The following is a 72,089-nucleotide window of genomic DNA, read 5'->3' as shown; positions in this document are numbered from 1 at the left end:
GGACTGTGGACAGTGGGATTGTCTGAATACCCTGGTTGAGAGTCCTATAAGAACAAGGAATTAGTTTCAAAACCTGTCATCCCAGCTGAGACTACCTCAGCATTCCCAGTTGCTGTAGGTTGCCTGGCTCAAATGTAACACAACAGCTTCATATACAAACCAGATGAGAGCTGTAGCAAGGTACAACAGAGGCCATATCTAGGAAAACAAGAACCCAGAATAATGGGAGATTTTCTCAAGCACTATATCTAAATATAACCAACACCAATCTCTTAACAAAAACAACAACAACAAAAATATATACAATACACAGGTAGTAAAGTTTCTGTTTTATTCATAAATAAACAAACCTCTCCTGAGGTACTAGGCTCAGTTTAAAGCATGATACTACTATAAAAAGTCTAACAGCATGGTCTGGAAATCATTTCTTATAAGAAAACAAAGATAATAAATTGGAATTGTGCAGATTTCTTGAGGGAAAGATAAGCAAGCTGGTTCTTGAATTCTTAGTAAAGTAACTGCAAAGAAATGGGAAGAATTATTCTCCATATCTGGAAAGGACAGAACAAGTACATTTCATTTTCAAGTAAGGAAAGAAAAGAATGTCGTAGCTTTCCAAAGTTAAGAATAATAATGTTTCAAAAGTAGTTAGTGATGGCAAACTTAGTTTTCTGACACTGAAGGTCCAAGAACAGGTTAGACATATCAGAAGTGGGTTAGCTATAGTTAATCCTGCTTAGGATCAGTCAAATGGAATGTAAGAATTTTTAAGGTCACCTAAGGCCTTAGAATCCTGTGATTTTGATCGTTATCCTGAGTTAGTTTCAGGCATAAATTTTTGGTTACTAAAAGTTACTTTCCTACATCTGACCTAAATTCCAATTAAAATTGATCTTTGAGTAGTCCAAAGATATTTTCCACTGTCAATCATACATCTCAGCATGACCACAATTTTACCTTTAAGAAACATCATATCATGCTGAATTCTACATTTAGTTCCTGTCCTGCTTTCAAAGCTGGCACAGTGCTTGCTCCTTACAGTTTTCTCTTTCTGCAGGTTAAGGTTATATTGATTTAAATTCAAAATTTGAGATGGAAGCACTTTCATAACAGAACTAAAACCCATCGTCTTACCAGCTCCATTTCCTGTATTTCCAAGAAAAGTTCTTAATTTGAATTTGCCTGCAGTAGTGGCATTATTTAAAAATATTCAACAAGGATTTTAACAAACTGCAATCATTACTTGCTAAAAGACACTTTGCACATGTCTCTCTCCATCACATTACCAGTGGCACTCTTCTGATGAAATACTTCTACTGATACAAGCACTGCTCTTGATTGCTTTTTTGCTTTGTGATAAGAACAAGTTTGGAAATTTGTATGAACATTTGGCTTGGGAACTTAAATAAACTGAGAGTTTGCTTAAACTAAAAGTGGCTGATGGCTCCCTTGCAATACCAGGGAACCATGTGCCTCCTCCACAGCCCCCAGTTCCAGTGATCCCCAGACTTCCCTGTGACAGACTGAGGGCTTTTGAAACTACTTTGTATTACAGGAAAAGGTGAGTGTTGAGTCCTCAGAATTCACTGCAGTTAGCAACATCTGTAAGTTGCAAGTTCTACAGTTTTCTCAAGTGCAATAAACATGGTAACTCTGGAGCAAGGCAAATAAAACAAGTTTGTGCTGGCATAACCAAGAAGAGATGCTTTTAAAAGTTCTTTATGCCTGAAACCATGACTTCAACATGTGTTTTAATTGGGTTCAAGGGAAGAAATGACACTTGTTGAAAAATTAAGCTGTGGTTATTTCAGAGTTATTTGGAAATTTAAAAAAAAATGTTTAATTTGAGTACATTTTTGAGGGTTTCATTTAAGGCTGGAGGAAATAATCTTCTGATGAAGATGCTACTGAAAGATGCAGCATCTAAATAATTCCTTACACAGGGGAACCTAATTGAATCTCATCTCCACTAGAGAGTCTTAAATTACATTATGCAAAAATGAAGAAATGTCCATGTTATGAAGTATTCTGAAATAAAATGTTTTCAGTTCCTGCTGTTGACCTTCTTTCACTGTATTCACACAAATGTGGTTTTTAATTTTGCAGGAAATTAGACCCTTGAGAGGTCCACTTAATTAGAAGCCATAAAATTGACTGCATTATGCTAGCATTTCTTTGTTAGGAGAAAGATTTTGTTAATTGAGAAATGAGGAAGAAATGTTATAATGTGTTAAACATCAATGTATAGGCCTAGAACTGGCTTAAAATCAGATATTTTTAGAAAGCCACCAGTTTCAGTTGCAATTAAAGGGTAACATATTTCTCTTAATGTAGAACTGGCATAATTTTTAATAATTTATAAAGGATACAAATTTGATGGGTTAATATAGTAAACTTTTTGGAATGAATTTGAGAAATTCTATGGAAAAGAATATGTAAGTAAAATAACAGAAAAGGGTAGATATTGCTTCTTTGGAGCTTTTATTCAGAGAGAGGTTTTTAAACCTCTCCATTTGCCAGGTATGTAAGCAAAGGTTTTAATGCTCTGTATTTTTAGCTCTCTGCATTGTATCTGAGATCATGCTGAAACAAGTCCGTTCCTCAGACATGAAGACAACAATATAAAATTCTTAAATTAGTATGGAATATTTTGCATGAAACAAATACAAGGGGTGTTTTTTCAGCAAGATACAATTTTAAACACAGCTCAAAGCAAGCTAATCTAAACCAGTGTTTGTTTTGCTTTATTCCATGTTTGGCAATGAGATGGAGAGATGTGTTTTTACACAGGACAACCTGATGGCAGTAGCTCTCCATAGTCAGAAAAAAAAATCCAAATTAAAAATCCAGTTCTGTTCTAGGATGTCCATGATTATTCTTTGTGTAGAAGTGCATGAAGTAGTGCAGCTAAGCAGTAGAGCATGAGAAAATAATGGGGAGTAATCCCCTGTGATGGGGAGTAATGCAGACCTTGTTTCCTTTTCCACAGTTGCCTGAGAATAATCAGCTGAGAAGTCTAGCTGTCACCTGGCTTATAGCAAAGAGCCCAACACTAGATAACACCTAGATGTGAGATATATTCCTTCACCATACCACTAGCTGAATTTGCAGCAATTTTCATTTTTTCTGATTTTAGATATTTTGGGAAACAAATCCAGAAAAAACTTCTTTTTTTCCTTTTTTTTTTTTTTTAATTTTATCTTTAGCCTTGCATTTTCTGTCTTCTACCCCATTTAACACTTTTTTTTACTCTTCTTCTGTCTGAGTATCAGATGTTTCTACATAGCTAGACAAAATCACTCACTGCATAGCCAAACTGAGTGGAAGAGAAGTGGCCACTTTGCAGAAGCCAGAACTATGCAGGTAGTGTTAGAGTGGGATAAAAGGGAAAAGTGGCCTACAGGCCATATCTATAACTATTCCTGAATGGCAACCACAAAACTGCGTGGGAATGAATAAAACAATGGAAAACAGCAAAGGGTGGAAGCATTAGGATAAACACATCAGGCCATTTGAGGTGTGTTAGTGGGTAGCTTAACAGAGACATTGAAGACCAATGTGAGTTCAATGTGTCAGTGCACTCATCCCAAAAAAAAAAAAAAAAAAAAAAAAAAAAAAAAAAAAAAAAAGCCTGCAAGAGAAAAGACGAGCAGATATGTATTGGGTCTGACAGAGGCAGAGTTAGTTTTTCCCTCAGCAGCCCACAGTGCTGTCTTTTGCATTGGTAGCTGGCAGAGTGTTGGTGACACACCAGTGCTTTGGCTACTGCTGAGCAGTGCTGTCCCACTAAAATCCATCCTCCCATCAAGGGGCTGGAGTGGACAGGATCCTGGGAGGGCACCCAGCTGACCCTAGTTAGCCAAAGGGACATTCCATGCCATGTGATGCCAGCTCAGATATAAAAGCTAAGGGAGGGAGGAGGAATGGGGTGCACTTGTTATTCTTCAGTGTTTGCCTTCCAGAACAACCACTACCCATACTGAGGCCCTGCTTCCTGGGAAGTGTCCAAATATTGCTTACTGGTGGAAAGTAGAGAGCAACTTTTCCCTTCCCTCATGCATGCACAAACTTTTGCTTGTTTCTTTCTTTCTCTTTGATAAACTGTCTTGTCTCAGCACTGCTTGTTTTCCATCTTATTCTCTCCCCTGTCCCACAGGAAAGGGAGTGATAGAGCAGCTTGGAGAGCACCAGGCACCCAGCCAAGGTGAAACCACTGCAACATTCAGTGTTCCAAGTGGAACAGTGCAGCCAGCGTGGACTCACTGTAGGAAAACACTGGCTTCTGGAGCTCTCTGGCTGTATCAAGTAGACATGTGGATAAAAGAAATTAGGAAGACTCCTTCTAAGTGTTTTTTTAAAATACTTCCATTATTAAGTAAAACAGTTGCCACAGAACTGGAGGGGGATAAAGTATTTCACAGCTTAATATGAATCAAAAGACAAGGCTTAATGAACACTTTTCAGGATCAAGAGGGCTCAGCTGTCAAGTTCCCCAGGGAATTATGCTGGTTACAGCTTCATTCAGCTTCTTTATCAATGAGCTGAAGAAACCACAGTACTGTGAAACTTCCAAGCCTGAAGCCAGTTCTGCTCCTCAAGGTGGCCCAAAGCCAAGTCATCAGCCCAGAATGCCAAAAATCCTTGACAAACTTTCTCAGTGGGTAAAAAGGTGGCAGATGAGTTAACAGAAAAAGGTGCAATTAGGAAAATCTACCCTAAATCTTGCATACACCGTGCTGCATTCATAAAAAATCAGTTGTAATTTAGGAGGATTTGAGATTCATCACCTGCAGTTCTCTGAAATCATTTGTACAGCAATAGCCTAAAAAAGGCAATAAAATATTTGACATCAAGAGAAAGGTGTTCAGAGCAGGACATCACTGTGCAATTTTAAGAAAAGATTGGGACTGCTATGCCTAATTCTGGTTCCTGCATGTGAGGAAGGAGAGGAAACTAGAGAAGGTACAGAGAAGGGCAGCTAGACTATCAGGGGCTTGTGAGAAGAAATGTGAAAGGCTGTGAGTCTTCAGTATGGGGCTAAAAACGTCTGAAGGGATCAAGAAGGCAATGGAAGATCTGAAGATAAAACTGTTATTCACAAAAACCTGCAATTAGAGAATGAGGAAGTGCTTGTTGAAACACTAGCAGGATGCTTACTGAAAACAAGTAAAATACCTCTTCACCCAAATGAGCATTAAACTTATGAAAGACAGGATGACTTGGCAAGGAAATTATATCATCATACACAAAAAAAAGAGATAGACTGATTCATGGACCACTATACCAGACTAAACTAAGAGAGGTTAGGGATGTAGCATCTAACATTCCTAATACAATGATTGGGAGGGTCTGTATACTAAACCTGACAAACTGAGTCTGCCTTGTGCTGTCCAAATTAGAAGAAATATGAGATACAGCCAATCTTTTAGTATTTTAAAGGTAGGCTGCACAGTACTAATCAACCAATAGATGAGATACTTGTCAAAAGTTGTAATAGAAATTCCTCCTCCCCATGTCATCCTTTTCTTCATTAACTCTTTAGTGACATCTGCCTCCATTTTCACACTGGTTATACATGCCCTGAAATGCCTTCTTGACTACTTTAAGGCTGGTGGATTTTTATCTACTACTAATAAAAAGGGAAATAAAAACATCATTAAAATATATTAAAATAAATTACAATAGCACTAAATAATGTTGTCAATCCATCTTACCCAGAAACAGATGTTAATAGAAATGGTTGGCATTTGCTCAACTCCAAATTGTCAGGAAATGTTTATGCCACACTGTACTGAAGCTGACAAAATTTGAAGATTTCATTCCTGAAGATGTCAGCAAAGAAGAAAGAAACAGGAGCCGTTCAGAATCCCAAACACAGAACCAGAAACACAGCATTTGTAAATTCAGACTCTTCTACACTAGTCTGGAACCTCTTATACACCATTTCAACTCTGCCCATCAGTTCAGGGATGTTTACAACAGTTTTCTTATAGTAGGTAGAGAATGAGAACACATGGAATGAGGTGAGAAATGCAGAACTTTAAGACTATAATGAGACTGCAGGGTACACTCTTGCTGACATTTGACTGCTCCTTTGAGATTTACCATATGTCAGATATGAGACTTCACAGGACACTGAAATGAGTAGCTTTTACCCAGATATGCCCCTAATTCTCTGAGGGAAATCTGCAGAACCATAACAGACATGAAAATTGGATGTGTCAGGGAACACAGGTACTCTGGTGGCCACAAAGCTGCTACACACAACCACAGGTTTTTTAGAGGAGAGAAAAAGAGAAATGGTTGGTTGCACACATCCTTCCAAACCATAACATGACACACAGTAGAAACAGAAACAAGTGTCGTAGCTCCGTTTTCTTTTCTCCTAATTAATAGAATTATCTTACTTTTGACATCTCTTTGTCAGAGTAGAAAAAACAGAGTTTCATACTAAATGGTTATGATTTTGGACTGCCTAAATGACATTGCAGCTTTAAGCATGTACTGACTGCTTTCAATATACAAATCTATTCTGTTTAAAAGTAACTAAGTTCAGCAGAAAAGCCTGAATTTCAGTGAAAAATGGTGGAATTCAGCCTCTTGTATCAAGCAAGTCTGCCTTTTAAGTGCTTTTATGTGTTGTCTAAGAAGACTTAATTACCAATTGTGTTAGAAATAATGTTTAATTATTCTAAAATTCAAATGAAGTAAAACAAATGGACAGCAGCACAATCTCAGCATACTTTTTAAAAAGATCGCATTCAACACAGATTTTCAGTTCAATCCCTTTTATTGAATGCAACTCTTAGCTTCAATGCCAAGAAGAAAAAATAATAACAAGGGCTTCATATCAAAGAATGAAACACTGTTTTAATCTTCCCATCTTTATATTTTAATTTTCCTACAAACATGCTTGATTCAATAAATGGGGGTGATTGTTCCTCCCCTCATCTTTTTCATGGAAAAAATCATTTTTAAAATTTAGCAGGCAGGACCTGTAAATATTTTTTCCCACAGAGTGCATATTTTATAAGGCATTACCAGAATTTTGATCTTCTAATCCGTGTGAGCAAATCAATCAGATGAGTTCTGATAAGAAAATAATGAATTTCACCGCGAGGGGGTGCTGATGGCAAAGCAACTGAACTGTTTGCTGATACCCGTGTCCTCATCTGATTTTCTGCGTGAAAACTTCAGGTTCAGATTAGAACTCCATCCCAAAACACAACAGGCATGTTTGGTCAAATTTGGTCAGAAAAATCCTGAATTAAAAAGAAAGAAGGAAAAAAAAAAAAAAAGTATTGAAGTATTCTATACATTTTCATTTAGGAGAACAAGGAGGTTATGTAAATAATAGCCCAGAAGTTTCTTAAGTGCTGATATCCTGTAACGCATTTAGCACTGCTTCTCATAAATTCACATTTCTATTTATGTATTCAACTTTAAAAAAACAGATCTTTTATTAGTTCTAGGCTCTTGGTGAGGAGGATGTACAGAGGAAGGAGAAAAATGCAGAATAGGTTTGGGGGGGGAAATGAAAATAGAGTTTTATTTCTCCCAGCAATTTTAGTTTTAGAAGCTCTTTAATACTAAAATTAGGTCAAAACCTAAACTAATGTAACTGAGGGAGACAATGTTAAGACATTGTTTTTACTGTTAATAAAAATTCTCCATAAGAATCAAATAGTAAAATTACTACCAAATATCTAATTAATTCCTGTCTAATCACCAGTGTGGTGAACATTAGCATGGAGTGCAGAAAAAGATAAGTATTTCAAAACACAATTTCTTGTGAAAGAGGCCAAGATGGTTTTTTTTCTGGTTTTCTGGTTTAAGATCTTTTTCTTGGCATTCTAAAAGAGAAAAAAAAAATCATCTATGTCTTAATTATCTTAGAGTCACTTTGCTGCTACAATTTCACTTGGAGTTTGTAGTCTTTGGAGCTACTGACTTGACACTGGAACTTGTAAGTCCTCTTGATTTGGCCAATTTACATGGGTTCTTAAAAAGAGGAGAGAAAAATTAACTTCTAACTGTGAACTAGTGCTTTCAAACACAGAAACTTTCCATTGAAAATGAACTAGCACCACAGGGGACTGTGAAACAGGGCTCACAGCTGAGCTGTGGATCAGCTCTCTGGCCTGGTGCTGGAGCAGAGAAAAAAGCAAAAATGAGATTATTAACAAGAAGAAGCTGTTTCAGAGCTAGGCAAGGACCACCAGCTGGCCAAAATTCAGATCTTTTACAGGCCCCTTCAGAGACAGGTAAAGACAGCACCATAGTGCTTTAGGATTCTCTGCTTTGTCATCTGCCATGCTCTGCTTGGTACACCAACTGCTGAAACAGGAGCAATGCTCTCCTGGGGAAAGGAGAGAGAGAGGCAGGGTTTACTAATGACTGGCATGAGGGTTATATGAATATGTGTGATCTGAATTCTCTGAGTCTGTGGAAGCAGACTGCTTTGGCTGTTCTGGCCATTTTTTTCACAATTTGCTAGCAGCAGATGGAAGTCACTAAGAAACGTTTTTAAAATATTGAAGTCATTTCTCTTCCCTGCTGCAATAAAGTTTGGAAGTGACATTTATAGTCTATAGGTCAGATCCTGAGGGGTACACTCACATACTTGCAAGAATATCTGGCCAATTCACTGCATGAAGAAAGAGTCCAGTTCTGTAAGTCTTGTGGAACTGAAGTCCCTGTCAGGAGTTCCTTGACAGCTGCTTTTAAGAGTGAAAGGCATTCAAGTTAGATTGGACTAGTCTTCTGTAGGTTTGCAACTTCCTGTGGAAAAAAGACTTAGGTCCCTAAAGCTGTATCTAAAATATTCTGCATTTCTAAATCTACCATTACATACTGGTGTTTGTAGCATATTCTAACATGCATGTCATATTCACATAGATTTGTATCAGACTGTTTTTTTTGTCTGAAGTCAATTGAACTGATTTAACTGAGCCCAGAAACAGTATCAGTGGCTGGGAAGCTGCTATTCACAACTCAGTCATCATTTCAGTCTGCTCAAAACAAAGTCACAAAATTTTGGTGTCACCAAGCTGGACAGGAAGAAGCAATGAAATCTGATATTTCTTATATCAGAAGGATACAGGATATATGTACACTGTGTGCTTCAAAGCTAAGCATAGTCTGCAACTAAGATGTATTGATAGGCAAAAACTCACATATTTCTTAAAATATTGATAACAGAAAAGTATAATGATACTTTACAAATCTTTTCATGGTTGACATTTGTGAGAACATTGGTCTTTCACCTTTCTTCCTTTCCTCTTCCAACCTGCCCTTCCCATTCTACCCCAATAAGCCAGGAATTTAAAGAGCTACAAATTGTCTCTTTTACTGTTAAAGGCTTTCGGGATCTCTTATCCTGTTACAGTCCTTTCTATTGCCCAGTCCCACAAGGGGATTTGCAGGCTCACAATTGCTCCATGTGTGCTGTAGTTCTGCTCCACCCTGCTCCAGGGTTTTCTTAGGGAGGCGTAGGAGTGGGATACCCAAGGAGAAGACAAACATAGTTCCCTCCTCCAAGCTGCTACTCCAGCAGCAATTGATGGTGAAGTAAAGGAAGAAGGGGATGCTGCACAGAAGCAAGAGTATTTGGGGTTTGCAATGCTGTGTTGAGTAGTACTGGTAACATCAACATTAATAATGCTGGCACCTCCTCATAATCTGCATTGGGAACAGTGAAAATATATACTGAGCATCAACAGAATAATGCAGTTGTGTACATCCACACATGAGGAAATTCAGAAATTTGAATCACCTTCTTTTCTCATTCCAGTACTTTTCCATGGATAAAATGTATGGCTTGTGCCCATCTGTAGCACTCCCGAGAAGTGGGGGACAACTGCAAAAATGAGAGAACAAAGTCTCCATATGTATTAGGCTTGACTGTAACCATCATTTCTTTTGCTCCATGTCATAAACAAGTGGGATTCCAAACAGATCCCTTTATCCCATTTCTATTTGTCAATATCTACATAAGCCTGCTAAGGAAGGATACAATGCACCATCTCTTTAGGCTGCTTGCCTTAGCATACCTGTTTTTCCCACTTACATCACAGTTCAATCTCAAACAGTTAAGTCTCAATTTATTCAATATTTTGTTCATTCTCTGATTGTTTTTTTTTAAGTTTGTAGGACAAAATAAAAGCTAAGTGATATTATTTCTGTAATTCAATTAAAAGTAAACCAGAACTCTTTTATCCCAGATGCAAAGAAATTATTATACAGGTCTGTTAAGTTAAATTAGTAACTTAATTAAATTAGTAAGTTAAATTAATAGCATGTTACATAACTTTGTTTCCAGGATGCATATCTATATGTATTTGTCTGACTATTTCTTCCTGGGCTGGATATATGCCTAAGAGTGATGTGCAAGTGACACAGCAACAAGGATAATTGTCCTTACCTGGTTAGTAATGCCTTCAATTCTGGCCATGTTAAGCAAAATAATTGGATGGACTTTTATCTCTAAAGCAGGGTGTAAGCACAAGACCCATTAATCTCATTCTGCTTTTTAAACTAAAATCTGGCCAGAAATTATCTGCTGGATCTCCACCAATAAATACTGTCACAGGTGCAACCAGGTCACTCAAAATACTTACAAAGCATAGGGTCATTCTGATCCAACCCATGAGTCACCCATAGCTGCCTTAGAGAAAAATAGGAGAAAGATACCTTGAGAAAACTAAGTCAGTTTAACCTGAAACAGTAACTTTTATTAAAAAGACCCCAAAACCACCAAATCCAAAAAATCAGCCAACCAAACAGAAATGTATCCACCTACCCCCACCCCCCAAAAAAAACTCAAACTACAAAACCAGCCCAAGACAATCCTGACTGGGGCCCCAGTTGTGAGCAGAATGGTAAAAGTGGCCACGTTTAGGTTTCCCCAGTCATGCCTGTGCACTACAGACCCCTCCAGATTCTGAAACTTAATTCATTCCCATAAAAACAAGGAGTCAATATGTCTGTGCAGCTCCAGACTCAGAAGTACTTTTAGATCCTTCTGATTAGAACCAGGTTTGGTAGTTACTCTTAATGACTGGGGAACACAATCCTACACTGTCTGCCAGAACAAAAAAATTAAGACATATCGTGAGAAGTTTGCAATTGAAATTATTAATGTAAACCTCATTAAATAATTAGGGATCATTTTAGATTTTCAAAATAAAGGATGAAAAGGAATTAAGGGAGGAGAGATCACATGTGTGAATCCTAAAGGCCCAAACAGAAATGAAGAGAAAATTAAACAGTGGGAAAGCTTGTACCAGTAATCGTTGCCAGACCTTGCAAAAAATCCAGGATTCCACAAGATGAGTGCATCTTACCTAGAAGTTAGCCCCTTTCACTTGAACTACTGCTCACACATGATGGTCTTGCAAGGAGTGCTGTTTGATTTTTGAATCAAAGAACTCTTGCTTTGACTGCCTGACAGCTTCAGGATACTACACCTAAATTATACCTATTCCAGTGCAACTTTCATCCTCCTCCAGCTTGCTAAATCTACCCCGAATTCAGGTGTCTTATTACACCATCACATCTGGAGATTTAAGAGAATAAAAACCACTTGCAACGTGTGAACAGCTTTATTCCTCGTGGCTGTACTCTGCCAGAGGCGAGGCACAGTTATATAAAGAGAGTTCCTGAGTGTGAAACAATGTCCTCAGCCACCAGTTCAGGCTCCATCTGAGCAGGAGGGGCTCCCACAGCTTTTGTACCATGGCTAAACTGGTGGAAACAGATGAGACGTTCACCCAGAAAGAGACATGCTGGAACAAAAAATTAAGAAAAATTGAAACTGAGGATAAAAAAGGCATAAATTGCTCTTAAATGCTCTTGAAGTTAAGGGAGAATTTTTCCCAGCAGTCAATGACTGCAAGTACCATCTTAAATCTTTTTTTCTTGTCCTTATTGTTGCTAGCTTTTCATAGAGAATAACAAGAAAATATAGAAGTATTTCCAATAATGACTTTAACTGCTTTCTTCAATACAATTTCTGTAAGCAGTTAATAACCTTGAACATATTCATTTAATTAAATGTATTTATTACTTTAATTTGCTCAACAGAAGCTGGCAAGAATTATTTCATTTAATCTCTTGGCTGCACACCCACACACACTTCCATGCAAGAATTTTAGATTTAATGTCAGAAACCTGAGATCTTTTCACTTGCAGAGGGTCATGAATATTGTTTATCCCTTTTAACTGGCTCCAGTCATCAAAGAAGGGTTGAGAGAGGCAGCTGGGACTGGGAATCTCTCAGGAATAGAAAAGCAGTACTAGAGAATGGTAGAAAATTTACATCTCTGAGTGATTTGAGGGTGGCAAAGACCTTCCCAGGAAGCAGAATCCATTTTAAGATGGCATGCATGCATAGCTGCATCCAGAACTTAATTTCTGAAATGGATTTTTTCATGTAACAGTCATGAAAATTCGTGATCTCTACTGTTTAAAGACTCTAGCACAGGGATCATTTTGCTGCTCTGATCATTCCTTGCACAGATACTGTAATGTCTGTCATTCACTGAAACTAATTTTCTTTGTGTTCCTCAGTGTTGTCTTAAATTGCTCAAAAAGTGAATCAATCAATGCTGTTACATTTCACAGTTACATTTTGAGAGCATTTTTAGCATTAGTAGAATTTTCTACATTGCAAGTGGTTTTGTTCATTTATTAATTAATTTGTCTCTGCCCATGCCATGGCATTTTAACAGCCTGTTCTGCAAAGCTGTGATATTACATTATTGGATGATATTTCTAGCAGTTGTAGAAAACTCACATGAATCTTCAGTTAATTTTTGAATGCATTTACTAAAAGCCTTGATTTGCTTGTAATTTAGAGGACTGATTTGCAGCTAACAACAAGACAGATCAGGTACCTGCAAATGCCTAATAAACAACCTTATAGCTCCCAGAGGAAGATCCATGAGCAATGAACATTAAAAAGGAGCATTCTGATGGTGACCTAGGGTGCCTCTCACCAGGCTGCAGTGTGGGAACAGACCTGCTCCAGGGAGGCTGTGGAGAAACCTTGGCAGAAGTAAAAACTTAAGCAGCAATTTCTCTTCTGCCATGGTAAGCAGCTATGGCCTATCAGATCAAAGTGAGTCCATAGGACTGCTGCTTCTCATTTGATGGACACAGGCAATGAAGGGGTTACCATGTCATATTTTCCCCAATTGCTGTAAATGTGGCTGGCTAAGGAGTCAGGAAATATTTGCTATAGTTCTATGCCAGCACCTGATTGTGAAATCTGATTAGATTGAGTTACTGAATGTATTGTCTGGTTTGCATAATAGAACAAAGAAAGGACACACCCTTCTCCTAATCCTATACACAGTCCTGGTGCTGCATTTCCACACTGAACAGATTTGCAGGTTTTCTATGTTCATTTACTTACCTTACTGGGTGAAGATATAGGTTGTACTTTAAAAGTGTGTCACCACACTAAGTATGACTCCAGCTTTAGAGCTATTTTCTTCTAGCCAATCCTAAGGTTATCTACCCCCAAGTTATCATGTTGTTACACATCAATGCACCATTTACCAACCACAGTGTAAAACACTGTTCTCCCTGCCTAGCAAACCCACAGCAGTAGTCCAAGAACTCCTAACCAGATCTGAGCCTGGCTTTATTTTACTGTGACAACATCAAATGTAGCTCAAGAAGAAATTTTAATTTTGCCAGCTACAGGGAAGTCAGAAACAAACTGCAAAACATTCAAAACACTTTATTTTCCCACTGGTTGCTTTCAGCCTCTCATCCTCTGTGGCATGAGTGCAGTTGGAACATGTTTTCACAGATGAGTGTTCTGTTTGGACTTAGATACATGAGAATGTGTTGCTCCAGCTCTTACAGGCACATCTCTCATGCACTGGGGAGCTGACCATAAACCTATCAGCTATTTGATGAATATATTGAGCCTGTTAGTCCATCTTGTAGTTTCTGCTGCAAAGTGCCCTGCTGCCTCAGTGGAGCTGCTACTTTTGTCCCTCTCATTTGTTTAATATTTCTTGCTTCCTGTCTCGTAAAGGCAGAGCTGTGTCTACTGTGATAACACAGATCAAACATTTTTGAAACAATGAAGAGACCCAAATGTGCAAAGATTTATTTTCAATATATGTGATTCACAATCAGAGAACAAGGAAGTGGCAGGTACAAGCGTTAAACTGTAAGATTTGAAGTGTAGCCTGCTTTATATATCTTGTATGCAATGACAAATGAAGCTGGGAAGCTGCAGCATCCTGGAGTGAGTACCACAAAGCCAGTCATTTATAGAAGACAGCCACAAAACCATGAATGGGTGGAGACAGGAAGAAAATCCACTGATGTGAACAGAAGAATGATGTGCTTTGGGGCACTGAGGTCACTTCACCAGTTCAAGAGAACAGAATCAAACGAGCATGAGAAACCTTGCAGGAAAGTCGTCATAACTGTAAAAATAGGAACTCCTGTAATGAAAACTGATATAGTCCAAATGACATCAGGGAGGGAGTAAAGTAACTGGGATTGGTGTCATCTGCCATCAGTCAGCTCTACAGTATAAACAATAATTTGTTTTTTCAATTTCTTTTTTTTTTTTTTTTTTCCAGTGGACTGCAATCTAAAATAGCCCCCGAAGGTTTGACAGCCTTACAGAAAACAGAGCTGGTCATAATTGCTCAGTTACCATATAACTCTCATTTTTAAGGTTCAAACCAATAACTTACAGCATAAGCAGCTTCCTACATTCTATGGCAAAACTTGTAATGACTACACAAATCTAGAAAGATTCACAAAATCACTCAGTCTGGAAGGGACCTCTCAAAGTTATCTCATTCTACTTATTGCTCTACAAAGGTCCACTTCAAGTAAGTTTCACAGGTTCTTGTCTAGCTGAATCAATCTCTGAAATAATGGAACTTCCAAAGATGCTTTGGGCAACTTATTCCAGTGTCTGACCATCCTCAAGACTAAAAATAAATATCTCTATTTCTTACATAGAGTAATATCTGACAATTATCACATCTAGAAGAAAATTCTCCCCTACCAACTTATGTTTCTCATCTCAAAACCATGTGTCTCCAAGAGGAGTCTAATTCTATCTTCTACACAATCTCCCACTAGGCAGCTCTGGACACAATAACAGAATTGTGTCTCAGTGTTTTCTTCTCAGAGCTTTCAGATAAGAGCTGGGTTTCAAGCCCTGTGTCTCAGTTTTTCCTCATACACCTTGTTCTCCAGACCCTTGAGCATCTCACTGGTGAGTCCAGAATGGGATGCAGTACTTCAGAATCGATTTTACAGTCAATGCAGAGGGGAAGAGACACCTCCCTTTGACTGCTGGCAACAGCTGTGCTAATGCAGCCCAGGGTGCAACCAGCCCTCTTCAGCATAAAGACACACTGCTGGCTGATGGTCAGTTTGCTGTTCACCATGATTGCCAGGGCCTTTTCTCTGGAGCTGGATTCCAGTTAGTTATCTGCAAACTGTATCTGTGCTCAGGGTTATTCCATCTCACACGCAGGACTCTACCTGTCATGTTTTACTTCTCACATTTTTTCAGGCCACAAAGATCCTCCTGAAGAGCAGCCCTGCCTACTCTCATCTGCTGAGAGCACAGTGAATATCTTCTCTGCCTCATCATTCAGGTCATTAAGACCAAGTTACACAGAATCAGCCTCAGAACTGACCCCCAAAGGACATGGCCAGTAAGCAGCTGCCAGATGGACTTTGTCCCATGGCTCCCTCTGAGACCAGAATGACATGCCCAAATGAAAAAAGGGGCAATTCTGGCTCTTCCCCTGCCTGTGACTGGTGAGAGCATATGATTGCATTGGCACAGGCTGGCCCAGGGCAGGAGCTGCTGGACAGTCCAATTCCCCAGCTGTGTGAGGGAATGAATCACCAACAATGACGAGACCCACTCTAATCATGCATATGATGCCACACTATTCATTCTAGAAACAGACATTCTAGACACAGCTGAAGTAGTGAAGCTTTCTGCAAGCTCTTGTCATCTCCCTGGTAGCCAAAAGCATGGTCACTTCTGATCTGGGTTCTGTTCCCATTTTTACAGTAGGTTTCCTATGTTATATTAGCCAGGGCTCTCTTGAGCCTTTTACATTAAAATCTATTCAAAAATTATATCACAACTTTAGTGAGAAATCCAGCAAGTGACTTAATAATAGAAAATAGGATTATTTATTTCACTGAATGTTCCACTTTTATTAAATGCTATTTATTCTTACTAGTGAACACTTGAGTCTAGTGGTATTTGGGAGGGGTTTGAGATATTTGGTGGAAAATGTAAAGTGGTACCATTGTTTCTTAATCAAGCACTGTGACAATTATTTCATAGGGTGCTTGCATTGAGGCATTGACAAATCTCCAAACCAGCTTCCTCCACACCCCAGCTCTTCCCCTGATGGTGCAGGGTTTGCAGTGCTCCCATCAGCTAGGAGGGTCCCCTCAGCAGTAATGTGAGTGAAGCCATCCAGCATTTCACTTTAACAAAGGAAATGCATTTTCCTGAATATGTGCCAGGTTCTACTCCACCCCTAACTCTCTGCACTGCTCATCTACACATAGTTTAATGACATGAGAGCTACAGAATTAGTGGTCCATTACTGCTATATCACTGCATTTTCAGTGACAATGACTGACTTTATTGCATTATAAATAGAAGAATGAGAATAGGTGTAAGAATGAACCGTGTAAATAAATGAGCCCAAGAACCCTAGAAGATTCTAAAACTTTCTTTTGCCCCTGAAAAACAGAGAACCAATTGCTGCAATGAGGCAGGACGTGTTCTAAATATCAAGTATTCAAATAAAGTGTGAAGAACCACAGAAAACATACTCTGTATATATGAATATTAAAAGAGAGATAGGTTATCTATGATAACAGTTTTGTAAGCTCTACAACACTTAATTAGTAGATACAGCAACTAATATGAAAACTGTTATATCCAAGGTAGACCCTGTAAAGGCATAGAGCAATGAAGTGCTTATAAAGACCCATGACAAAATGCAATAAATATGAGACATAGCTACATCAGATATAATTCTTCTATCTTAGTAACCTTCAAAACAAAACTCAATAATTCTGGAGGAGTCATCCAAAGAAATTGGAAGATGAGGTATCAAAGGAAGCTACCACTGTCTCTGAAATCTGCTCTTACTGAACAACTTAGCCAGAAGCTTTCCGAAAATACCAATTACTTGCACAGTGAGAGTAATCATTATTCATCAATAATGAATTCTGTTGATGACTCCATTTCATTTCACATTGATCCAAAGCACCTCTTCATCCTTATTGCTTCAGCATGATGGAAAAAATAACACTTCCCTAAACATTCCATGGAATGTGCTATTCACCTATTTTTGAAATAGTACCAAACTAAGTTTCAAAATAAGGTAGTGAAAATTTTCATTTGGAGAAGAATGACATAAAATATTTTTATGTTCTGAATTTCTTCCCCTCTGCCACACTGTTTTTCAGATAAAACTACATGCCAGATTCAAAATTCCTGAAAATATAGCCAGAATTCTTGTACCATCTGTTTTTTGGCCCTCTGCTGAGGTAACAGCCTTTCTGCAAATTTATGTCAGCAAAGATTATATTAAGACATATGCTGAAAAATATAAAAACTAAAATATAAAAGGGAGAGTAATCTTTAAAAATGTATTTATAAGAGCAAAATTAAAGTTATGAGGGGTATGTTGAATCTGAGGTCTCCATACAAATAGAAAAGTACTAGTATGGCAATACCCATCTGGGGCACCTTTGTGAAATTCCACTGACTGGATGTTAAGCATATCTTTTTCTGAAGCATGTATTTCCTTCTATAAATAAGGTTTGCATAGAATAATTGAAGGAGAGGAAAAAAAAAACCACAGGATAAAAATATTTTTTATAGTAAAATAACCTTTAGCCAAGTTAGTACACATAGAAAAAGTTAGCTGAGTTTTTATCTTAGATATATTTTAAATTAAAAAAATAAATTCCAAGTTTTCTACCAATTGCTCATGAATTCAGAAAAAAAGGCTGTTACTCAAAACTATTCTCTCTAGACCTTCTCACCAGATGCATAAGTATGTCTTGTCTTAAGGCTCCAGGATTCAACAGGAACTGTGTGAAACATGCTTCACAGAAGTAATTTAGAGGTGATTTATTTTGTAATTCAGGATTTAGGCTCAGTAATCCATAACACAATGGGATCAAAAAGAAGACACTTGAAATTGAATTTCTGCTTGGAGGACACCTGAAAGTATCACTCTGTTCAGCACCATTTTTGGAAATGAAAGATTAGGAGGTTTCATTTGAATTTTGCTGAGCCCTTAGTTGTCAATTTTCACGCATGGACATTTTGCTCTTAAGTTTAAGACTCAAAAAGTGTCCCAAAGCATTGGACTGGAGCTTTCAAGAGGTTTAACTTTGTGGACAAGATCCTGTTTTCCACTATGAGGCCATGCTTCCAATGAAATTTCATTATTTTCTCTTTAATTCAGAAGATACAAGGCTACTTCTACCTATTTGTTTTCCTCAGATGTGCTCTCATCTTCTTCCATATGGGATTTGAGGGCTCTGGACACTTGCAAAATTTTTACCAGCATCCAGTACTGTCATCATATCACATGTTTGAAAAACCATAGAATGCCTCTCAGATTCACCTTGCTGCAGTGGAAACTTACCCATTTTTATATCTCTGGAATTAGAAATTCTCAGTGATTCAGGTTAAATTTAACACAAATCATCAAGACTGAAATCACTAACATTTTATGTACGTGTCAGTGGGATGCATGGGCTTTGCACAGATCCTATATTTCCAGACTTAATTCACATAGGTTTGTATTATCTGTGCTTTTCTCTTGGGCACCAAAATCCTCCATTACCAGAAAAATGAGTGTTAATTACAGTTGGTTCTCGGAGGAGATTTGGTTTTCAAGCTCAGGGGCACAAGGATGGCAGAGCACTGCCTTCACCTCCCAGAGCCTTCATCTCCTCTGACCCCTGCATCACAGGGATCCAAACTGCCTGAGCAGCAGCCTTTTCATCCAAAAGCAAATTATAAAGTTGATCTCGGTGCTGCATATTCATATATATTTAGACCATTTCGCAGCTTTAATAATTTTTAAGGGAATTCATAGCTGTGGTACATCCTGCCCCTAGAAGCACAGATAAGACCTGAGTGACCCTAAGATCTGGACACCACAGGTTTGAAGCAGCTCTGAAAGTAACTGAAAGAAATAAGTCATTTTACAGAGTACTGAATACTACTGCAGTTGCTAATAAAAAGGTAAGGCATAAAAAAGATATGCTTTTTATAAAAAAGATAAGTGGTTTGCTATAACTACTAAAGCTCCTTCCACATAAAGGTATTTTCTGTTCTTATGTTACCAGTAACAGGAGACAGGTTTATGGCAGCACTTGCCACTGGTTTAAGGGACAGGTAAGGAGAGGTAAAGGGAAGGAAGGGCAAAAAATGCAGCTTTGGAAGTCGTATTCAAAAGAGATGGAACTGAAACACTCTTCTTTCTTGGAATTTATCTTCTCTGCTTAGAAAAAAAGTAGTAGCAGCAAACAAAGTTAAAGTAATTCATAGTAACTACTTTTGTTCTAGTTTTGCAGTTCTCTTACCTTTCCATATTCCCTGTAAATAAAGCCTGTGTAAGACCCCTAAGGAACACTGACCACAGTCTCTAATGGGTGCAGTGATGAATTATAGCGAATAATTATGAAGCAGTCTAGATTTGAAGATTTTATGTACACAATCACTGCAGGCTACCAACAAGGTCATTTATAAGATCCTATGGAATTTGACATTTTTATTAAGGACTTCAGAGGAAGAGAGCAAACCACATAAATTCAGGGTTAGCTAAAGGCCCACTTGTGAAAACATCTGGGAAAAGTGATCCAAACAGTAAAAATGACATTTCTTTAGTGAGAATCAATTCTGCTGAGCAAATGCAAGAGTTACCAGAACCTGCTATGCCCCTTTCCTACTTCATATCCCTCCTTAAAAGACTGTACCAACGTTCTTACTTTCTTTCTGTTCTTTCTTTCTGTTTTTTCCTCCCAGATTTTAACATTTGCATATAGTCACATTTTTCAGTAAAATTTATAAGGAAAATTTAAGAATACACAGATGTTTTTGCTGTGTCTTTGACAAAGCTTTTCCATATGATGCCAATAAATAGTCAGAACAGTCCCATACTTCACCATGTCAGCATTCAGAGAAGTTAATTATTAAGGGAAGAAGAATAAAGAAGGCAGGGTTAATCTTCTCTTTGATATAAAAAACATTTTATTCTGGTTTTTCCTTGTACATAGCAAGAGAGGTGCTGTCTTGTTCAGCCACTTAACGCAGGGACTGGTCTCAATTAACCTTTACAATGATTTAGGTGTGTCCCCTAAGCCTGTCATTCTGCTTCTGTGCACAGGGTACAAAGAACTGATATATGTCATTAAAAAGTCAACAAATCCCTCTCTGCTGCCATTTCAACCAACTTCCTGTATGATGATACTTCTCTTCCTTCCACAGCCCATGCCAGTGCAGTACCAAAATTATGTTTTTTCAGTTATGTTTGTGTACATTCAAAAAGAAAAAAAAATCCCCAGAAGGCACTAGCTGTGCTATTACTGCATCAGCAGGTTCTTCCTTGCTTCCTGTGATCACTAGGCAAGGAGCAGTGACCACAGGCAGAGTAGCTCCCAAAATCAACAAACAGCCATGCTGATGGGTAGGATCTGGTTTTAAACTGAGAGCAAAGAACTGAACTGTGATTTAAATCAGAACTAGTAATAAAAAAATGTGGAAGATGAAAGGGTAATGGGAATAGACTCAAATATCTGGAGACTGCTATAATAGCTCTCATTCTACTGTGTATTGAAAAGTATCAGGTCAGCTGATAACAAGAAAATATATTCTAATCTCATTATTGCTGCTGAATATTGAAGTGGGAATAAGCTAGCTAAGCCTGTCTCAACCTTCCCATTTTGTGTCATTTTAACATGCCAAAGACAGAAGAATTAAAGGCTTGCCCTTGAATAAATTACCTCTTCTACACGTACAGAAATGCTGTATAGGTTACTGTCTCTCTCGTTTTCTCTTCCATTCTTCATCACAACCACAAATCTATGGCTAATTGTCAAATGGAACTCTCCATGACTAATTAACTATCAGGGAAGCTAACATTACCAGGAATAAAGTGTTTGATGGGGTGTTTCCCTCTATTTCACATTCAAATAACCTGTTATAAATTGATGATACCACAGCTGACTTTTCTTTCAAATGCCAAAGCCTTTCCTATGTAATAGAATGTGAATTTAAAGTAGAAAGGCATTATCCTTTATGAACCGTATCACTGCAACACCATAAATCACTTTCTAAATGATTTCTCCATATTACATGAGTGAAATGCTGAACCTATCAATCCCTCTTGCTTTATGAGTCTCAGGACAGCACAGAGGCATGAAAGCTGAGGGAGTATATATTAATCCTTCTGAAAACTCACAACTCAGCTAATGTAAAGAAGTGAGCGTGCCTGACACTGCTCATTTGAAAGCTACAAAATTAATAACTCAGTTGGGGAAGGTAGTGCTATCACATTCTCACAAGGAAAACTAACAAATGGCAATCTACTGAGTATATATCAACGAAATCTGATCATGCTAGTAAAAACATCTATCGTGGAGCTGTCAGCACAACAAAGACATGAACCTTTTTCAGTGGGTTCAGAGGAGTTCACAAAATTTATCAGAGGGCTGCAACACCTCTCCTGTGAAGACAGGCTGAGAGCTGGGGCTGCTCAGCCCAGAGAAGACAAGTCTTTGACAAGACTTTACAGCACCTTCCAATACCTCAAGGGGGAGTACTAGAAAGACAAACCCTTTAGCAGGGCCTCTTGTGATGGCACACGGGGTAAAGGTTTTAAATAGAAGGAATGTCAGTTTAGATCAGATATAATGAATATTTTTTTTTTATACACTGAGGGTGGTGAAACACTGGAGCATGTTTCCAGGAGAGAATTCCTCTTCCTTGGAAGCAGTCAAGGTCAGGTTGGATAAGGATCTGAGAAACCTGATCTAGTTGAAGATGCTCCTGATCATTGCAGGGGAGTTGTAGATGATCTTTAAAGGTGCCTTCCAACCCAAACTATTCTATTATCCTATTATCTTCTTTAATATATTTAACTGGATACTCTTGTTTTACCCTTTCTACTAACTGGTAATTCTACACTGCTGTCAGGCTCTAAAATATTTGAAAAATCTTATTATATCAATATTTTTATATTGCTAACATTTTAACAATATTACTAAAACTGAAGTGATTAACTGATGAATTCCTTATTATAGTGAAATGATGGTTATACAAATATTCCTTCCCCTGACAATTACCTTCTATAGTGACCAGCCTCAAGGGTTTGGGTTACCTCTTTCATCAGCGGTGAATGAAGGACACAGCACCTTTGCCTTGCTAAGAAACCTGCTCAACCTTCTTTTTGGGAATTCAGAGATACCCCTTGGATACTAGCTACACCAAATCCAAGTGTCAGTAGCAAAACCCAGACTCCTCAGTCAGCAGCTGTTAATGGCTAGCATAGTTTTAAAATTTAAGTATATCCCTAACTTCCTTCAAAGAGCAGCCAAGGTTGAGGGAAAGGTTTTGCTTTTAAAACATATTATCTTGAACATCCTAACCTGTGGAATCAGTACCTAACCAACTGTTGGATGGCTTCACAAAGCAGGCCCACTGGTGTGGAATTTTTGCCAGGATTAGAATAATCCTTGTATCACTTTCATCAAAGAACCAGAAGAGAGAGCTGTAATTTTTGATTGTGTTTCTTTAATAAAATAAACATATATAAATAAAGCAATGACATGCTGTTGAACAGAGATTTCTCTTGGTACACTGGCTGTATAGAGCACTCCACAGACATGTAAATTATTGCCATCCATTGGAGGACATTATGTATTAATAGTCTAGTTTCAAATTCAAAGTGATTCCATGTATCTACTGATCAATAGTGATCTGATAATCTTTCCAATTACATCCTTATAGATATTGCCTCTTTGCAGACATATTCCAGCTGATAAATTACACAAAAATAAAATAGACTGTACTGTGAAATTTGAAAAAATTCTCAGTGATATTCTAACACCTCTGAAGGCAACATGCTTTTGATTTCAATGTGAATGGAACATTAATTCTGTCCATATTGCTTTCCAAGAACATACAAAATTTATGACATGGTGAAGTAATGAATTCAGCTACAAATCTCTAAACTATTTCTCCTTTATTGACTGTACCGTCAGAAACTTTGAAACCCCTAATTAGGGACAAGTCTGTCTCATACTTTTATGGGGTTTGACCACTTCTAATTTCTTCTGTTCAGCAATCTGGAAAAGCTAAAATGATAGACATAAATTTCATACTTTAAAATGCAAGTGAGCATGTTGTTTATTGCTTTTCTTTTCATGTCTGCAACATCACTAAAATAATTATCAATGTACTTAGAGAAATCACAGCTGACAGAACCTAAGAGACAAGTTAGTCCAGCAATATGAAGAAAAGGGTAATTTGATATTTAAAGTTTTTAGCAAATTCAGGTCCCCTAGAACAAGTCAGTATCTATTGGCATTGGAATATCATTTTAAAAAATCCCCTCACTACACAGACACAAGTAGTTTCTCATACTGTCTGACAAATTAGCACTTCTGTTAAGTTGGCACAAACATTTGGCTTGAATAATTTCCTAGAAGTATATTGATTATAGTTGATGCCTGTGGCTGAACAAATTTCTCCCTTCAACAGAATAAAGATGTGATACTATTGACACTCACAGAAATGTAATTGCCCCAAAATCCTGACTAACAACAGCCTCTGAACTCTGCAGTGCCCCATCAATGTTTGTCAGCTTACATTGGCTTTAAAGCAATTCATAGTTTGTCATAAGAACATTTGTCACTGTATGAATTGTCCTTGATTTTCTACCCAGAAAGATCAAGTGGAAATCCTTGTCCATATTTTTGGTTCAAATTTGTTTTAATTGTGTTTATAGAACGCAAAAAAATAAGAGTATGCCTCAGTCACCAGTCATTAAGTCACTGATACTTTTTTTTCGTAAGTCATAATAAGAAACACAGGCCCAGAAGATACTTATTCAGTAATTCAGTTTACAAGGAAAACCTAAAAAAACTGACTACTTTCCAGAGTTCCAGGAGTAATCTTTTAAGCAATCTCCATTTCATATCATTTTGCCAAAACTTTAGTAGCAAGCTACCTGGCTTCCTTGTCCAGATGCAGTTTCTTGCCCTGAGTCTACTTAACACAAGAGAGACCCTTTGCAGCTTAGAAAAAAGACAAACCAACTAAAAACCCAGAAAGCAAACTAACAAAAAACAAAACAAAAAAATCCACCCCCCCAAAAAAAACCCCAAAAATCAAACCAAACCAAAGAAACCACCATAAGATACAGGAAATGAGGAAATGTACTTTATTTTACTTTTAAGCCAGTTTTTACTTTCAAGCTATCCATGTACATAGGTGATTAGAGAAATTTCCGTGCAAAGTAAACTTTTGTCAGGTTGCTTATGATGGCATGAGAGTGATTCCAAACTGTAATCACAAGGTCTTAAATGCTTCTTTGACCTGTCTGCACTTCTCCAGCATCCTCTCCCACACAGACACAAATGTGCACAACCATACGTGCACAAAAATGGATGGGCAGACTCCACTTCAGATCAAAAACTCAGTGGGATTATTCCTTTGATTAAATTGACTTACCTGGATAGTTTAGGTGATCTCTTTGGAGTCTCATCCAGCCCATTGCTTGCTACACATCCTCCCCTCAAATAACTCATCTCAAAGCATGGTGTAAAGCTTTGTGCAAAATTTATTTTCCTCTTCCATCTGTTTTATCCAGTGGTCTTATGTTCTTGTCTTGTCGTTCTGCCAAGCTTACTGAGGCTCAGGGAAATTAAACAACTGATGCAGGGTCACATATGTGACAGCTCAGCCAAAATTAGCATCGAGTTTTAAAAACCAGACATATAACTGCATACAAAATAGGAAGAAAAATGCAAAACCTTTGAGGGTTGTTGAGTTTGGTTTGGTTTTTTTTCTACAGATAAACTTAGACAAATTATAATCCTATCAGGAAGAGGTTCTCTTCTCCCCCTTCTCCTGGTAAATCCTTGATTGTGCCATAGAATCAGCTTTTTCCTCAGAAGGAGCAAAGTTCATAACATTTTTCCTCTTCTTGTATCACCTCACAAGGACAAGTTGTAGAAAGGAACAGTGGTGTATCCAGTTTTTTAAAAATGAAAGACATAGGTGGCTGTTGGTACCTACATTAAACCCTCTGCTAGATAACAGAGACCCACTATTTGGTATAACCTTTCTTGGAAGCTGAGATAAAAAGAGAGAAAACTCACTAGCATGATGAAAATTAGCCACTTTTTCTGTCCTGATTTTTAAACTTTCCTGATTTATGTCTGTAAATAACTGCATTTACAAGAATTGTGAGATATATAATAACAAGACAAAGGATTATATAGGGTAATAAAATATTTTCTGTACTAATATACTATGTGCCTAAGAAAAGAAGTAGTAGATTTGAAAAAGAAATTCAAGTGGGATCTGTGTGAGGCATGGACAAGCTTCAGTTTGGATCAAAAGTTGTCCAGATATAGTTCCACAATAAAGCATGCATTACTATTAAGAAAATATGAGGATATGATGCAATACTATCTTACTAAGGATAGATGAGATTTTAATAATATATCATCTCTCTATATTATATGAAAGGATTTTTGCTTCTTGACATCTTCCCAAGACGCATGCCAGCTGCCTCATGATTATTTAATATGTGTTTGTAAATCTAAGATCTGAAACTTGTAAAAGGTCTTCTGAGGTGAAAAAAATTGTGCTCATCCACAATTTCTTTTGTAATTCCACAGCTCTGCAATATAACTTGTGTTTAAAATGAAACACTATCGCCTTCTAGCAAAAGCATAAGCATCTGGTCCCAACAGATTCCTAGAGAAAGGCAAGAATTTCAGTTGATTGCCACATTTTCACAATATCCACCCTCTCAAATTAGAACTTGAGATTAGGGAAAAAAAAGGAAATAAAAATTACTTATTTTACTATATAAAACATACATGATTTTTCTTCTTGCAGTACTATTGATTAGCTCAGTTCCTAATATGGAACATTTTCATTTTCCTTGACCTTGAAATGGAACAGGTGATGCACAGGCATTTATATGCATAAGGCTCCAGATTTTCATATACCTCCCAGTGCTTCAGATTTTTCTAGTACTCTTTTAGAATTTGGAAATCACTTGTGTACTTACTACTTTTAATTACTTCCCACCACTTAAAAAAAAAAAAAAATCTTTGGTCAAAATCCTTGGTGATTTTCAGTTTCTCTCCTCTGGGAAAAAAAAGAAACAAAAACAAAAACAAAAAACCCTGCAGTATTTGACATGCCCTTCAGCATTAGTACTTCTGGAATAAAATATATCTTCCCTTTGTTCGTTATCAAAATCTATTTATATATTTCCATTGGGAAATATCTGAGGCTCATAAAGCAATGGAAAAAAGCACTAATCCATTCATTAGCTGAGCATTTGATCTTTTCCAAGACTATTCAGGACAAAAAAATTAGGCTTCATTATTTTTCTTGTACAGCAATATTATCTTTAAGAGAGAAGAATCATAACCACAGAGCTGTTTTCTGATAGGTGTTTGAAAATACAATCTCTGAAACTCTCTGAAAGCAAGCTGCAAAATGCCTTTCAGAAGAAATATGTACAGGTGCCAAATTATGAAGCTCAGACACTATGTACAGGGGTGGCATGACCAAACTCAGCCACACACACTGAAAAAAAAATACTAAATCCCCATAATGTAGTGTTCATCTTTACTCAAGATGTCTCCAACTCCTCTAGTAGTATTTCTTCTCTTTTTTACTTGCATATGAAAACAGAAGGATGAAAGATGTTTTCCTCGCTCACCTCCTCCCCTTTTTTTCATTTCCCCCTAGCTATTTCATCACCTCAGCAACTTAAAACAAACTAACCTCCAATAAAAGAATTAAAATACTACACAAAATAAATATGCTATTACATTTTAAATCTGTTTTAAGGATAAGCAGGTCAGATTTTCTTCTGATATTAACTGATACACAGAGATTTCTACCGTTTTCTGTGCAGTTAAATATGCTTATGCTTTGGCAAACTCAGGAGAAAAAAACGTAATTTCAGATTTGCTCTTGTTCTTCTTGTGTGCTGAAATATTTATATTACACAGATTCTATGTTGGTTCAAATAATATGTCTCTCTCAGATATGATATTTTTCAAAGCTTTCAGTGCTAGAATGAATCTGAAGCAGATCTTGATTTAATTTTAACATTGGCTTTGCACTAAAAAAACTATAGAAGAGCTTCACGAAAAATCTGTTAGATGCTGCAGTTGGGGAAAATCCTTTGCCTTGCAAAGGCCAAATTATTTACTGTTCTGTTTAATATTTCCTTAAAGTAATAATAATTAAAGTGACACTTTCCACAATGATCAAGAAGGCACTCATCCTTAAGATTCCCACTAATCCCAGAACACAGAAACAAGCATTCTTTGATAATATTTCAATATTTAAAATTTCTCACTCAATGTAAAAACATAGGCACAGGTGTGCTAGACTACAGACCCTCCCAGTTCAGCATTATGTTTGTCCATTTAGAATCCAATTCTGGAAAAGATGACCAGAAGAAAAAGTAAATAAAATAAAGTAAAAAAGAGAAGAAATACTATTAGAGGGGTTGGAGACATCTTGGGTAAAGATTAAATTATAGGGATTTAGTCTTGCCTTACATAAACAATCTGCCCTTCAGATGCCCTCCTAGCCATCCTGTGCCATCAGTGCATTTAGCAAAACAATAAAGTGTTTCTAACATATGAACTTACCGTGTTCTTGCCCACACACATTCTTAGCACCTAAAAGGCCCATGAAAAGGAGCTTCATATCTTAAGACCAGCAGTATGAAGCACATACTTCTTCCTCTTGAACCTCTTCCTCCTGCTTTCCTTTTTCCTCCTTAGATCTTGTTTTGGGAAAGGAAATGAGTCATTGATCCCAGCCCACACGCAGTTCTTCAGCCACCTGAAATAATTCCTTTGCCCTTGGCCAGCAGCCTGCATGTTACACCCACAGTGGGCTGGCTGTAGTCACCTGAGTAGCTGCAGGTCACAACTCAGGGCAGGTAAATTGTGGTTAGCAGCATTGGTGTTAAATGGAAGCTCACTTATATATTATTCCTATTCTTTTATGACAACCCTTGAAAATGCTTGTCTTAGAATGCTAAAAGCCTTAGGCATTAATTGTAGAGGTTTTCTACAGAGACTTCTAGTAGTTAGTTCATCTCTTCTAACTTTAGGGTAATTTTCTTCAGGTTGTCATGCAACAACTATCACCACATTGCTGAAACCAGACAAGGATTTCAGCCAGTGGCCTTGCCTGGAGCCCCTTCCCAGGGCTGCACAAACCCTGGAGTGCATGACAGCATGGACAACACCAGACTCATGGATGGTGTTTGTGTTGTGCTTCCTCCTCTCTGCCATATGGAGGGATAGAAGTTATCCTGAAGTCACACTGCAAGTTTTAATAGGAATACCCCACACAGCAAGCACGTCAGAGATGCCACAAGGGGGAAATGGAACCACAACAAGTGATTGAAGCCACAGGATCTCTCGGGATTGAGCTGTAAATGCTGGGGCTGGGGAAATGGTGGGGAGGAGAACTGCTGTCTCTACACACTGGTATGCCCTAAGGTAAGTAGGCAGATACACATGAATGTGAAGAGGTGTGAGCATTGTAAGGCATATCTCTTCCTTTAAAAAAAAATCATAATTTTTACAATATTGTTGACCTTCATGGAGATTTCTTTAAAACCTGTATTTTATGACAGAAAACAAAAAACCAAAACACTACAATATTTGTTTTAATAATAAACTATAAAATCTTTTCTTCAAATTTTTATTCTAGGAGCTGAAAGCTATTCTATTTATAGCTGTTTTATTCCCTTGCATTGCATTGTACATCACATATTCTATACTATAAAATATCAACAGTTTTGCAAGGACAATAACCTTCCAATGACTGAACACATTACCTAAATTTTAAGAAAAGCTAATCTCTATGAAACTAACCAGTTCCCTGTCTCAGCTTATACAAAATATATCCTTAACCTTCCTGAAACTGCAGACCTGACAACACTGGAAAAAAGTCTATCTCTACCTCCACAAAATACCCTCTTAGGTATCATCATAAGTTTAATTCTGATATAAGTAAATTTATATAAAGTAACCAAGTAATTTTGGTATTACCTAGGAGACATAACATCTAAAAGTCAGTCTCCATTGAATAAAATTGAAACTGAAGGAAAATTAACTCACTGAAAGTTACTTGAAACAAATTTTGATGTGTGTTGTATGCTTCTCAAGGTCATTAAAATTGTTTCTATTTTCAAAATACCTCTTTTAAAATAACCCCATGGTTTGTATATTTAACAACTACACCCTAAGACTTCTCTTGAGCACTGATTTATTTGTATGTAATGCATGCCACTGAGCTAGATTAGCTGTATATGAACAAATCTCAAGGGTTTATTATTTTGTTATAGCTCTTTCACAATCCTTTTTCATTCACAGTTGTGCACAGCAGTCATGTATAAAATAAATTGGGATTTTGGTGTGGCTTGAGGCAGGGACTTCTTCATTCTCTTGAGACAGATATGTTTTTGCCACTGAACAATGAAGTTAGCTGATCTTAGCAAGTTACCAGATCATCTCAGCAGTACAGTAGGGTAACATCAGTGAAAGTAATATTTAGTCTTTCTTGTATATATTACAGTTGGAAGTCCTTTTAATATATTAGAATAATATATTAAAATCATACATTACCAGATGTTGGGATTAGTCTTAAGGATTACAATTAGTCTTTAATGATTACAACAGCAATTACTGTTTCTGAAACAACTCTTTCAGGCTAACATTCTCCTTCTTGGCTATTCACAGAAAACTATCCTAGGATTCCATTTAAAATTAATTAAACATGAAAGTTTATTGAGGTCAATGTTAATTTGAAGATTTGACAATGCCTATTTTTTTTTCAACATGTAAGAAATTTATTTTTTCCCGAATACCACTTTTGGAGAAAAGGTAACGATCTAATTATGAGAGGCTATGGCTTTCGTTCTAAGCAATAAATTATCTTTGTAACAAACTTGGATACACTGTAAATTAAATACCAAAAGATGACAGTGAGGTTATCTTCACTTTCAGTATTATATTAATCAACATGAATGCACAATTCTTTGATGAACATATCCTAACAGTTAACTGGTATGAAGATGTTAACAATGTCAATATTGAAGTTTATATAACAGCCTATAATCAGAGAAAAAAAATCCCCCTGAAAATACAGCAATAGTAACAACTTCCATCATTCTATATTCTTTTAATTTGGATTTATCCACCGAAACTGAAAAGATACATGAAGAGAAAGAAAATAGAAGGGGAAGTTAGAAAACTTTAAACTGATTGCCACAGATGGGTGACAAAAACGAACAAGTCTGCCATGGACCTGTGCTTTGTTATTTCCTACCTTCAGTGCAGCCTAGAAATACAGTTTTTCAGAACACTGCATTTCTGAACTTCATGCTCATAAAAGAACTGCAGAGTATCTTTGAATTTGTTGCACAAAGAAGCCTTGAAACTGAAACTTTTAGAGATTTTCACCACCATCTGACTGACAGAAAACACTGCTTGATTGAAACAGTTCAGATAACTTTTCCTTTAGCTCAAAATAGGACTTCTGAAAATTTTGCTTCAGAAAAGATCGGGTTTTGAGGAAGGTTAGAACATTCATAACTTTTCTTCTCGAAGTGATACAGGGCAGACAGCCAAGGAAGAAAGGTGCTCTGGAAAAAAAGTAAAGTATGCTTTTCAGAGGAAACATGAGTTTGTATTAGTGGGCACAGAAAACTTTTTAACAAAAAAAAACAAAAACTCCAACCAGAAACTGAGCAAGACAGCTGCTGTCTCCTGATGGAAACAGAGAGCTAGAGCAGAAGAAAAAGGGAGATATTTTATTTGTGAAGCAACACTGCCAAAAATCTCTCCAGCCCAGATAGCCCCTTGGTTCATGTGCTGTGGTCAAACACCCAAGCACACAGTAACAGTTTAGGAAATTCAAGCTGTGTTTCCCTTTCTTCCTTAATTGAAAGGTGTATAACGGAGAAGCCAAGTAAATTAAGGAATAGATACAATGATGATCACATGGTAATAGATGCCCTACCTATTTTACAGGCTGGAGCATCTCTCCTATGAGGAAAGAATAAGAGAATTAGGATTGGTCAGCCTGGGGAAGAGAAGACTGGCCTAATTTTGGCCTTCCCATACCTGAAGGAAGCCTAAGAGAAAGGCAGGAGACTTTTCACCAGTGTGTGTAGCGACAGGATGAAGAGGAATGGCTTTAAACTGAAGGAAAGTAGGTTTAGATTAGCTGTTAGGAAGAATTGTTTTCATTTGAGGGTGGCAAGGCACTGGAACAAGTTGCCCAGAGAAGCTTTGGATGTCTCATCCCTGAAAGTGCTCGAGGCCAGGTTGGATGGGGCTCTGAACAAAACAGTCAAGTGGAAGGTATGTGTCCCACGGCAGGGGTGACAATCTTTTAAGTCCCTTCTAACAAGCCATTTTATGGAGTTGAACTAAGAATCTGCCCAGAGGCAGAACAACTCCTATTTCTAAGTCATTCCTCAAAGCCTAACAAACAGCCATTGCACTCCTTCAGTATCTTCCTACAATATCCTATTCTTACCTCACATTGCATTGATAGGGACCAATAGTTATTACCTTACCAGACAAAAAATCAAAGTGCATACTAATGGTGCAAAAGATGCCAAAATTGGCTGAACCTTAGCCTTCAAAAACTGAAACACAAAAAATCAAAACCAAACCAAACCAAAAAAAGACAGACTGTAAGCAAATTGCATTAGGTGGGGGAAAGTAACAGCATATTGGGATATTGCTTTCTAAGTATCAAGGACTTCCACTAGATCCTGCAGCTTTGTAAGTTTTGAGGTCTTAATTGCAGAAGGTGATTTAATACAACCTCCTGCTGCCAAGCCCTGCCTTGGTCCCAGGGTTACGTTATTACACATACAGCAAGATTTCTACATCAGGCAATGTCTCATTCTTCTCTTCTATCACAACTATGAAGGCTGATTGTGGGGTAGAAATAGTACTTAGGTGTCTTGATTATATAAAAAATCCAGCTTTGTCTGGATCACATGAATTTTACAGGTGGCTGAAAAATGACTTCTTACTCACCTTTCACCACTTACCACGGCAATATTTGAGGGCAAGTTTATTTTTCACCAAATTTCTGGAGTGAACAGAACAAGCACAAAGAAGAACATCATGCAGACCTAGTAACAAAACCCCTGCAAGATTCCCCGAGGGAAAAACCCCCAGGGGAACAACCACACAATGTACTGAGTGTAAGGCAATACCAGCCCTAGCAGCAGGAAATAGGAGACTGTGCTTTCCTCTTAAACAGCAAAAGCTAAGAATTCTTCCTGGTTACTGTTTAAGGACTTAAGTTACAGGATAAACAGAAAAGTACATATCACTGTGGACAATATGAGCACTAATTACATGTTACCAAGGCTGGACTTTTAGCTTGTTTGCTTATAAAAAAAACTCAAACCAGACAAACACCACCACCACCACACCTGGTTATAAACTGAGACCTAAGGAGCTGCGGGTATTCACCTGAATTTGAGTAGTGAATCCAAAGTCCAAACTACATGAAAATATGTGAGCAATTGTGCATATTTCTGTAACATAGATACTGTTTATCTTCAGTCAAATTTGAGTGACTTCCCAGGGTTTAAAATTTCACTCTTTTTAAAGGGAATCTAGGACAGCATAAACTGAATATATGATGGACAACACAAATTTTTATTTTGGAGCTACGTAAGAACTATTTGGTTCTTTGGAAGGCAAGAGGCAATATATTACCTTTGAGATACATCTGTTTACAAATTCTGTAAATTTTTAATGGAAAAAAAAACAACTAAAATGATCAAAAAGTTAGCTTAATATAGTATTTATGCAGACCTTTCAAACATAATATTCTAGTTATATCCTGGCAATTTGTTTTGTTTTGAAAACTAGAAATTAAAAGAATTGGTGTAGAGAAATATTTGCAAGTCAACTAGCAAGGGTTAAAAAATACAGAATAGTTTAAATACATTAACATTCAAATGTTTAAGTCAGATATCCAAATTTTACAGTCTCTCAGGATTTTCTTGTTTCAGAATGTCAGTGTATAGAAGACTCCACAAACCTTCTTGTGAATGAAATTTTTATTTACACACTGTATCCAGAAGCAGATACATAAATCCTTATACAATTATTTTTCAAAAATGTGCAAGAAATTACTATAATTTTGTTTACAAACCAAAACACATTAAAATCAATGGACTTTGGATAATTCACTGTGGCGTGCTTAGTACAAATAGTGCACACCAGGTCTGAAACAGAGAAAAGTGTAAACTACAGCAATCTGGATTGCAAGTATTAACTTCATGGCACTCCATCATCACTATAAAAATTCTTTAACCCAACAGGTATTAATAAAAAATTATTTTAGAATTTTTCATTATCTGTGTAGAATTTAGACCACTTTCCAGACACAACGCCATATTTTTCACATTATGAACTACCATCTAGGCCATTTTTTATTTATAGAGAATGCCTGTAATTTTTATTCTTTGCAGTCATAGAAAGATTTAAAGAAATTAAATCGAAAATCATTAATTCATCTATAGCTTAGCTTGGAATTTGAAAGTTGAGTAACAGAGAAATACTTCTCATCTTAGCCCATATATTGCTGGTATGCTGTTTTAAATTTATAATTCCAGTATTCACACAGATGAAATGCATCAAAACAAAAACTGCACAGATTTTACTTAGCCCAGCAGTCAATATTCACAGAAATAAACTGGCCTTAACAAAATGCAAAGTCAGCTCATCTGAGAACAGAGAGTTTAATTAATAATTGCATTTCTGATCCTTCTGACAGAATTACATTTTGATAAAAAGGTGGCATTCACTATGTCAACAGCAGGATAAGTGCTATATCCTTCAAAGAGATCAAAGAATACACACCACTTTCAGTTGTTTATAACACTGGCTTACATAACAAAAACAAAAACAAACAAACCAGAGGGAATTGTGCAAATTTATTATTTCCAAATACAAGGTGTTGTTTTAATCTTCTAATTGGTAAAGCAAAGTTATCAATAACGTCAATCATTTCAGACACACAAAAAAAGGAGTTTTATTTTAAAGTTTCATTTTCAAAACATTTTTCCTCAATTCCATTGTATAAAAAGCATACCTTTTGAACCCTTAAACTGTTGTGCTGCATAAATAGCCATTTTTCTACTCTAAGGATCATAGTCTGTTAGCTTTTATTCCTAGTGTATTTACTTCCAAAGGTCCTCAAAATATCCTCAATCATCTTTCTTTTATTTGTCAACATCACTTTGTTCCTCTAATTTTCACAAAGCAGAAGTCAACACAAATTTTGTGGTTATTCTGGGTGCTTCTAAATTGACTCATAACTACATGTTACTGTGTTTCTTTAATATTAATCTTTATAATTAGAAATTTTAAGTATCTTTAATGTTTTCAAAGTATTTTTTCTGGGTTCCTTCTCCTGGCTACCAGATACCTCAGTATGAAAAAATACTGTGAGGTTCTGATTAAAGAAACCTGTAAAAATAAGTATTCATGTCTACTTACTACCAATTTAAAGTATTTGGAGCTTAGTAGAAATATCACCACCATTTTTTATTCAGAAGCAAAGTGCTCTATTGTTCTCACAATCCTAGACCTCAATTACTTTTAAGTGTTCCTTTTGTGGTAGCTTTATGGCAGGGTGGTGAAATGACAAAGTTAACTTGACCTGATTAAGTTCAGAGATGAAAAACACAGCAAGGAAGCCAATTCAAAAACCAGATAGCTGAAACAGAAGGGTTTTTTTAAAAAGCATCATTTATGAGTGAACAACTGAAATTTATAAAGGCATGGGCAAGAATTTTAGCATGTGTGTTCTTGCACGTTTTTCAATTCCACAATAAGACCAGGATATTATACCTTCAAATATCTAGGTTTCAATGCAATGACTGCTAATTTAATGCATGTGGCACAGTATAAACATATGTTTAATGTATTCAATAGTGGTATTAGATGGCAAAGAAAATATTTTATACACTCTTTCAAAGATTTCAAAGAATGCATAGGCCCTCTAGTACGGGGAAAGAATTTTTAAAGTGAAGAAAATGCCAGAGGTTTTCTTCCAAAAGTATGCATCTGAAATCCATAAAAATGATTTTCTTTTTCCTCTCCACAGACAGAATCAGAACACTGTACCATACAATAGGTTATTGTGCCTTTTTGAATAAAGTTAGTAATCCTGATTCAGGGGAGGGGGAATGGGACATGACTGGGTAGGGGGAGAAGTCAGTAGAGGAAAAAAAAGAAAACAGAATTCTCCCTTTCACACATATATTTTCATGGCAGAGCCAACAAATTACATGTATAGACTGCTCTAGATTATTTTCTTTTTTTAAGTTTAAAACTTTATCAGACTAAAGAGGAAATCCTTATTCTCCCTCCCTTAAAAGCAAAGGCAGTCTTTATCTGCCTTTGATTTTCTTTTTTATTTTTTAGTTAAACATTATGGTCAAAAAATAAATTAAAAAAATATAAATTTTGTCTATCAATTCAGGCAACCCAAGATGTAGTGCTACTGCACCACCTTGCAGCAATACTGTATTCACTTCTAAAGACTCATTTTAGGGGAAAGAAATGCTAGATTAAATAAGGAGAAGAAAATGATCCAAACAAGAAAGATGTATCAAAGATGGACTTTCTTCCTAAGGTGATCTTTAATCATTAGCCACTTCTACCAGAGATGGGGAATATGACATTCTAAAATACAAAAGAGGGGGAAGAGGCATGCAAAGAAAGGCCTCTCAGCAAGGCAGAGGCAGGCCTCCCTCCCAAGCCCGCTATGACCCTTTTATCAAGTTACTCATAAAAGTGATAAAAACACAGCAGAAAAGAAAACCAAACTGAAATAAAACAGGAAAATGCCATGGATTAACCTTGCATGATGAAAATATTATGGTGTAGAACCTGTACTCCCCACTGAAAGTCTTTTTTTCCCTACAGAAGGTTAGAATAACTGTAAGCTTTTCAAATGCCAGAATCTTTGACAGATATCATAAACACTTACTTAATTGATTCAATATTTCATATGTCAAAACATATTTCATAACAGCAAACTGAAACATTTTCTGCGGTCACTGTATATCCAAACAACTCTTCCCAATAATTTGAAAGGCTAGGAGAACAGCACTTTAGAGATGCATTTTAAACATCTTCCACATAAAATGTTATCAGTCCTGTTCCTTCCTCCTTAAAGGATACAGAAAACAGGGGAAAATTATCCAAAGGACATTAGTGTATTACTGTACTTTCTAAAGTGAAAGAAAAAAAGTAGAAAATTGAAAATGATAAAATTTCAAGTAGCTTGAACATAAATATGGTAGAAATCATCCTATTACAAGTTTTACCCCATCCCCAAAATGGCTTATAAATTTATGCTCCCATGATAACAATTCCTGGAGTCTTCCTACAAATCCAGGAAACTTCCCTCCCTTACTCTGTAAGAGCTGGCAGGAGGGAAAAGGAAGAAAAAGGGGACCTGATAGGTGTTCTTTTATTAAATGATGGCATGATTAGAAAAGGTAATATTTCACAAGACCCCAATACCACAATTTCCTTCTAGGTACTATGCAATGACTTTCATAGACTGTTTTTTAAAGGCCATTTTTAGAGGATAAAACAGTGAGACGAGAAGAAGGCTGAACCAACCTTCTCAAACTCAAGAGTGTGCAGACAGTACAAGGCTTAGGAGGAAGGCTTTTTTTTTCCCAAAGATATGCTGCATAATCAAGTTCTTATCACACAGCTCTGTCTATACATTGGGGCATATCTCTATAGAAATGTCTAATTATAACACTAGGAAACAGTTTTTAACTTAGATGTAAAATCAGTAATTTAGAATACCAATATGTTCTTTATCCATGCTCTTTTTTTCCAGAGGTTGTTTTAAAGGAAAAAAAAAATCCATTCAAAAAGTTTAATTTGACTTTTACTTATCGTTGAATACACATGAAATGTGCTTTCAATGCATAAAAATCACAGTGGATAGCAGCAAAGGACTTGGGGGAAATTAAGGAGAATTTGATCATTCACATTGTGATTAATCTGCACATTGATGAAAGATAGCTATTTCACACTTCTAAAAATAAACTTGAGATCATTCTTTCCAACAAAATAAAACAAGAAAAAAAAGCCTCCCAAAATACACAAAACCCCCCAAAACAAACATAAATTCAAATGCGTTACTTTTCTTTTACGGACAAAAATGAAATATTTTTATGGCAGCAAAAGATTTTGATAATAATGAAAGTCTGTAAACTGTAATTCAATCTCTTTTTGTTGTTGTTGTTCCCAAAGTGCAAGATGCAAGATTCCCGTAAGCTTTCAGTAGTGCTTTTCCTGTAAATAATCCTTCATTTTGTTTGGCAAAGGCAGTTTTTGAATCAGGTCTATTCTGGTGTACTGACGTATTACAAAACGACACAGGTACTGTAAAGAGCGCACCTGCATAAACCGGGATACTGGATTTGTCAGTCTCACTGGGTAAGTCGCAGATCCAGGCAGCCGGGATCTTGAATAGCAGAAAGCTCCATTTTCAGAGTCCCTGATTGAATGTTCAATTAAGTCAACTATAGACGTATGTCCCTCCACATCTGGCTGTTCATAAAAACTAAACCTACCATTTGAGTGTTCAATTCTAGTGTGAAGAGTTTTTCCATGGGAACGAAAACTCAAACTTAAAAGGTAACGATCATCAGAACTATCTCGAACTAGAAACGAGCCATCAGGCACATTAGCTAATTTTCCCTCTGCCTCCCAGCGTGTAATAGGGCCCCAGTACCATCCTTGTTTTGCAAGTTTTTTCAGTTCTTCTGTGAGGCTTGTCACAACCATAGGACCACTATTCTGTACAGAGTCATAAACTCTTCCAACTCCTGGGGCAGTGTTAGGATCAAAATTCAAATGGCAGCGCATACTTTCAGCCACGTGGGCATCTGTGCCATTTAATCCATTGAAGTTCCTTTGGATTTGATTATTCTGCATTGGAGGTAGCAAAGGTGAGAGTGGAGGGACATCGCCATGATTAACTCTTGGGCTTTGCAACATGACTCCTGTGGTACCAATAAACAAACCATTCACTGTCTGGTCCACAAAGATATCTGGTGCAACAACTACATCCTGATCCACTTGGCTCTCATCTTCATGGAAAGCACTTCCCCCCACTTGAGAAGAAACAGTCGAAACTTCCATGGGTGAGGAACTATCCAAACAGTAACTACGTGATCCTTCCAAAGGATACATTCCCTCATCTAAAGGCACAGTATACTGAATGTAGTCCTGAGGCATTAATCCAATAACTACAGGCACATGTTCATCAATATGAAGATGCAAGTCCCCGTTCTGAGATTCCGTATTTTTTAATGCATTGGTTTGTTCCTGGAACACATTTTCTGACTGCAAGTCATGGAAGTCCTTTCGAACACCATTCAGTGCTGGGCTTGGATTAGAGGAATGGACCAAGGCCTTGACTTTCACTTCCATTTTGATGCAAGTCTCTTCTGAATTAGTAGGTCGAAGGGGCCACGGAGTTGGGCTGTAATGGTGATTACGGAGGGAAGTGGATCTCAGCGGTCTTTGAGCTCGCACATCTTTGAAGGTTATTGGAGCAGATGAGGAAGAAAATGTGTCATCATCTGCAGAGCTTACAGATGGAGTGCTGCCTTTGCCTTTCTGCTTTTGTTTTGCTGAAAGCCTCCTTTTTAACGTACCCATTAAACTTTCACTTTTTGATCTATTTTTGCCTCCTTTTTCATCTTCACTATTGACTTCGCAGCTAGCCAAATCTTTACCATAGCAGCTGCCAAACAAGGAGTCATCTTTTCCAAATTCACTTAATGATGGCTGCTGAACCACTACAAAGTCACTTTCATCTTTACTTTTATTTAAGTTAAAGGACTTGCGAATTGTTTTGAGACTAATTTTCTTCATTATGACAAGTTACCAAATCTGGCTGATCAGCAGTGCTTGCGGTGTGATATAGCCCTAACACACGAAGAGCAGCTTCTGCTTCATTTATGTGTTCTATCCGCCCTCATTTAACTTCAAGAGCCATTTCCTGAAAACAAATAAAAAAAAACCAATTAAATTCACAAAATAAATATTTAAAAAATTATCTATAAGGGTTTCCCCCTCTCCAAAAAAAACAGAAACTGCAGTACTTTAACAATGGGTGTCACATAAAAGTAAAAATAGGGAGCTGACTTTGAAACAATCAGGTTCAAAAAAATGAAACTCCAATATCAGCCTTGGAGATTCCACAACTTCATTCTGCTTTCAACATGGTATTTTTTGAAACATTCACACACCTTATATCCCACTCACGGGCACATTTATTTAATGCATTTATATATAATTTTCAAACACATCAACACTCCTCTTTTTCCAAAGGCTCCTAAAAACTCCCACGCAAGTAACTACAGAAGATAATACTACAGAAAACATTCTATTCAACAGAATTCCCACAAACAGGTTAAACTGTGACTGTCCTAAAAACATGGTCCTATAAGGTTATACTTTCTCTATACAAGAAAGTTGAGTAATATTTAGAAGGTTACGTATTTATAGGAAAACTAACTGTAGTAAAAAATAGTTTTCTTAACAAAGAAAAATAACGTACATTTAGAGCAATTCCCCTCCTGATCTTCTGTGAAAGAAAATATTTCCAATCTGTTTTAGGCACAGAAGACCAAGTCACAGGCTTTTATTGCCTAAAATTATTAGAACTTTTCTTCCTCTAGCATTTCTGCCAAGATCTAGTGCACACAGCTGCTTGAGCTCTAGTCAACTGCTCCCACCTGGCATTTTGCAGAATCAGGTATCCCCAAATTTGATCTTTCGGATCTTTTTTTTTTCTTGATTGAGGTATGTCTGTTTTGGGGGGATTTTGGTGGGGCTTGGCTTGTTTTGTTTTAATTTTAGCTAGACCTTCCAAAGTAAACAGCTCTGCAAGGAGAAGGATAATGCACGGGAAAGAGAAGAGGGAAGTTGCTACTCGCACAGAAGTAGGTACTACAATTAGTAGTAATTGTTATTCCACGTACCTCTAAACATGTGCGATGTTAGCAGCACAACCTGCAGCAGCAAGCCTGGCTCCAGGCTAAGCATGGCAAGCTGAAGGAGTCTAAGAATCTTTCAAGAAATCTTCCAGCCATGGAGGACTGAGGGGAAAGTAAAACAGCCCTTACATATGCACTTCCCACTTTTCTCCCAGAGTTTCACAATACAAGCAAACCGAGAAAAACAGTGCAAGGTTTTATCAACTAAACAATACTGTTTTCTTAAATTCATTCAAAAACTGCATAAAAGCATGGAAGGACAATGATTACTATAACCAAAAAGCATTCTATTGCTTATTGCTGTTGCCCAGCCCAACTTTTGTCATCCTCAAGCACACAGAGGCTCAAGGATCATATCCAAAGCAAACTAAAAGGCAATGTGAAGCATTGACAGGTTCTGAACTTCAAAACGCCTTAAAAATTTTAAATAAAGCCCTGCTGTTGGAGGAATGGACACTGTTCCATAAAAAGCAGAAGCAGTAAAAATTTATTTACTTGGATTGTACCCTAGTCCTATCTGCATCAACCTATTTCAAAGACTGGTTCTGTGTCCTTGTCGTAACCTCCAATATTTCCCAAGTCCATCTTTAGAGCATTCAGATCTTTCCATTTCCTTCATTACCAAACTAACACTTTCTTTCAATGGTGAGAAACTAAAAGATTTCTCTTGTCTCTGAACTGACTTATTTCTACCAGCAAAGAACAAACATGACCAAAACACTTCCTAGACAAAAGCCTAAGAATCAATTACTTGCTATAAATGAGTATGAAGACCTTAAAAAACAGCACCAGTATTTTAAATGTTCACTAGTTATTTTCCACTTTTAACATGACACCTGTTGTATCAGGAGTCATGAAATCCTAAAACACCATCCTCCAGTTACACAATTTGAACACAATCCTGAATTATGGGTATGAATTTTCAAAGGTTAAAACACCATGTTTACTTTCCTGCAAGAGCAGATAAAGGGAGACTTATATGTCAACTAAAAGAAGACCCAAAATGTCATTGACCTATTCCTAAACCATTTGGATTTTGCCACCTTTCCAATTTGCAGAACTCTTTTTGTCATGTGTTACCAAATTCACTTACAAAATGAGTGAAAATTACAGCTTCAGGATTGCACGCTTCTCCTAAACTAACAAAGTCAGAGCATCGATTAATTTGATAAATTTAACTGTGTTTTTGTATATGTAGTACCAGAAGCCTGGGAACTGTCACATCAGCTCCACCTCTGAAATCCACAGTGTTCTACAACTGCTTCTGACATCCACAAGCTGATACTATTTCCATTATTCCAGAAATGTCCTCCCCTCTTGTGGAAGGTACTGTCTACCAATCTCTTCACTCTTATGACAAGTGAGAAGACTCAAGGAAAGAGCAAGAGCTGAATCAGGGGAGATTTAGGTTAGATACCAGGAATAGATTTTTCACGCTGAGGGTGGCTGGGTACTGGAACAGGCTCTTCAGGGAAGTGGTCAGAGCACAAAGCCTGACAGAGTTCAAGAAGTGTCCAGACAATGCTCTTAAGCACATAGTATGATTCTTGGAGTGTCCTGCAGAGCCAGGAGCTGGACCCAATTACCCTGATGGATCCCTTCCAACTCAGTATATTCTGGACTCTATAAAACACATGGCTTATTAGTGGCATCCTTGTAAAAATTCATGTCAAGATATAAGAAAGGTTTGATAATCAACTGTAAAGCACATAAACAACATGAATCTATCCAGAAGCCCAGTTCATTCATGCACGAGAGGATGATAAAAATCTAGTGACAGTCTAGGTCGAAGCTCTGCAAAGTAAACTGACCACACTCATATCATGAGGGCACGTCTCTAAACAAGTCATCCATATGAGACCCACTCTATGATACCTCCTACACATATTTTATCCAAGACAGAAGAAAACAAATACACCTTGAAGTCAAATACCCTAATCGATCCCGATACTCCTCTTTCTTTGCATGAACTTAAAGAGTACTAGCTAATTCTGGATTGTTTAAAAATGCTGCAAAAACAGTCCTCAATATATGATACACTCATATGCTTGCAAGCATAGAATTCTTTGCAGTCTGCATCTAATAGAGCTGGAGCAGAAAAGCCCAGGCATGCACCCCTTCCTGGAATACATTAAAATGAATTATGCAACTTCTTCACAACCCTCAGCACAGCAACAGCTTCGCTAGTATTTTGCACAAATTACAGCGTGCCTGAAGTCTCCCACCGATGTGCTCTTCCAGTGCCATCTGCTGTACAGTGAATTAGACAGCCTAACAAGAGACAACTCTAGAAATTCTTCTGGCAGATATTTGCAACTATAAACAGACTTGAACTCTATCAATGTATTCCCAAAGTCTGGTGGCTGTGTGTGCAGAAACACCTGGAACACACAGAACGAAAACGAAACACTAATCAAATCCAGAAAGAGAATGAGACCTTAATGCACAGAATAATGTGGATGACTGAAACTCAAACTTATGAACTCTCATCACAAATTCTGCATCTCAGAATATTTAATATTATGCAGGTTAACAAAATAATATTTAATAAAAATATAATAATATTTAATATTATGCAGGCCGGGTCTCTGGATGAAAACTACCAGCTTACTACCCAGCAAATACCATGTCCCCTCTTGCATATAAAAATAATGAAAACTAAATTTGCACACCTCACTTGGAGGAAGAGCAACATTTATCAATCACATACAAATCTAAAATTATTAGTGAAGGTAATTAGGGCTAAAAGTTCACTTTACAAGCTGCTTCTTGGAAACCTGAAGAGCGGGCCATGCAATGATACATTAATTATTATGGTGGCCAGCACTAATGTATGAAAAATTATGGAAGTCTTAAATATATCTTTCTGCAAACCAGTTTCTGCAAATCTGGGAATATTCCAATATTTCAGAGTAGTTTCATTTGGATAATACAAAATGGTTTCCGTAGATTGGAATCACATAGCTATCTCGAAGCAGTCCTTGCAAAAGTACACCAACAAAAAAGCTTAATTATACTGCCTTTATTAATTTCTGAAATTTTCCACACTTTTATGTTAGGTATACTCATTTCCCAAGCCAAATACTATAAACAATGCTATCAAAACGCACTACAATAGAAATAAACCAAGATTAATTTTAAGGAGTTAGGACAGAAAACATCATACTGGAAACATACAGCAAAATAAAACTCATGTCTGAACAAAGAATTGTCCTTAAAAAGTTTAATAATAATATCAACACAAAAATGACTTCAAATTATTAGTCAGTGCTACTTCAGATAACTTTTCTGAAATAAATGTTAATCTGCTTATTTATTTCCATAAAGTGAAATAGTTGAACACCGAACTTGATTCTTTTTAACCCATATCATCCTGCATCATTCCTGAAAAGTCTTTCACTTAGAAATGTATCATCTTTACTCTTACACTGGATCATAATAAGACTTACATAATTTACAATTTCAACTTACCGTACTTCAACATAATTATTTATATTAGGAAAATAACTAAAAATACCTCAAAAGTGAAAAGTTTCTGCATTCCTGGGCATGACAAGCACTTGGTTCTCCTTACTGTCAGATAATGGAGGTATTCTAATCTGCAGAAGTATAAGGTGTCATTCTCCTGCTTTCCCCAAATTATCACTGAAATATATTTATGCTTTCTTTGGAAAAGCATGTCAAAAACAGCATCGTAAGGTAATGCAGACTCCAAGTGCTGTATTTTGGAAATTCTTAAGCATCTATATTTTTTCCAAAGTTACTAAATCTATTAATATGAATTATTAAGAAGTTGCTCTCCATATCCATTCCCATCAGCTTTACTTCCATACTGAAGTCTGTATCTCTGGAAGTTGTTCTTCAAACCAGTATACAAAAATACTGGCTCGAGGTATTTCTTGCTATGTACTTAAGAGTTTCAGGCTGTATCAGTACAAAAACTACACAAAAAATACTCATTAAGTAAAGAGAGATACTGTATCTGCTTCAAACACCATCAGTTTCTGAAAGAACATATACACTACAAGGCAATTTTTGGCTTTTTTGCTATACATGCCATAAGCACACTGAAGACATTGAGGTTTTTCCCCTCCACTGACTTCAAGTAAATTCCTACATTATACTCTTTTTCAAAAAGAAGAATCTTTAAATGAAGTAATCTAAGTTCCATTGCATACTCTTTATACCTTGAAAACAACAAAAAAAGGTAAATGTAGAGGCTTAGTAGAGGCTTGCTTGGTAGTGGATGAACACTCCCCTAATACGATCGCAAATTTTATAAAAGCCCTTCTGATTGCATGCCTGGTTTTCTAGTGAGCTCAAGCTCAGATATACAAGTTCACATAAAACTGGAACAAGGAAAAAACATATGAGAAGCTCATCTGACAGTACATTACACTTATAACAATTCAAGAGTATTTAAAGCCTCCTATTTTTAGGCTAACTAATCAAAGACCTGAACACTGAGTTATTTACCACAAATTTAAATTTCTACCCTCTAAGATTTGTGCAATTGAGGAAAGTACGGTCAAGGAGGAAAGTAAAGATCAACCTCTCTACAAGGCAGTATAATTGAACAGATTTTATACGGAGTGCAATTTAAAACAAACCAACCAACCAATAGTAAGTAATTTCACTTAGTTGTATCATCTCTCCTAATTTTTTTCCTCCTTTCACAAAGCTTAAACATAAAACAGTCCATGGGCACTACTGTTCCAACATAGAATAGAGTAACCCTAATTGATACCAAACTTTAGCAGAGAATAACCAAGATACACCTTTGGTAATATGTAGAAAAGTGGGATAAATCAATTATGAAAACTTGACACAATGGAATTTTTCTTTGACATTTCTGATTATGGGAATAAAAAGTATGCAAAACCAGGAACCCAGCCACTGGAAAAATCCAAATACCTTGACTGCTTTTCCCTGGCCTGCTGTTGAAAAAGAATGCCCTTTACATTTAGAGTTCCCTGATTTTTTTTTATTAATTTTCTTTCTTTGAACACTATTTAATCCATGAGTGCTTGCAGTAAGTCCTGTTCTTTCCCATATTTGGTTGCAGAATGGAATATTTCTATCTGATTGGTGGTTTTCCTCTGGGGAGTAACTTAAGGGTGTTAAATGGCATCTCTATTACGGTTTGTATGTGTATATACAGACTTGTAACTATAATAATTTCATCACTGCAATAGCCAAATCCCGTTGCTAATATTAACAGTCCTCAGCCAAGGTTACATCTCTGCTACCCAAGGATGGTTGGCTGGGATCCATGTCTGCTCCTCAGCTACCACGGGCACACTAATGTGAGGGTGCTAAACGGAAGTCAGCACCAGTTGGTATCGGCTCAAGAGCACACGCATCATGATACCGGAGCTGCTGCTGGAGGAGGAAACTCCAGGGAAGCCGGGTGGATGACAGCCAGTAACCGCTTCAGCCATTCCTGCTAGATCTCTCACAAACTGAGAATCAACACCCAAACAGGGAAATAAGCAGAGTGTACTTTTCATAGATTTACTAAAAGACAGACACAAGGACCACCTTTCATCACTTTTAAGCAAACATATGATAATAAAGCATAATGCTAACAAATTGTTTCATGCATGTGGAAAAAATATCAGGAAAATGAAACCACGATTTGGCTCTGATTAATAGCAAGAGGAAAAGGAGCAAACAAAAATAACCCAGCAGTTCTATGTATGCCAAGGCATTGAAAAAGCGAAAATAACATTTTTGATAAATCAAATAGGAGAAGTCACTAAAGAAACCTGACATGTTCATGTGTTTCACTACAGGAAATCCTATCCATTGACTGCAAATAAACCTTTGCTTTTAGTTTTCACATAGCTGTGCAGAAGCAGATGAAGAGTGAGAATAATGCTCAGCCAGGCTGTTTTCATTTCTTACTATTTTACAAGAATGCAGCAGTCAGCCTTGCAGCAGACTGTCTGTCAGCAAAAATTAAGTTTAGTTTTATAAGCAAAGGTTAGACTTCCTGGGAGATAATGCATGAGAATTCCTTTCCAACTAAAAGTCCATCCCCCACTCCATACTGACAGTAGATTACACCAAAATGTTTCCCCTTCATTGTAAGGTTGGGGTAGTCTCAGCTTGATAATGAGGATTTATGCTTATCCAAGATATTTATGCAATCCTCTTAAACCATAACACAGTCATGTTAGGAGTCTGAAAAGCTGTAAAACTATAATGCTCTACAAACCAGTGTTTCATTCAACAATACGAACCAACATTACATTCTCTACAAGGAATAAATTTTTAAACATTTTTGGTCTAAGATGGCAAGGAACAGATTCTGCGCCTATGTATTTGAGAAGAACATAAGTGTTTGAAATTAATATCATGAAAACAAAAGGACGAACAGGAAAAAAATAGTAAAAACAACAAAAAAATTCATTTCTGCACTTCTTTTCATTGATAAGTATGCATAAATATCTAAATGTTGAAAAGAACATAACATATGTAATTGTACAGATGCAGGTAGTGAAACCCAATTCTGAATGCAGTTTGGTTTCGGAATCCTCGATGCATTTCCAAACATAATTTTAGAAATGCTACCCATCCGTTCAAAGCATATGTCAGAAAGACAGAAATAATAAAGTAGACCATTCTCTCAAAGTGATTTTTGTGGTCAGCAATAATCTGACCACTCTTAATGTTAGTGACAAAATTATATAATTGTGAGAAACACTTTTCCAGCCTTTCCCAAGAAAGGAAAGAAAACACTCAGCAGACATGCAACAGCTAAACACTACCACTTCACATTGACTTATATTGATTTTGGTTTCGCTTTCAAAGTTCAGGCTGGTGTTTCTACAGCAAGCACGGAAACACTGTTACTGTGTACAGCTTCCAAAACATGAACCAAGATAGCTGAAAAGGGCCTGCTGCAAAAAAAAAATATTTTCATGAGGAGACATAAAAACAGGCACCATGAATGATCTTTTCCTACTGTGCTATCAGAGCAGACATTCAACCTCTCAGGCCAAACCCCTATCACCAACAAACCCCACAGGTATGAGGGGCACATACCAAATAGGCAATACAGAAATACACCACTCAGCTAATACCTAATGCTACATTATATGTTTGTTTCCCGCTACCAGGGGAAAAAAATCACTAGGGAAAAAAAAAAAAAAAAAAGGAAGATGCTGTGAAGAAAAAGAGGAAGATACAAGAAAAATTATAGAAAGAGAAGCCTCATACCATATTACAGAGATAATTATTCTAGGAGGTATTAAAGAACACCTGGAGGACAACTCAGTCATTGGTCAGAGCCAGAACACTGTGTCATGAGAGGAGAGGAAAGTCCTGCTGGTCAAACTTGATTTCCCTTTATGACAAGGTAACCCACTTAGGAGATCAAAGGAAGCAAACTGATATTATCTTTTTAGATTTCACTACTTTTTGGTACTGTCTGTCACAGGATCCTTCTGGACAAAATGTCCAGCACAGCTGGATAAACACAGCATGCGATGGGTGAGCAACTGGCTCACGGGTTGGACATAAAGAGTTACAGCGAAAGGGGTGACATCAGACTGGTGACCTCTCACTAGTGGGGCTCTGCAGGGCTCCATCCTTTGCACTGTGCTTCTTTCAACATCTTTATAAATGACTTGGATGCAGAACTGGAAGAGATACTGAGCAAGTTTGCATATGACACAAAATTGGGAGCAGAGAGGTCCTGAAGAGAGACCTTGAAAAGTTAGAGGGCTGGGCAATCAACAACCATGAAAGGTTAACAAAGGCAAGTGCCCGATTCTGCACCTAGGATGGGGAAACCCTGGATGTACAGACAGACTGGGAAATGAGGGGCTGTAGAGCAGTACTGCAGAAAAGGGACCTGGGGGTCCTGGTCAATGGCAAGTTGAACAGAGTCAGCAGTGCCCTGGCAGCCAGGAGGGCCAACCCTGTCCTGGGGGGCATCAGGCACAGCATCACAGCCAGATAAGGGAGGGGATTGTCCTGCTCTGCTCTGCACTGGGACAGCCTCAGCCCACCTTGAGTCCCTTCCACCTCAGAATGCTCTGTAATTCACATTTCGGCTGAAAATTATAAGGGTTTGCATAGCATCACTACATATGTCACTACACTACAAATTTTTAAATATTGCCATTCTCCCTAAATTATGAGTTGTTAATTTGTTATAGTCATCTTTTTTGCTTCTGCCTGTCCCAGTCACCTGAAGTGAAAATGAAGACATAGGAAGCAGTTTTAAATTACTATAGCACCAAGCAAGCATGACTGACAATTTTGCTTTCTTTAAGGAGCAACATGGGATACTCTCTTCTTCAGGAGCAAAAATGAGAAAACAACATATCAGGAGAGCTATAAAGTCACATTCACAGGGAAAAAAACTCAAAACAAAGTTAAACCTAACTTTCATTTTAAACACCTCACTTGCCACGCTATCTAGCCAACAGGTGGCTTCATAGCCCGTATTTGTAAAAATGTAACTCCACCAGCAAGTGGTAAACTGCTCACCTTTCCTATTACATTTATGTCATTTATGCTTATCTGACAGACAAGCATAAACATATGCAATTGGCCTTTATTCCTACAAATAACATCCACCTGGCATCAGAGATACACAAAAAAAAAAAAAAATCTGCACAAATTAGCTCCAGGTAATATGATTCTTTTCAAAATATCCAGATGGAAAAAAAAAAATCACCAGCCTTTCAAAAAAATGTGTCAAAAACATAGTAATTAAATTCTTCAAGTAATAATTCAAGTTTAGTTATCTAATATATTCCAGTAGAAACAAAAGAAACATTGTTCAACTCTGGAAGATAAATATACTCGATAGTGATTTGTTTATCAAACACACGAGCTGAAACAAAAGCACCTGAAATAAGTTTTCAAGATAGAGACTGGCTTGAAAATTCACTACACAGAAATAGAGGATTCCATTTGTCTGTCACATGCAGCACAGTCATGTTCTGCAACTGGAGAACATGCAGTTGCAGGAAGATTTATTTTCCTATTTTTCAGCTCTTCTAGAAGGCCCAAACAAACAGCAATACACTGCAGCCTTACACAGTCTTGTACCATTCTGCCTTGGATCTCATGACTGAGGCTGACTCCAAATTAAGCTCCCCAGTACAGTTTTTCACTGAGGCTGAATGACCCTTTGAACTTGTATGACCAGGTAGAATCTCCAATGTTTTTACAGCTATCACCCCCACCTGCTTCCACTAGGACACTTTCAATAAGAATAAAAGCCTTCTTTCCTTAGAAGATAACATTCTGTCCTCTCAATTCAAGCTAAGATGCAGCAGTTCTTTATGAGACAGTTAACCCTCTACATAAATAGAAGCATTAAATGAACCCATTTATGGTCTGAGGGGAAAGAACACAGTGCCTTGATTAAAGAAAAATAAAAGTGGAAAGATCTTCCACAGCATCTGTACAGACTTCAGCATGCAGAGAAATCTCCAAGCATGCTAAGGAGGAAGAAGCAGCTAATAAGGACAATCCCCAGAATCACAGAGAAAAAAAGGACTGACCTCTGTTTTGAGACTTCCTTCTCTAAACTATCAAGGAGAAATAGAATGTATTTGCTACACGGATGTCACAAAGGTCCCACCACTCCCCTCCAGACCATATAAAAAATGTTTATTGTCAATACTACATACTCCTTGCCTTGCATCAAGGTATTCAGTTGCCATACAACTCAGATTTAATAAGTTTCCAACCTGCCAACCCCTACCTCTATAGCTTTCCGTTTTTATTCACATTAAATCAGTTCACATATTTAAGTTCTAGCAGTGGACAATTCTAACAGAATACAAACACAAACAATTGGTATTATTCACGTGTGCATTGTGAAAGAAAAGTAATTTTGTCAAATTATAATAGATTTAATTTTTTTTTTAACTAAAGACAGCAACATTTTTCCAAAGCAATAACCAATTGTGTTACTACAATGCATGCGTAACATACACATAACTTGAAAGTGCATGCATCCTTTCAGTAAAATTCACTGAAAAGAGAAATAGATACTCAGTGAACTATGAAAGACCTGGGATGAAAAGGCATTGTCTACATTTAAACAATAATTACATTTAGTGAATCAAGGTCATTCTAATCCGTGCAATAATAACAATACATAAAATGTGTCTCATAAAAGAGTGTCTCATATAAAGTAAGAGGCTTCTATTCAAGAAACCACGTTCCCTAATCACTTCTCAAAAGTTCTAGAAAATAAAGTTCAAGAGTTAAACTCACATTCAGAGACGATTGTTTGTTTTAGCATTACTTCCTATAGAAAGAAAACTCAACCATGCAAGGTTACTGTGTATGCCCTGCAGCCCCTCGAGGACTGCCCAACCAAGTTTTACCAAATAAGCAGATAGGCAATGTCCCAACTTGCAAGAGAGCAGCCATGGCAAAAATTCACTTATTCTTACATATACAAAAATCCAAGAGCATTTCTAAATACAGGAAAAGCTTTTTCTGTAAGTCCTAAGGAGAAAAGTGACATCAAAAAACCCCCATTTCTCAGAGAGATGGTCACAAAAACTGTTTCATTGTAACATAAAAATGTTTACCTCAGACCTTAAAGATACCACCCACGTTTATTAGAAGTAAAAGTGGTTTGTTACTGTGACCTGTGTTTTAATTCTGATCAACTGTTAAAAAGAGAAAAGGCTTAGGAGATACTTTTTATATCTCTGCATTAAGAAACCAGTAGCGCCAAATATCAAACCTGTAAAAAAATGATCTCGAAGTTCCACTTAAATTTACTTTCTTGAAAATTTAAAACATTATCATCAAAATAATCAGAGTCAACTTCTCTCAGCTAGTAAAATCCACTGTGTTTTCCCTCTTGAACAGCACAGTGAGAAAAGTCATTTTATATCTTTTATCTGAACCATTTGTATAGGAAACACAGTAGACAACTTCATTGTGGTTCAAAGTCCAAGAACTCAGAAGTTGAGAAAAGCCAGAGGAGTTTCCTGACCAATTCTCCTTCTCCTTTCACATGTGGGGCAAAAATGTTTACATTAATTCCGCTCTCCAACATCCTTTAAAATGTATAGTCCTATCACTTACTAACAGTACACCAATTAAACTCAAAATTCCAGACAGAATTATTGGCTTCATTAAGGACATTTTTGCTGTCTCTATGTGCAACGTTTAAATGTTAGTGCACATGGCACTCGATGCTCTATTCAACACTTAATGAGTCAGAGCATAGAAAGCCTAATTTCCACTTTAGTTTTAGATGGATTCATAAGCTCAATAATATGCACCATCCGGCAAAACTAAGGTAATTTAATTCTGAAACCTAAATTTTGAATTCACATAATGTGCAGTTACAGGAATGGGTGAGAGCTGCTGGGGTTTTGAGAAAACAGCCACCTACCTCAACCTGAAATCCCCCCCACCTCTCTAAGATGGCAGCAGAACCAAACACATGCAGCACCAGGAGTTGACTGCAACAGCAAATTGTCATGCAAGAGAACACTTAAAGCTTGTGGTCCCTTTCAGGGGACATGGAGGAGTAAGTCAAACACACAAACTTGGATTTCATCATCCTTTTGAGATATACCAAACCTTTCAGTAAACTGTCTGTCACTGTCCTCTAGTCACGATTCAACTTCCTGACATCCTTTAAAATTTCATAGTTCAGCAGATATTTCACAAAGTCCTTTCTGCCCAGTTGTTTTGTTTATCAAAGCAGTAAGCAAACTAATAGCTCATATTACAGTACCAAGATGTATCAGGTAGCAGAATGAAGACTAGAGGATCCATCAGTGGTATGTAGCTATAGACGTTAAAAAGATGCAGAAAAAATTAAAAGCAAACCACCAAAGTTATGGAGGATGGTAACAAGAAAAAGAAAGAAAGAAGGAAACAAACAAACAAAAATCCCCTTCTCTCCAACAAAAAACAAAACCAAAAACTAAACTCAGCATAACCCAAGCACCTTTCAAGGTTAGTTCTAAACCATTAATTACAGTGATTGAAGCATAACCCGCAAAGAAAGCAAAATCAGACTAACAAATAGGCCAAGGCCCAGAGTTTAAGTTTTGCATGACACAAGCTCTGAGTTGGCTAAACTGGTGTCACTAACATGGCACAAAGCATTCTCACAACCCCTGCCCCATTCTGTTTGTAACAACAGATCTGACTGAGGTTGATGGCCTGCTTTCCAAAAATACGACTGAAAGCAAAGTACATTTTGACAAACTGCAAAGGTCAGAACTGCAACTACTCTTACCTAAAATAGAGATAAGAAATCTGGCTTTTGTCCAAGTCAGGATTATTTTTTTCAGTATCTAAGCATAAGCAATCCCTCTAAAAATCCACAGGAGCTGCAAGTACTTTGGTCATACTACAACAGTCAGGTTCTTTAAAACTTTCACAGACATGCAGACCTTTGTTGTTCTTCAAAGTCCTTCCCATAAAGGGAGCAGCTTAATTTAGAAAGTATCAGAATTTCAGAGATTTTTTCATTATTTTAACTAAAAACTCCTCAGTAGCCTTTAGTCTTATTTTTTGTATATAAAACCAGAAGAACTTAGTGTTAAAAGTATAGTATCAGTGGCTACCTCGTGGTTAGCACTTTTACCTACATGTCTAAATCATCACACTGAATCAAGCCACATAAAATTCAGAGGCAACCGCTTCTTTTTATGGATATCATGAGAAGTGGAAGCATGAACATAGAATCCCACTGGACCACATAAGGAGCCTGCACAAATGGAAATCAAACTATAAAGCCTAATTACTTGGACAGTGGTCCTAGACACTATGAAAAGAGATTCTCATTTATTCTTAAGATACTCTGCAGTGTAACAACAGTTTCAGATGCAGGATGAATTGGGGCAGAAAGTCAGATGTGGGTTTTCCCTCCTCAAATCAGTTGCTTACTCCATCAGGATGAGAAAAAGCACACCATCTTTATCTATATCATCCATTTTCAGCTCTGTTAATCTTCTTCAGAACAGCTTTAGAAGAAGTAATAGAAATCTTTTCACATTACAGAGCAGCTAAAAGGCTGGTGTTCAGGGTAGTCCGCATACAGAAAGGACAAAAGTGGAAAGATATTGTGGCTATCTTACATTCTGAATGAGGGCTCTACCCAATAAGCTGTTATATCCTATATTCTTACATCACTGGGAAATGCAGCCTGTACTGTTTGCAGTCTGCGAAACCTGTACATGCAAATGACAAGGGAATTTTTAGCTACATACTTTTGTATTTAATTTCATGTTTCAATGCAGATACATTTTGTCCATCACATGAGTGATAGGCCCAATATCCACCTGTTATCTATGGTCCCAAATAAACAACAGTGACAACAAATTACTTCACTCATGCACACCTGGGAATCCATTTTGTAGGCAAAAGAGCATTTAGTACGTCAAATGTAAGGAACCCACTCTTACATAGTTGTGTCTCAATGCTATTCTGGAATGCCTATACTATTTAATGAGACACAATTCAACTGAGATTGTCAAATAGTATCAGCTATAGAATGATCATAGCCAGGAGAAGAGATCCATCAGTGAAACAGAAAGTAAGGTTTATTTTACAGACAAGCCAGCACAACACAACAAACCAGAAGGTAGCAGAAGTAGTACCAGTAATAGTGAAGGGGCAGAAACAGAACTTCCTTCTCCTTGTTTTAAGACTGGGGGGATCAAGAGTCAGGTGGTGCCCAAGGGGCAATCATTCTGAGTATCTCTAATTAAGCAGTCTCTCCTGGACCAGTAAAGCACTAAGCACTGTGTGTCCACTTATCCCCTATGTGTTTGGCCTGGCTGCCCCTCTTAGGTCTTAGGACCCACTGCAGAGAGTAATCCAAGCATTGCGTTTCAGAAAGTTAGAATGCAAAGCACAGCTTATTTAAAATATTTCCCTTCCCAATTTCCCTGGCAGAAGGCCCAATAAGAATAAATGAATTATCTTCTTTATGGTTTAGAGCCTATTGACACATGGGAAACAGGAGACATGGCTGTGCTCAAAGTTCTGTCAAATACACAGGGTAAACGCACCTGTAGCGAGAGTATTATCTCTAGCTAATCTCACAAAACTACTTTAACATTTTGTTTCCCCTAAAAAAGACAGTGAAACATTAAACAAATTTCTAAATTCACCCTTTTAAATCCAAGGGTGCTTTTAAGAAGGCACATACCATAACACTGCACAACTTGCACACTGACCAGAATAGGAACAGAATTTTGTCTGCACAGGCAAAGCTGCTTAACCATCTTTTTCATAAAGTCCTGACTTGTCAGAGTGAAACCTTTTTACAGGACTACACCAGTTCTGACAAAGCATACTCTACATGCAAATTTTCTCGTTTTGGGTCAAAATGAGAGAGAGTCTTAATTATGCATTATTAAGATCAGGAAATTCTTTTTTTCTCTTACACCTACACTCTAATCACCTGCAGACAGAAGCAGCTTGCTACCTCAACCAATGAATCTGCTGGAAAATATATTAATTGCAGTTTTTAGACAGACACTTGTTTTGTCCTGATGCACACTGGAAGATGACTGGGGTTGGGGTTGTCATGTTTTTGGTTTTTTTAAATAACGTTGCCAGTAGCAGAAGATCATTTTCCACTTAGCCCTAAACTATCTGATTTTGCTAATATTCTATCCAACCCAACAAAGATTAATTAACTGTGAGCAGACATTTAACTTAATGGGACTCCTCACTGTACACTGTATTCAGCTTCCACATGAAAAAATTGGGCCTTACACTGAGCAACTTCACATCAGTATATAAATTGTCAGACAGAGGATCAAAGATAAAATTTTCACTGTCTGTATGAAGTAATGTGCTCTATCAGATTTACACAAACTCAAAGCCCTTAAGATAGCTATCTCCAGAGCAAGGTCAAATTTCTGCAGAGCCAGGAGTATCGAAGCCTGGCTGCAAAAGCTAGCTAAGCTTCAAAGTTCAAATACGAATAAAAGAGTCGCGTACATGCACACTGACTTTCTTCTCTCCCATTCTGACATTAAATTTAAAGACACACTACAAAAAATGATGGAATAAAAAAGTATTAGCCCAATTAAAAAAAAGACAATAGAAAGGATACATACTTTTCAATGCTGATCCATAGAACTTTAGTTCCATTTCCCCCCGTCAAACAACATTTAAATCTGCATTTAGCTGCAGATTCCAAAAGCACTTCTTTTTGTAATACACAGGACACGAGTCAGTACTGATATAATAACTTCCATTCACTGTCTTCTTCTGATCATCACTGGATTAGACAACAGCTCAGACCAGTGCTGTTGGTGAATACAGACTCTTTTATTCCTGCAGTAAGGGACCACAGAATATTTACAATTTACAGCAAATATTTTCCCAAGTAACTGGATTTTTTGCACAAAATAATGCCAAAGGCTAGTATTTCATTACTTCTCAGCATTACTTACTACTAACCAGCAGCTCTTTTCCTTTCAAAAGCCAAAAAGAGGAAGAAAGTCAATGTTTCAGTGTGCATTGATCAGCACTGGTTTTGCCTCTGTTTTCCACTGAAGAGAGAACGGAGCGGGGGGAAGGATTAGAAAAAGCCACCTTACACAGACCGAGACTTAAACTCTTACACATAACTTAGTGACTCGTACCTCTGAATGCACAAACCAACTATTCTAGAGTCAGTCTCCTCGGGTTGACCAAAATTCCAGCTTGGAAAACTTCCCCAGCACAGGTTTCACCCAAACCAGTAGTCCTGCACAAACAGCTTCTGTTAGTGAATCTGGCGAGAATTCCTCACTCGCCCAGTTCCCACCAGCTCCTGAAAGAACATCCATCTGAAAAGCTGCCTGCCCTGTTTCTGGAGTACAGCTTCCACATAGCTCCACATAGCTCATCCTGGAAGACACACCTTCTGTAATCAAAAACCTTTGCCCTGCTGACACTTGTTTCTGTTTCTCTATTTTATTAAAACTCCTAATTTGATACCTGATTACCAACCCAAAGAGATTCTGAGGGTATTGAAACACATTATTGATGCCAAAACCAGTCAAAATTACAGCTTGTAACTGCCCAGTGCTGCAGCACTTACTGAGGCAAAGCCAGGAGAGACAGATTGCCCTAAATCAGAAGGAACAAAAAAAGAAGGCAAGCTTGACCACTGTATTGGAGACATCTTGGGACCTAACACGCTTCAGAAACATTTGGAGTAGCCTACTATGTTCTCAACCTATTTGAGGAATGCAGACTGCTTTGGAGAAGGAAAAACAATCACCTACTCAAGACTCCTACAAGCTACTGTTTTAGAACATTTACCAGAAAACGTCAAGATTAATTAAGAATAAAACTACTCAAGAAAAAACAAGAGATCACACACTGTAAAAGCAAGTCTGACTGGAATCTCATTTCCAACAATGTTTTCAAAAGTAGCACGCTATGTACTGTACTGTGTTTCAAGCAATACAGAATATCCTTAAGGAAAAATGCAGATTTAATAACTTTGGTAATCTCAAATGCTAAATGAATCACTTTATCTGCTAGTTGCATTCACCACATGAACTCACCATCAAAACCTAACACAACTGCTCTTACCAGGTCAATATCATATACATCCAAGTCAAATAACACAAATACAGCTGCTGATTACACACCGCACTAAGAAGCAAAGAAAATACCATATATCTGTGTGATTTACTTAGCAATATGCACAGGCTCATTTTCGTGGCTTAAATTTTTAACTACAGACCACTTAAACTCCAAAAAAAAAATTACTAACATCTACTATTTATACCTTAACTGCCAGAGAAAATGGCTCTCATCCAAAACTATTTTACAGCAGTTTACAGCATGATTATTTGGTGTTTATAACAAAAATCCACACACTTTACAAACCTAAGATTTTTAAAAACTGCCAACCTATTGCACTTGGCAGATTACAAAAAGAATGTTCTACAGCAGACAGAGCATGAGAGGCTATGCACCCTATATATACACAAAAGGAAGCAATGTTAGGGGAGCAGCACCTGGACAGAAATGCCTATATACAGCATTCTGTCCTTGGCTTTACCTGCAGGAAAGATCTCTTTCACATTCCTTCAATGGAGTTTAAAGTCAGAGACAGAACAAGTCAGCCAATGTATTCACATCCATATTAAACAAACATATTTAACTTGCATAGTTTTGTGGGTGATGCAGCAACCAAGAAAGAATTTTTTAGGTAACATGTGGCTTACATCCTTGTCATAAACAAGGTCAAACGAGTTCCTCTGAGTCCAAAGTGTTATGTGAATGGTTAAGGAGACAGAAAAGGACCAACAGTTTCCAGAGTATTTTATCTTAATATTTTCCAAAAAAAGATTTCATGAGAGATAATAGTCTAATTAATCTTTTAAAAATTAAAAATATGCAAAGATAGATTCTTAAATCCACGTCACAAACTAATGAAGAGCAGTTAGATTTGCAAAGCCATACACCTGAAAGCCTTCCAAAATTGTCTAGAGTTCCAAATGCTTATTGTTTGCACGGCTGTACCTGACAAAAGAAGACCACGAAAACTGGCAAAACATCCGGAGCAACTTTTATTTAAGTGAGTTTAAGGACTTGAAGAGCTAAATTTCTAATGCTTTGATCTGAAAATTTTAATTTGCACAATAAGTAGACTAAGCCAGATTTTGCTTTATGTTGCCTATTCAAATCCAGTCTGTGTAGATTCTAGCAAAGTTTGTGTACCCTTTTTTACAACCTTGATGTATCAGCCAACACTTCACATACAGTCAGCTTTCCATTTTCATCCAGGGCAATAATTATAGGCCAGTTAGTTTTTCGGTTGGTTTTATTCACCAGGATAGGCTGAAGTAGGCCACAGGTTTTTGTTTCAATAGCTGAAGATCATTCAGCTACAGTGGGAAAAAAACCTTCTACAACAAAAAAACCCAAAGCTATGAGTTTCTAAATGCTTCCTTCAAAAGTAATGTAACTATTTTTAACACAGAAATCTATTCAACTTGCATAGTACAATGTTTTAATTCAGAAATCAATTATTTCAAGAGAAAAAAGAAAAAAAGAATATATAAAATAAAAGAGAGAATGCACTGTGCACCATGTATCTTTATATTCTGCTGTATCAAAGACATATTTGAGTGGTGTGAAGCTGTTTTTTAAAGACGGACAATAAATATCCCATTACAAGCACAATCACCTTTTCTACAAAAACACACTGCTGTATGTAACTTGCCAAGAACAATTCTTAATAACTTATTTTTAAGGGTTGCTTCTTTCTCAACTACTACAAATTTTTGGAAGGCACCAGACAGAAGTGGTAAGAACCTGTGACCTTTGCATCAAGTCTTCTTGCATAGTCTTCTGAAGATTGATATTTATTTCCAGAAAATTAAAGTGTGCAACAAAACAGGATGAAAACAAATTTTCGTATAAATGTAAGCACAAGGAACATTGCAGATATAATTATTTCTCTTTTGAAAAATAAAAAATATAAAAAAGAGTAAACTCAAAGTTCTTTATTTCCTCTCAGTTTAATCCTTTACAGTACAAAATATACAGTTACCTGGCATAAGATATCTCTATTCTGTTTTTCATCTTATCCAATTTACACTCAAGACATTTTAGCATCTGCATTACGTTCCCCTTTTAACTATTTGTACCTTATTTTCTTCCTTAGAGCATCAGAACTGTCTGAGCTACCCTCTCTAATTTGTTGTTAACACACATTAAAGTGCTATCAACAAAACACTGAGGCACACACCAGCAAAGAACAGTCTCCTTCCTATCTACTTTATGCTATTGCATTGTACTACCCAAACACTACCAAACTAGTGCTGCATAGGCCCAAGAGGGCAGAAAAGCAAGAGGAAAAAAAGGCACTTGAATAAGGGATTACCCTGGACTATGGCCCCATTTTTGCCAACAACAGCATAGTAAATATGTAGTAAACTCAGGGTAGCCCTACCAATGCAATTGTTTATGCTCAAATTACTGTAAGACTATAAAAAATTCATAAGAAAGAGGACAAATAATTAACTTGCTTTGCCACAACAACTTTTAGTTAGGAGTTCACTCTCTTACTCCACCAATTCACTGTGCTATGGAGAGTCTGAAGTTGTAATCTACTCACAGAACAATAGGGACCTGTTACCATTTCTTCAAACCATCCCTCTCCAAGAGTAACCCAAGGTTACTGACCAACTTCACAATCTAAGATGAAAGAAGTTAATGGTATAAATTAATACACATTTGTTTTTCAGATTTCAGTACATCAAGTTTTTAATGATGCTTAGAATTCTCCATCAAGTCTCCTGTATCCATGCAAACCCTCTGATGCTGCAATACATGCAGTGCAATAAGGTGACGCTCATGAAACCCCTGGAAACAACACAGAGCTTCTCCCTAACTACTCCATACCCTTGCAGCTTTCCAGGGAGCTGGCTAATGTAGGTATGTCTGTATAACAACACACTGTCATCACTTACACTTCTAAGTATTAAGGTTTAAATTCATTCAAATTTAACTTTAAACTATCTACTTAAATCTCAAAACTTGGGATATAGGGAACACATCCCTGATTAAGCATACAAGAGATGAACCTGTTTCAAGTAAAAGCTCAGTTCCAAACAGTGCAAATGCCACAAACCCAAGAAATATGGAATAGGAAGTGAAGACTTCATTCAAGTACTGTTTAAACATCAAAAAACTAAGCATTTTGAAAAAATTGAAATTCTCTTTCTTAAGTTGTCTTATTGCAGGAGACTCTAAAAACACCTACACGTTCTCTAGTTGTTTAGTCTTCTAGCCAAGCTAAGTAATTGATTTCATAGTTGCACCAAAGCTTCCATATTTTCTCCAGTCCAAATATGTATCTATTAGAACAAACAAAAAATAGAAACAGAACCAGTTCTATTTTTTCCACCCAGAGCAGAAATGTAGATGCATTATTTCTCGAGTACTTGCACAGACAGCAACTCTCCAAGACAGGAGGTCTGCAGCAGGCATTTAAATACAGGTGTAATAAGAAAATGGACATGGCATAAACATTCCAGGAAAGAGGGGATGGGACCTCACAGTGCAAGGGCACAAGAATTTTTAAGGGGAAGTCAGTTTCCCTGACTAAAGCATATTCTGCGACCAACTTCTTTAATGCAGTAACCTACTACACAGGGAAAAAAAACCACTGTGTTTCAAACTAAGATGATTTTGAAAACATAGGAAGACAAAAATAAAAAGAGGACAGAAAGATGTAGCCAAAGCACCCTCATACCACAGAAGCATCGTTCTCTGCATCTCTCAAAACCCCGTTGTTTTGCAAAGGCTTTTTTCTTAAGCAAAGGGGTTGGCATGGGCTAGTTTTCTAAAAGAGGCATCATTAGGGAAAGAGGTTGTTAAAAGCAGCTCGAAGAACAATGAAAGCGAGTAAAGTTTGCCGATTTGGTAATGCTTTTGTTAAAGTCATGTTCTTAAGTGCTGCCAGTCACAGAACAGAGCCTGTTTCGCTCGCCCCTTCGGGAGCCCTTGGCTCACCCTCACCTCGCAACAACCCGGGGCTCCCCCACTGCACAAAACCCGGCGCCGGCTGCCCAAATCGCCATCTCCGCACACGGGGACATACAAGCCTCAGCTGAAGGCGGGTTTCACGGCGGGGTAAAGGGAAATCAGCCCAATTCCGCCGCCCCTCATCATGGCACCAGTAGGCGCGGGGTGCGTTCGGGCAGCGGCCCAGGGAAGCAGCACGGGAGCTCGGCGGGCCCCGCTGCCGCGACTGGCGGGGTGAGAGACTGGCCTGGAGCCCTCCAGTCACGGCGGGGGCTGGGCAGCGCCTCGCCGGCCCGGGCCCGGCACCGCTTCCCGCCCGCCCGCCTCGCAGGCCGCGCCGCGGCCCCGGTGCCTCCGCAGGGCCTGGCACCGCCGCGGGCTCGGGGAGCCCAGCAAACAAAGGGAGCGGAGGCCGGGGCCGCGGCTCGGGAAGAGGGCGGCGGGCAAGTGCAGAACCGCACCGGCCTCATTCGCCGGCTCCCCCTCCACCGCACCGGCCCTCCGCGGCCAGCAGGGAAGGGAGGGGGCAGCCGGGCCGCCGTGCGCCCGTTGCCCCGGGGACGCTCACCCAGCGGAGGCCGCGGTGTCCCGCTCCCGGCGCGGGCCTCTTCCCGGGCACCTCGGCGGCGCGGCCGGGCCTGCGCCGGCACCCGGGCTCGGCGGGGAGCCGCCTCAGGGGGTGGCGGAGCGGCACTCACCGAGGAGGAGGAGAAGGAGGAGCTGGCTCTGCTGCTGCTTTCGCGGGGCCCGGCCCGGCTTCGGCTCCGGTTCCCTCCCTCGCCGTGCCGCCGCCTCCCTGTTCCTGGCGCCGCCGCCGCCGCTTCCTCCGCCTCCTCTGCCCCCACCCCTCCGTCCTCGGAGGGGCGCACGGGGGCGGCGAGCCCGCGATGGCCGCCGCCTGCCGCAGGCACGGCTATGGCTGCGGCGCCCGCGCACAGCCCGGCGGCGGCAGGAGGGCCGCGGGCATCCCCGCTCCGGCCTCCGCCGCCCGGCGGGCTCCACCAGCCCTCCGCAGCCCGCCTGCCCCACAGAAGCCGGGCCCCTTCCCTTCCTCGGGTCTGAGCGCCTCGCCCCGGGCTCGTCCCCGCTTGGCGGCCGCGGGAAATCCGCGGGGGGCGGAATGGACGCAGGGAGGCGGTCTGGCTTTGTTAGCCCCGGCCCTCTCCTCGCTCCCCCCCGCGCCCCGGTGTGTGCGGCCGCTCTGCTGGGTTACGGGAGCTCATCCACCAAGTTGGCAGGGAGCCGCTTCCCCCCGTGGCTCTGCCGGGGCAGCCCCTCGCTGGTAGCCCGGCAGAGCGGTCCCTCAGCCGCCCCGCCGCGGGGCGCCGGCCATGGCGCTGCCCCCGGCCCGCTTGCGTGGGGAGGGAGCGGGAGAGGCAGCGAGGTGATTTCTGCTTCACCTTCCCTCACACCTCCCTTGGCGTGACAGCGACGCGCCAGAACAGGCATTACTTTTGTGCTTAACTCCGCTTCACAGATCTGCTAAAGTGACACTAAACTTCAGGCATATCAGCTGTGCTGCAGCAACTTCAGCCAAGCAGGCTGCTTTGATTGCTTCTTCTCCGGTCTGTTTTTAGAAATAAAATGCTGACTCCAGAGCAAGAAAACAATTCTTAATTTAGGATGTGCGAGACTGATGGGAGAGGCTAGCAGGGGGCTAAGAATTAAAATCTATGGACAGTACAGCTCTTCAAAGCTGTTGCAAGTCAGTTGTTGCTGAATGATATGGGGCTAGTAAAATATTACCTTTGTTTCCTGCTTGTGGTGTATATAACTGATGCAAATCAACAACCCGATTTGCAAAATTTGCCTATCTTGTAGTCGCATGACAGTAAGATTATTCTTATGATTAATTATGAAACTACTGATTTCAAGGTTAAAAAGAATCGCCAGAAACTCAAGATAGTGAGAATATTCATGCACATTCTGCTTGAATTCTTGTATGAGATCTGAGGTGTTTGTGAGTTGAAGTCAGTGACGTTTAATTGCCAAGGTTATTTGAGGTCAGAGTGTGCCCTGATTGCATTCACATTTTTATATCCCAGGCATTTGTAGAGAGTTAAAGACTTTCCTTGAGTCTCATCCAAGGGCTGTATGCTTCCTTACTTGTCTGATCAAGCTCAGGCCAGGACCATTTCAGATGATGATGACTGTAATCAGAGTTGCAGAAAGAAATTTTTTTTTCAAATATGAAGTTTGGCTTTTTCGTTTAAAAATAGAATGATTTATGCTTTTATTAAGTATTTTAGATTAGAACTGTTTGTTTTATGATTGTGATTACATGTTATCTGTGGTATAACAAAGCTAAGAATCACTTCAAGTGGATCACATGAAACCTTATGGATTTTAATTTTTGTTTGTAAAACCAATATTGTTGATATGAAAAATATAAATGACTTTCTGGATTGGCAGTGGTGTTCAAAGAAAGAAAGAAAAGAAAAGAAGTAATAAAATGCCTTTTTATTTCAACATAAAGGGTTCCTTCTTTTCCTAGATGAACTATTGTAAGTTTAGCAACCTAGTTAATAAGGGGAATAAGAGAGAGCAAGAAAGGCTCTGATGGGGAAAGTTTTGGTTTAATTTTTGTGCAGTTCTGTCATTTCCTCAAACACGGAGTTTTTCTTTGTGTGTGTATGTGTGTGTGTCTATGTTCTTACCATCTTCTCAGGCCTCCTTTTTCTTAGGATACAAACATTTGAACAAGAAATTATTTTCAGGATCCTGCTGGCATTCGTGCTTGACACATATATGTAATATTAATATAAGCTGTATTTTCAGCAGCAGTTGTGGGGCAATAGCAGCTGTTTGTGAGGAATCCACCTGGGCTTTAAAAGCTTGTCCTTCATTTTGCTTTCAGAGAGCTTTTACCATAGGCAACTTTTGCAGTCATCTACATTGCATGCTAGACAAATTTTTTAAGTGGTCTTAGAAATCTTATTCTAGTCTCCCAAACTATTAAAAATAGATGAGTCTGGATGCTGAGGTTTTCCAGCCCATGTGTTGACCAGAGGTTTCCATGTGTCTGAAACTTCCCCCTTATCAGTCTTATGAATCAAAGGACTTAGCTTTTTGCAGAAATGGGACTGATAGACAACAGGAAGGTTGAAGAAAAGTAATGCAAAACATTTGGTAGCTTTTCCCTTGTATCTTCCATGCCTTAACCTTACTTCTCACTAGAGATGATGTTAAATATGCTTAAATTAGCATCACTACTCCAGGTACTCACCTTCCTCATTTTCTCTCCATCTCCTTCTCTCCTCCTGCCCATGCCCTTCACTTTTTTCAGGGTGGCTCCAGGCCTCATTGATCCTCTCTAAACCAGCTTGGGTGGCAAAATCTCTTGAGGTTCATTTTCCAAACAATAAATCACGACGTAAATGATGCTTTATTTCTCCCATCACATTCTTCTCCATAGGCTAAGAGCATGCTTTTGGCTTGTCTCAGCCTTAACATATAGCTTCAAGTTTAGGATAGACTTTTTCCCACCGAAATGTGGCAGCAAACAGCCCTATCCCAGCGAGTGCAACAATTTATCACCAAGTCTGAATTCACACAAGCGTGCTACTGATGTTGCATCTTGGATGGCAGAGAGGGGGAATGTAAGCAGGATCACTCACATGAGTTTTTCATGGCTTAAAAACACATACTGAACTAAATTGGGCTGTTTGTACATTCAGACATCTTGTTTTAATGCTCTCTGTATGTATCACCTATTAGACTTGCCTCACAGTTGCTAGCTTTTTTTAAATGATGAGAACTAGAAATTTGGTCTTAGTAATAGAAAATCCACATTTTTCATATCTAATTTCCTTATATTTGGGAGCTTCTAAAATCAGGAACTCTACACCCACTTTTAATTACTTTGAGGTTGCATGTTGATGCATTATGTATTTTGATATGCTTGTCTTTTTTCTCATTATACTCAGAAGTATGATTACAAATTATTTCATTATTTTTGAGATCAAACTGTGTATATACAAATCTGTAGTTCAGAGGGACAGGTCAGAAACCTAAATTATGAGTGTTCATTGGCAACAAAGCCAATAGTTACGTCTACTATATCTATCTTTTTCTTATTGCTACCTACCTGCCTGGAATAGGTTATCACCACCTTGTAGCAATTTCTCTGGCCCTGGCTCTTTAGACTGAATTCGTCTTATTGTTCTTGCAAGCATATAACTGTGACTGTATTTTAAGGACACAAGTGCCTTCTTTACCTGTTCTGTTTAGTATATTTCGGAAAGGGAATTTGTTGTCCTTTCTCTAAAATGTTCAAATTATTGTAATGCTTTAGAAGAACTTGACCTTTTAGATGGTAAGTTTTCAAATGACCTTGAAAAAATATATTGCTGGTCATTTTTTGTAATTGTGGCTTAATTTTCTGAATTTTTAATTCCCATACTCTTTTTTCATTATGTACATTTTTTGTATTCCTTTATTTGTATTTTTAGATGAAGTTGTTTATTTATATTCCTATGTTATAATATGTATTGGAAATCCTTATATATCACATCATCACATATGGTTTTCAGACACTGTAGCTTGTTCCACTTCATTTTTCATAGGTTCTTGCACATTTTCTGTTGATAAATTCCATTTCTATTATAAAAGTTAATTTATTAGTAAATATTTTCAAAGTGTTTGGTTTGTTTTTATTTTTTTTTCCTTTTTTTGGAGGACTTCCCCCTCCATACAGTTTAAGAGCATTGTTACAAAAAAACCCCACCAAAATGAGGTGAGGTATATAGGAAGTTCTTTCACCCAGACAAGCCTTTTGTCTCAGATTGGAGCTAAATTTGCATTATTTACTGACTGCTGAAATTATAGGTATAGATGGCATTAAGACATCTTACAGTTACTTAAGAACTATCATACGTAAAATAATGTGCTACATTTTAATCAGAGTACTGCAATTGCTTCTGCTCCATGCTGTGGTTATATCATGATGTGCTATATCTCTTAGGATTATGGATAAAAAAAAAAACTGAGTCCTTACTTACTTGTGTGTTTTTTGAAAATACACCAATTTTGAGTGCCACTCTTACCTCTTTCATTTAATGTCATTTCAAGAGGAAATACACTTAAAAATTATTGACTAGCACTTCTGAAATTAGGATTCTTACATTCATTACAAGGTTTTCTGCTGATGATAGGGGTTGTTCATTTTTTTTAGCAAGAGCACAGCTCAATATTTACTTTTACTTTCAAAGTTTTCTAACAATTATATTACAGTAGAAAACAGCATAAAGCAAAATGACCTGTCTAATAACAGCACAAGGGGACTAACTCTAATCTCTTGAGTAATGGAGAAGGGGAGGAGACATTTTAATATTTTATGTACCAAAAACTGAATGGTCGGGGTAATTTTGGTCTCAAAAATTGATTCCTGTTAATGCCAGAGAAATAAAATACCACTTTTCTTGTTGACAAAGATGCAGAGTAAATCATGGCTGCAAATAGCTCTGTACTGTGAGGTTAGTTTATGTATCTTATTAATTGATTGGTCATATTGCCTGTACACTCGCTTCAGGTCTGCACTGAGTCATGTAGCTTTGGAGAGTCAGAAAGACAGGCAAGGTGGAGAACTTGTCCCAGCTCAGACCTCATCTGTGTGATCACTGTTGACACGCACAGTCTGAACTTCTCAGCAGAGGACTTTGACCTGGAGCAGGGCACATCTAACAAAGACAATATATATGAAGCCCATACTCTCAAAGCCAATGCATTGGTGCACATATGCCTTGTTTCATCTGTTTCCCCATACTAGTTCATCAAAATTATGCGTATAGAAAGCTACAGTAATGTATTTTTCTTATAACAGTAAAGCAGAAACTTCACAGAGGCTTCCTTCTTCAACTTGCAATGTTTTCACTGTTTAAAATTTTAAGTATGTATCCAGTAAGAATTTTTATGGCTACTGGTGTCACACAAAAGAATTATCCTTGGAACATTATATTCTCCCCTGTAGCCAGATTTATTATATTCAATATCTTAATTGTTCTTTACAATGCAGCTCATTAACTTGGCTTTTTAGGCCATATTTCAGTATTCACAACTGGCCCAAGAAGTTCACCTAAAGACAATCATTTTGGAAAGCAAGTGTCAAAGACAAAACAAATCCAAATGTCACTTTACTATATTTAAACATTCTGAGCTTTGGGTCATGGTTTTGCTATAGGTCTGGAGGATCAAATGAGATTTGTGGGATTTGACTGAGATTGTGACAAAGGGTATGCGTTGCTCTGTTTTCTGGTTCCTCTCTAAGAGAAAGTGAAACTGGTCCAAAAAGTGTTGCACTTGAACTGCTTTTTCAGAGTGGAGTTCATGACAAATGTGTACCCCAAAATTTTCAAATCTAAAACTAGTAATTTAAACATAAACAATTTTATTTTTCAGAAGTTTATTCTTCTTAAGCAGGTGTACTTAAAGGAAATGAAGCTGTTGTTTATTTTGTCATCTTTAAGGGCAAATAGAGGAAGCAATAAAAAAGGAAAAGAATTTAGAAGATGACTTACTCTTTCCTTTTACAGGCATAAATATTTTTTTAAACTTATGAGGTAATATTATTTTTGCATTTTTTTCTTCAGCCCACTCCTGTTAGAGTTATATGAGGACTAAGTATACAGCTGTAGCTAGAATTTTATTGAAAAACCTAAATATAAAAGTTCGTTGGCATCAAGAATCATACTTACTTCATTAGACCACATAAAAGGATGCAATGTATAGATGCCAGGTCAGAATGCTCACTTCAAAGAGTTATATTAAATTTGAAAATGTCTGAGAACAGTAGTAGCAGGTGTGCCTTGAAATTAATGTTCTACTTGCTGTGTAACAAGTAATTTTTCCTTTTGGCTTTAAGCATTGCAGCCATTTCCTTAGTTATTGAAAAGAAGGTCAAATGGGTTCTTTTCCGTCCGCCTCTTAAGAATATCCTTTTAAAAACATACATAAAAGCACAGTAAATATTCAGTTCATGGGCAGAAGCATATTAAAAACCAACAAGCAAACAAGCCTGCCCCTAAAATGGAGGTATGATTTCCAGAAGTCATTTCACAATACCAGCTGAGCAGTTCTTGTCAAGCCTTGACTGTCCTTCCCTTCCAGTTCACAGAAAAGATCCAAATTTACTTCAACACTGTAAGGCTCTGCCTGTGATGCCATGAGCAATATCCCTTGATTTCTGAACTCCCTCTGGCTTCACCTAGATCCACGATGCTCCAGTATTCTCATTTCTCAGCTGCTTATCTTTGCACTCTTAACTAGATCAAGAGTGAATCTAACGTTCTTGTTTCTCAAGATGTTATAATTAGAGGGTGTACCTGCAGTTTCTACTTTTAATTGAACATTGTTTGTAAATAATTTTAATCCCATTTTTTATGTTTATAAAATGCAAGTAAAATAAATTTTAAAAGAAGAAGAGTTCAGGCTTTTTTTATCAGTCAAGCAATAAAATTCACAGCCTTCTGGAATAACATTTACTATTGTTGAAGAAATAATGTTTGAGTCTAGATGGCTTACAGAGGTACATATGGAACTTCTCGCATTTAGGGCACAAGTTCAAACGTGGTCCTCATTAGCTGCAAATTAAAACGATCAATAACTGACATCTGTTATGCAGCCAATATGGAATGAGTTGCTTTCTGAAGTGGATAGTTCAGAAGACATAATTGGTGAACTTGTTTCTAAATGCACTCTAAACATGCACATGTAAAGAAGTTTATTCTCAAAATGAATAATCTTATTTCTCAGAAAAAAGCCAACAGTACCAACCTCTGCAATTTGGCATAACACTTATTACTTTTGTAATTGCAACAAGTAATAAAATGCTGCTGTACCTGAAACCTACTTTCTCAAATAAGTCAGAGCTCTTCACATATGTGCTTCACCTCTCAGTAGAGGTGAATCTGATTGGCAATGCAGGGTGGAAAAGCCCCTTGCCTGCACTAGGCATTTTTGACAGATCTTGGCCACAAGTCAGATCACTGTAAAATCCTGAAATGGCATGGTGTGCATTAGGAAACAGCCTACTGTGCCTCTACATATCATTTTCAAAAACATCCCAAGACCATTTATGAAAATGCCGGTACAAGTGTAGACCGCACTGAGCTAGTTCATTAAATCTTTGTTCTCCAGAAGTAAGTTCATCAAATTCATCACATAAAACACATAGAACACTTGAAAAATATGAGAACAAGATTCAGAAAAGGTGAAAAAGCCTCATATGATGATTGGGTGTCTAGGTTGCTTTCAGTATTCAGTAAAACAGTCAGGAAATACTCTGTCAGCTGATCTGTCTGCTATTTGGTGACCAAAGACAGAGTAGTAAGTGGATGATTTTTATATAACCCTTCTTCCACAAAAGCTTTTTGGATCCCTTAAGAATGTCACTACTTTTTATTTATGAAGTAGTAAATTTTGTCACTGTTGATTATAGTGTAGCAAAACTCTTTTTTTGTCCTATTCTGTTGTAGGTTAATGTAGCTGGAAGCATATTTTGGAAAACAATTGATAGAAAGACTTGTGACTTGTACATGCTGAAGATCACATCACGTCACATCACATCACATCATATCACAGCTTTCTTTCATGCAGGAACTTTATAAAAGAAAAAAGCAGTGCTGAATATGCAGCATGTTCTTCCAAAGCTGGAAATTATTACTGATGTAAATAACACTGCAGCATCTTCTTTCCACTGCATATGTAATGTACTTTAATGTGTGTCTTAATGCACGACTAAAATCAACATCAGTAAAGGCACCACAAAGAACGATATAATTCTAAATTTCAGGATTGAAGTATTTCGGCTGAAACTGATAAATAAGGCCATTCTTTTAGAAAAAAGAGGAGGTTAATGTGTTTGCTAAACGTGTTCACATAGTGAATACAAAAACACAGTCTCTTTTGTGGGTAAAAATCAGATTTTAGCTGGATATCAAATTTTGCTGCAGAAAAGAAAATGCTTTGATAGAAGAAATGGCATTCTACTAAATAGCATGCATTCAGGACAGATTTTCAAAGACGTGAAGGGCACTTAGATACATCAGTTAGGTGCCTCGTGGATCTTCATGCCTTTGAAAAACATCCTCTCTTGCTCTGTTAGGATTTTCTTTATGCAGAATTTCTCTTCTTTATGACTCATCTCTATCATGTCTTTGCTGTAAATAAAACATAGTCTTGGTTTTATAAATATGTTGATAGGCAGTATGGAAAACATTAATCACTGTAAAGCTGAAGAATACTTAGCAAAAGTGAAGTGCATGAATTGAAAAATATTGATTTAAGTAGTATTCAATGGCTACAAAAAGCTCTATGCAATCTCACTATTTTCACACCAGAAAGGCCATTTTATCATACAGGGAAAATAATAAAATTTATATTTTTCTCATCTGAAAAAAAAAGGAAAATAACAGTGAAACAAAGATATTTAAAAACATATTATTTAGCACTAATATTAAGGAGTTATAGAATGCATTGAAAAATTTAGAATACTACCTTTTTAATAATGATACCCATTTTTCATAAAAATAAGAAAATGCTTAAATCCTGGTAACATCTAAGTATATATCTCATGGGAGCAATTTTCATATGTAGATAAGTAAAGATAGATGCTAACATATCAATCAGAATTTTTTTTGTGAAAATTTGAAACAAAGTCTTTATTCTATGTGAATCCTTAGCAAAACTGGTGTTCACTTCAGGATGACTCTGTCTTCCTCACTCCTGTTTAAATGTTAACTAGAACTGCAGTTTTATGTATACTACTGAATGCTAAGTCTTCTGTAGCAATGTAAAGACAAAATTAATGGGATTTCATTTTAAAACTTTCCAACTTCAGATTCAGAGGAAGTCAAACTGCTTCTTTTTTATATTATTAAAAACAAAATTAAAGAGCAAAATTAGCTAAATGGAACATCAAAAGCAAATAAATGTAAACAGAAGTGACTACATTTTTTCTATAAGAAGAGGAAATTGCTCAAAATTGCTCTTGTAAAAGTGCTCTATTTAATACTTTAAATTTTTGAGAACTGTTTTATTATTATTGATCATTTCATCAAATTATTGCTGGCTATTGTGCATTCTTGGTTGTACTAATATCAATAAATATGAATTCTACTATTCTGCTTCTTTGTCCACAGCAATCAGGTTCAACACTGTAAGTGAAAAACTGCCCTTAAATATATAATTTCGTTGGGATTTAATATACTCATTATCACCACATATTCTTTTAAGTGCATTTAATCTTAAGAACTTTTTTAAATCAGTACTATTACATTAATAGGACTTCACTTAGCAGGCAAACGTGAGACGCAAAAAAAGTTCAGTTAATTTGATGAGACCCATACGCCATTAAGATGTTTGGCAATTAACTAAATTTCTGTCTTTTTGGTCTTCATTATCAAAACCCAGGCTAGTAATTTTCTGTAGTTTTTTTCCAGTCTTACTGAATACAGAGAGAAGCTCTGTGTCTGATAATACACAACATGTATGGCAGTCAGGGAGAGGAAACCTTTCATTTCCAGTTACTGATGAAGGCAGAATTCTAGGATTATCTGTTTAAGGGAAATGAAATCTAATTTTTTTTTTTTTTATATTTGGCAAAAATACTATTGTAACTGTGCCTGTATGGTGTCTGTGATGTGGAGTCTACCAAGCATTCTTGAGCTTGCACTTGCCAGGCTGGGAGGAGGACACCCTTCAAGAGATGTGGTTAATTTAAGTTCCTGCCCAATCCATACTTTGGTTAATACAAATCCAAGCCCCATAAGCAGGGCTGTAATTTTGAAACTAGTTAGAATGCTGTATGTGATTTGATTTGCCAAATATATTTCAATCAGTCAAATCCTCCACTCCAGGTAGTGTCCCCCTGATGCTTCCCTTGCACTATGAAGATTATGCTGCTGCAGGGGAGAATCAGCTCAATCCTTTATTTCTACTCAGGGCCTCCCAGAGAAGGAGGTGGGATAGTTTTCCAACAGTTTAACAAGCTGATCCAGCTCATAATGATGCATTTGCTAGGTCCAATATAATGCTGGGAGGGAAAAGGGAAGTGCAGAGCTACTGCATCCCTAGAGTCCACTGTCACACCAGGTGGGTGTGAGCTAAAACCACACCCTTAGTGCATGAAATCCTTGATTTACTGATACTACAATGTGAATA

General features: G+C 37.7%; 1 protein-coding gene across 4 annotated transcripts; it reads right to left on the bottom strand.

The window, feature by feature from the left end:
- Nucleotides 1–34,294: 34,294 nt before the first annotated feature.
- Nucleotides 34,295–61,769, bottom strand: SOCS6 (suppressor of cytokine signaling 6). Of its 4 annotated transcripts, XM_056484715.1 has the most exons (3): nt 61,631–61,692; nt 40,410–40,526; nt 34,295–39,424 (listed from the first exon to the last, which is right to left on the bottom strand). In XM_056484715.1, exon 3 carries the CDS (start codon nt 39,295–39,297, stop codon nt 37,693–37,695), a length of 1,605 nt encoding a protein of 534 aa, XP_056340690.1. In that variant the 5' UTR covers nt 39,298–39,424; nt 40,410–40,526; nt 61,631–61,692; the 3' UTR covers nt 34,295–37,692. The 4 variants fall into 4 exon arrangements, with proteins under 4 accessions (XP_056340690.1, XP_056340692.1, XP_056340691.1 ...); XM_056484717.1 differs by lacking the exon at nt 40,410–40,526 and having other exon boundaries at nt 61,631–61,769; XM_056484716.1 differs by lacking the exons at nt 40,410–40,526; nt 61,631–61,692 and adding an exon at nt 61,501–61,613.
- Between the last annotated feature and the right edge of the window lie 10,320 nt (nt 61,770–72,089).

The sequence above is a fragment of the Oenanthe melanoleuca genome, chromosome 2 (assembly GCF_029582105.1).
Source record: "Oenanthe melanoleuca isolate GR-GAL-2019-014 chromosome 2, OMel1.0, whole genome shotgun sequence".
Lineage (NCBI taxonomy): Eukaryota > Metazoa > Chordata > Aves > Passeriformes > Muscicapidae > Oenanthe > Oenanthe melanoleuca.
The sequence above is the reverse complement of the archived record's forward strand: the minus strand, read 5'-3'. Positions and strand labels throughout refer to the sequence as shown.

What these genes read in the sequence shown, in the direction of transcription:
- SOCS6 (XM_056484717.1), bottom strand. Translation starts at nt 39,297, where the DNA reads ATGAAGAAAATTAGTCTCAAAACAATTCGCAAGTCCTTTAACTTAAAT.